The sequence below is a fragment of the Eupeodes corollae genome, chromosome 2 (assembly GCF_945859685.1).
Source record: "Eupeodes corollae chromosome 2, idEupCoro1.1, whole genome shotgun sequence".
Classification (NCBI taxonomy): Eukaryota; Metazoa; Arthropoda; class Insecta; order Diptera; family Syrphidae; genus Eupeodes; species Eupeodes corollae.
In genome coordinates, this window is record NC_079148.1 from 63,168,866 (window position 1) to 63,236,161 (window position 67,296).

The 67,296-nt window shown below is 38.6% G+C and overlaps 1 protein-coding gene and 1 long non-coding RNA gene across 2 annotated transcripts; both read left to right on the top strand.

Moving 5' to 3' along the window:
* Positions 1 to 2,448: 2,448 nt before the first annotated feature.
* Positions 2,449 to 2,983, top strand: LOC129944209 (uncharacterized). The gene is made up of 3 exons (XR_008781407.1): positions 2,449 to 2,463; positions 2,531 to 2,658; positions 2,716 to 2,983. It is a non-coding gene; the product is annotated as an uncharacterized LOC129944209 (long non-coding RNA).
* A 5,789-nt stretch (positions 2,984 to 8,772) lies between these two features.
* On the top strand, positions 8,773 to 45,013 carry LOC129945386 (xenotropic and polytropic retrovirus receptor 1). The gene is made up of 9 exons (XM_056055117.1): positions 8,773 to 9,009; positions 36,663 to 36,747; positions 36,827 to 37,222; positions 37,271 to 37,532; positions 37,602 to 37,972; positions 38,026 to 38,368; positions 38,444 to 38,613; positions 43,961 to 44,094; positions 44,233 to 45,013. The coding sequence occupies exons 2-9, from the start codon at positions 36,679 to 36,681 to the stop codon at positions 44,510 to 44,512; spliced, it is 2,025 nt and encodes a 674-aa protein (XP_055911092.1). The 5' UTR covers positions 8,773 to 9,009; positions 36,663 to 36,678; the 3' UTR covers positions 44,513 to 45,013.
* The last annotated feature ends 22,283 nt before the right edge of the window (positions 45,014 to 67,296 follow it).

Below are 67,296 nucleotides of genomic sequence, written 5' to 3' on the forward strand. Positions count from 1 at the left end.
TAATTTTCTCCTCATTCTTGATTTCCTACCAAGCATTTTGATACACGCAGCGCCATAAACGGCGTGGAGATGAAATAAAAATTTTCGTTCCATAGGAGTACTATATATATATATACAATGCATGTTGTTCAGAGGTGTTCAAAGAAAATTCAAAATTGTGGATGAACAATTTTTTGGTATTCTCATTTGTGTTACTTTGCGAGTAATATCATTCGAATATGAAGTGAAATTAATTACTCTTGTTAGGTGCCAGAACAATGAAGATTTAGCAACAATTGTAAATTACGCATTTAGAGAAATATTAGTTAGTTATTTGAAGCCAGTTTTAATTATTAAATAAGTAAAATAAATTAGGTGTTGCAACGGTGCAATGAGAATTAGGACCTAGAAACATAAAACTCTGAAAGCACTACAACTATTATTTGTTTTATTATTAGCTGCGTTTATGCGTTTAATTTTCGCTTAGACCGTTGAAAAATGTAAAAAAAAAAACTCTGATTTAGTTCAATTTTCAGAGTTCATCGACTTAATTTTGGCTGCGAGTTGCTGGAACATTGACAACGAGAGTTAAAGAATGTAAACATGGATCATTGAAATAAAACAACGCAGAAACATTGAAAACATTTTTATATACTCATCTCTTTTTTACATTCCTATTGTATTTATGTGTACTCATTGTTTATTTTCTTTATGTTACCGACATTTCCAAAATACTGAAAATAAGTGATTTAAGTAGAGACTAAATAAAAACCGTAAACTTCTGTTGCCAATTTTCATCGCATAAGATTTGTGAATTGGCGATAAGCTATGCTTTCCACTAAGCTAGTGTGCTGTTTTTAAAGGCTTAACTACTTATGTAAGCCGAAAAGTACTTTTGTACAAAAGTAAAAGTATTTGTATTCTCGCTAGGTCAGTGGTTTTGTGAAGAGAATATACAAATTTGTTCTTCAACCAAAATTTAAATCTTATGCATCATTTTTATAAGTTTCCCAGTTCTACTATTTATTTATATCTTATCTTTCAGTTATAGCGACAAGGAAAAATCTGTGAGGGAAAGTTCTAACTACAGTTTTTCTGAAAAAGCATTGTGGGTTATTCATAGATGTTTGCTAAACTTTTTAGGCTATTCATAAATAAATGCAAATCTAAGTTAAGGGCTAAACCTGAATAACTATAAACATAGAAAATGCTGTGTTCAAGTAATTATTATCGCAGCCAAATTTCATAATAAATTTTGTTGGTGTATAAAACAGCTGAAAGACTAATTCATGACAAATAAATGTTACGTTAACACTAAGTTCCACAAAATATCGATTGATACCGCAATTACAGAAGATATGGATATTTTATATTAATATTCCCGGTAAACTGTAGACCTTTATTATTTCCACCTATTATAATTAATTCGATGTTAAATAATTCAATGCAGTATATTGTAGATAAAACAGCAGTTAAGTTATGTTAAGGTATTACTTTTGAAATAAACATAACATACATTTATAAAAAACATGTACTTGTTCATAACAAATAAAGTCTAGTCTAAAAAACCTTAAACTTGTTATACACTCTTTCTGAACACATCTTTTCTGGTTTTGGTTGTTATGCCATCTATCTGTAACTCAAAGAAAGAGAAAAGAAAAACAAATTCACCACAATCTTCCGTTGTAACGTTTACCGTAATTCATTGACAAAAGAAAATTGTTTGCTAGAATTAATTTGTGAAAACCAGAGAGAGAAAGAAATATCAAATGTCTCGATTCTCTCTGCTCTTCGAAGTGAAAACATGTATACACCGATACGAATTCAACACGCTATAAAAAATGAGAGCAAGAGGTTCCAAAGGGAAAGGGACGGAGACGAGGAAATTTGGCTCTCTCATTTAGTTTTTTCTCTCTGTTAAGACTACATCCAAAACTTATAGAAACGTTTTTAAGAGCTTTCGTTCACATAACGAACACTTCTCTTTCGTTAAGTTATTTATAATATTTACATAAGTTTCATTTACCTTCTATTTATTTCTGGAACCATCGACTGCTGAGGTTGTAAATCTCATGCAGTTCGATACAGTAGTTGCTATGGAATTTGTGCCCATATTGCTCGACCGCGGGGAAAAAAACTATGAGGTGAACTCAGCCGTTCAAAAAAGAGATCCGTTGAATTCAAAAATCGAAAAATTAATGCAATATTGTAGAAAAAATGAATTTTGTAACTTTTTTTTAGTGATAACTGTGCTAAAAATAATATTTGACTGCGTTTGGAAAGCAAATTCTATAATTTTTATAAAAAGTTTCGCTAAAAACTAAAAAATCATGCAGAAAGTATAGACGCACCATAGAACTGCAATGCAAACGTGGACCAATTTGAGTTAAGCCCAGTTTTGACAGATTAACAACGAGGTGAGAATTTTGACAACTCATCAAAATGTAAACAAAACAAAATTCATTCCCAGTAATGCAAATGAAGGTAAAACAATTAAAATGAAAAATATCAATTTATTTAAATAAAAATATATACTTAATTTAATCATCAGATAAAGAAGAAACAATGGAGAACGTTGCAACAGAAGTAGTGGAATTCCCAGAAGGAATTCCACCAACGCCAACATATTTATTCTGGAACGAAAAATTTCGGCCACGAAGAGGTACAAATTCAAGATAAGTGCGTACGTCCCATTAATTTAAAACTCAAATTATATGAATATTGTTCTTCTTTTAGTTGAAATTACACTTGATTTCAAGATGTTGTTCCTAACAATCAAATCGCTCTATTGTGATAGGTTCTTATGTCCTCAATTTTTACCCCAACTGTAGCAATAAGAAGAAACGATTAGAGCGAAGGGATAGATATTGCAGAAGACTGAAAAGCTTCGTGATGAAACCGGTCTGACATGCTTTATTCGTTGAGAAGTATGTATCACATAAGTAAGTATACACCAAGAAATAAAATATTAAACCTGTAAGACCAATAAACAAGAGATACTTAAGTAAAAAATAAGGCACATATTTCTTGAGAATTTTATTTTCTATTAAAAAAAAACAAAAATTAGGACTAATTTTCTTAAAACGATAAAGATATGTACTAACAACTCAAACCCTGCTTAAATTTTCATTACAAAACTTTAGTATACACTTTTAAAAATTAACAAAAAAAAATCAAAATATATTGAGAACTAGTATCTTGTTGGATAGCCTTTCGCTTTTATGACTGCTCTAATTCTGGACGGCATGGAAGAAACAAGTTTTTGGGTGACATTTGGGCCTATTTTTGCCCATTCTTCTTGAATGACCTTTTTAAGCTCAGATTTGTTTTCGATGTCATGTTTTCGAATTTGGCGCTCAAGTTGATCCCACAAATGCTCGATCACATTCAAATCTTCACTTTATATAGAAGCCATTCCCTGACAATATGTGAAGTATGTTTGGGGTCATTATCTTGTTGGAAGATGAATGGTTCTGGGCACTCTGGTGGAGATTGTTTCTCAAAATGTCGAGGTAACCATAACGATCCATCGTGTTCTCGATAAATACCAAATTGCCTACTCCAGATGCTGCCATGCATCCCCAAACCATAACCGATCCACCACCATGCTTTACAGTTCGAGTCATGTGCAAAGGATCTAACGCTGTATTGGGTTTTCGCCACACTTTTCCCCGCACGTCTGACCCATGAATGTTGAATTTACTCTCATCCGAGAATATAACAGTATTCCAAAAAGGGATTTCACTTTGGATATGACTTTTTCAGCAAACTCAATCCGCTTTTTGCGATTGATGTAATGCTTATAGAATTAGAGCTTAACCCGCCTTCATGCAAGATACGCGTTGATTCCATCTCGAGAATTCGTCCGCTGCCGCCTGGATAAGGAGAGGTGCCTTAGTGGAAACACCTCTCCCCCCTCTCTCGTTTGCTGCCCCCAACAAATTTCCACTGGGGTTGGAACCCCATCTTCAGTTGAGGTACTAGGCACCCGATGTTGATAGACAGAGGTGGGTTTTGAGAAAAACCTGTGGACGCTTGTGTCCACTTGAATGCACATGTCTACCATTTGAACATCAAAAAAAGGATGTTACATTAAATTAAAAACCTTAAATGTAATTTTTGGACTTAAGATCTTTTTATCTAAAGCCCAAGAATTTTCTCGCGATTGACCGATCGTAAAAGTTTGTGGTAATTTGTCCTTCTAAAGAAGATGAACATTTTCCGCCAATTCAAAAAATGATCCACCCTTATATACGGTCTATTTTGCATGTTACATGAAATCAAAAGATATTTTGAGATTATGATGTCAAGGTCAAATAACGTATCCGTTTAAATTAAAAAAAAGAACTAGCAGATAAAACTTCCATGTTCTATCGTTCTTAAAAGTGTAGTCATAATTGCAATAGAGTAGAATCTACAATTTAAAAGCCTCCCACCAATCTCATCGCTTTATCTCCTTCTTTATTCAAATATTGATTCCATTCCAATTACTAACATATATTTTCAACATAATAATATTCAACCGCTATCGAAGATAAGGAAATCATATAAGACCCACAGTTGTATGGTATCAAATTTATTAGCGTTTATAAGAGTTTAATTACCAAAGTGGTTGGACGTTCGGTTGTTCGGTAAGCTTACTTTGAATTATTTTTGTTCTGATATTGAAATATAATAGTTTATCAAAAGTGATAGTTTTAACGAAATACATTTTAAATTCCAATCCTGCTCTTTCTGAGAATGTACATACACTTGGTGTCACATGAATAGGGACAATCTTTTTTCGTTTTTTATCTGACCATAGTTCTTAAACCGATTTGGAATGAATGAAAGTGAAAATGTATTTAAGAAGTTAAAACAACAGGTTGTGCAAAAACATTTAAAAAAATAAAACATAAAAAAGTGAAACAATAATGAAATAGGCTATAACGACTATCTTTTAAAATTTGTTCATGCATCCAATCCTTTTCAACCTTTTTTATTGTTCATATAACTTCTTTTTCGTTATTTTGGCAAACGGTAGGTAGATAGGCAGAAATGGCGATCTTAAGGCAACCTAGCCTGAGATCCAATTAGCGCTGTAGTGCGCCGTTTTGATACCAAAAACTCGTTTGACCTGTGATAGAAAGTAAAAGATTTATAGAGAAGCTTTATAGCGATTATGTTAGAGCCATTTTGTCGCATTGAGAAAAAAGATTAGGTCTCTAATATTTGTCTCAGATAGCTCATCAAGTTTGTGAAAGAATGCGTTTCCAAAGTATCTCATTCTAGTGGTTGCCAAAACAGGACATTTGCAGAGGAAATGAATTATCGTTTCACTTTCTCTTTGGCCACTACAACTACGGCAAAAGGTGTTGTAAGAGATACCCAACTTCCCTGCATGAACTCCTATAGGCCAATATACAGTACAAACCGCAACAATCCTGGCTATGTCTTGCCTTGGTATATGATATAAAGCAGTTGGGTAAATTGCTCCACCTTCGGTTTGATTCAGTTTCGTAGATAGAAAAGATTTTACCCTTCATAGCACCAAGAGGAATGTTAACCATTTGCGCAAGTGAGCTATGAAGGGCCGATCCTTGCCTGGCTAGCTCGTCAGCCCGTTCATTTCCCACGATACCACTATGGCTCGGAACCCAGATCAGGGTGACACCGAGGTTAATATTCAGGCTCGTAAGCTCATCGCGACATTGCTGGACCAATTTAGATGAAGATGGGGCCGAGTTAATGGCTTTGACAGCTGCCTGACTGTCTGTAAAGATAGCTGCATTTCGGTTTTGGTTTGGGCTTTGTTTAAGTATCTAGCAGTTTAGCCTGAAAAACGCTAGCAAAGTCAGGAAGCCTTAAGGATTTAGCTACATTTAGGGACTCAGAAAAAAATCCCAGAACCAACTCCGCACTCCATCTTTGAGCCGTCAGTAAAGATGGTTGTGTCGAAACCTATCGACACGATGCCATCCTCCCAATCCATCTAACGTTTAAGGCATCCGTTGGGCAAGTACGCATGGCACCTGTGGTGCCCACGCAAGCTGTTCTCTGAACCTTCTTTAGCTTATTAATGTTATAGGCTTTGCTAAGAGCAGGCCACCAAACAATTGAACCATATGTTAAGATTAGACGTACTATGGCTGTGTATGTCCATAAAATCATCTTTGACTGAAGTCCATATTAGAGAAATCCTAGGTGGACGAACTCTCGAAAGCTCTCAGCATGCTTATCTTAAGGGCAAATCTACGGAGACTGCCCTCCATGAGGTAGTGTGTACTGTAGAGCAAACAATCCATTACTCTTGCCACCTTCCTAGACATAGAAAGTGGTTTTAGCAACGTCCTTACAGAATTCATAGAAGAATCGTTCGTTAAGTTCGGTGTAGAAGACTTCATTCGAGAATGGATTATTTCCTTGCTCAGTGGTAGGAAGATTCAAACCACTGTAGGCAATACAATCGCAACAAAACACGTGAGTAGGGGAACACCCCAGGGTGGTGTCCTTTTGCCTCTGCTATGGCTTTTGGTCATGGATACAATTCTCGTTAAATTAGAGAGATGTGGAGTGAAGGCGGTAGCCTATGCGGATGATTTGGTGCTATTGGTGCCAGGAAAGTACACCTCTGTGATTAGTGAAATCACGGAGTCAGTTTTGAAGAAAGTTAGCAGCTGGGCCACGAGTTGTGGACTAGGAGTTAACCAAAGTAAAACTGAACTTTGGCTCTTTACCACCAAAACTAAAGTACCGCCCTTCACGCTACCTCGACTCAACGGTCAAATCCTATCAGTGTCTTCCGTTATTTTGGACATCTCTAAATGTCTTCAATATTTAGTTTCCTGTGCAAAATATTTGGGAGTTATACTAGACCCTTAACTAAACTGGAAACTAAATATTGAAGTACGGGTTAAGAAGGCCTGTGTAAAACTTTCGATAAAAAAATGGGGACTTCAGTCTAAGATGATTTTATGGACGTACACAGCCGTAGTACGTCCAATATTAACATATGGTTCGATGTGTGGTGGCCTGCTCTTAGCAAAACCTATAACATTAATGAGCTAAAGAAGCTTGCGTGGGCACCACAGGGGCCATGCGTACTTGCCCAACGGACGTCTTAAACGTTATTTTGGATCTTCTGCAAATCGACCTTTTTATTAAATACATAGTCTCCTGCATCGCTATTAGGCTGAAGGAATCAAACAGCTGGTTGTCAAAACTTTATGGTCACAGCAACACTACGAAATTGATTCCCTCAGATATTATCTCGGTAGACACTGACTACTGCACCCCTACTTTGAGCCTAAGTAAGGGTTTTAAGGTTATTTTCCCATCGAGAAAAGATTGGGAAGATGACATCGTGTCGATAGGTTTCCACACAACCATCTTTACTGACGGCTCAAAGATGGAGTGCGGAGTTGGTTCCGGGATCTTTTCTGAGTCCCTAAATGTAGCCAAATCCTTTAGGCTTCCTGACTTTGCTAGCGTTTTTCAGGCTGAACTGCTGGCAATAAGGGAGGCATGTAAGATACTTAAACAAAACCCAAACCAAAACGGAAATATGGCTATCTTTACAGACAGTTAGGTAGCTGTCAAAGCCATTAACTCGGCCACATCCTCATCTAAATAGGTCCAGAAATGTCGCGATGAGCTTGCGAGCCTGAATATTAACCTCGGTGTCACCCTGATATGGGTTTCGGGCCATAGTGGTATCGTGGGAAATGAACGGGCTGACGAGCTAGCCAGGCAAGGATCGGCCATTCATAGCTCACTTGCGGAAATGGTTAACATTCCTCTTGGTGCTATGAAGGGTAAAATCTTTTCTATCTACCAAACTGAATCAAACCGAAGGTAGAGCAATTTACCCAACTGCTTTATATCATATACCAAGGCAAGACATAGCCAGGATTGTTGCGGTTTGTACTGTATATTGGTCTATAGGAGTTCATGCAGGGAAGTTGGGTATCTCTTACAACACCTTTTGCCGTAGTTGTAGTGACCAAAGAGAAAGTGAAACGATAATTCATTTCCTCTGCAAATGTCCTGTTTTGGCAACCACTAGAATGAGATACTTTGGAATAGCATTCTTTCACGAACTTGATGAGCTATCTGAGACAAAGATTAGAAACCTAATCTTTTTTCTTAATGTGACAAAATGGCCATAACATAATCGCTATGAAGCTTCTCTATAAATCTTTCCCTTTCGATCACAGGTCAAACGAGTTTTTGGGATCAAAACGGCGGCGCACTACAGCGCTAATTGGATCTCAGGCTAGGTTGCCTTGAGATCGCCATTTCTACCTACCTACCTACCTATGCGATAGAGAATGTTTATTGAAGTATGTACGTGCGAATCAGCCGTTCGGATTCGGCATAAAACTGTAGGTCCCATCCATCCCTGAGATGACTCGCAGACACAGAAATGGTTATTGATGGAAGTACGGACTGTTGCGTTGCGACACTTTATTTATGTATTACCTAAGAGATATTTAATTGTAGCTTGAGAGCTCGGTTCTACTTTTACGTATATGTTTTATTTAATATAAGAAGACATATAATATAACTTTTGTATGAATGGAAATTCCCAAAAATAATTTAAAAAGTGAATCCAAAAAACTGAAAAATAAGTTTAAAAAAATGTTTCCCGTAAATTTTTGTTAAGCAAATCATTGCTGATAGCGTTGTTATTGTGCGCACACCCTAAGGAAGAGTGTTGTTGCTTTCCTTTTTCACTCCAGACATCTCTGATAGAAAAATAACGTCAAAATTGACGTTCGCCTCTGATTTGACATTCTGTCAGCTGTTCTTTGTTTAGTTGAATGGAAATCTTGAAAGGGTGAGGGTATCTCTTCTTCGACGGCCCCATAAAAATTGTGTTATTTTGTAAGTTTTGTTTTTCTCTTCCGAGACGGACAGTGTAATTTTAAAATCTCAGTTTTTCCTCAGTTCAAAACACAATCGATATTAAAAAAGTGCACGACTAAATTTAAAAAAGAAAAACCCAACTTTACCGGATGCAAATGATATTTTCTGGTAACTACAAACGAGGTTAGTACGAACGCGATTATAAAACACAATTTTTGTTTCTGTGGCGTTTGAGTTATGCTGTGTGTACAAGCAAATCCCTCTGCTTTGTGTTTATTATTATGTTATGCTATGTTTTGTCTGCATTAAATTAAATTTAAGTGTTTTCTCGTGACTTTTCTTATCGAACGACAAAAATTAGTTATCCCAATTAAATGGAATCATCTGATTCTGATTCTGATTCTAAAGAAACTTGATGTCTGGATCTGCTGCTTAGGTAGACATAGACTTGCCTATATCATTATCGTTTTATAAAATGAACTTGAAGGCAGATATTCACAACCTTGGTTGTTATCTGCTTGAGGAGCACACAAATTAGTTATATTTTGTTGTAAATAGTGCTGATAAAGATATTTTTAATTTTTCTTCACTACTTTTGTTTGTGCACACAAAACTCCAACTCTTAAAGCAAAGTAATCCCTTAGAAAATAATACTCGAGGTAAAAAGAAAATCACTTGCAGTGTTTGTATTTGCATTAATATTTGTTTGTATTATTTAATTAAAGATTCCAAACATTGTTCTTGGGTAATTGCCAAATTCACAAAGCCAAAGCGGCACAGTTCAAATGCATAAATAGAGTAGAAGACGAAGACATACGCTTCTTCTTAAAGTCTGTCTGCAGCATCTAGCAACTAACAATGATTTGACATTGCCCTTGTCTTATCTTAATGTTTATGGAAAATTATAATTTATTTAATGGTCTGCTCTGATTTCAGTTTATTGACACAATTTCGGTTTGAGAAAGAGTGTTTTATCAATGTTGTTAGCGTAACGTCTTATTTATAATATTTGAACAATATTCTCGTTTGCATGTAGAAGGTGATTAACAATAATACTTTATACATGATAATAATAATTATTTGTGTTAAGCAACGAGTTTCGTAACTGAATTTCTGACACGGAAGTAAGTTTGATATTTAACGGTTTATCATATACGTAGATCTAAAATCTGCATTTTACTAAATTAAGAAAGACATATTAAAAGTTAACCCTATAAGTTGTAGGGAAGACGAGAGCTCTGAGGAAATAAGTTTATTAAAATCTCACTATTTCGTTTTTAGATTACAAATAATGTGTACAATGTTCTCACCAATATTATCATACTTTGAAATTAGTTTGTTGATAGCAAAAACCTGTTCGAATTTCTGAAAATATATACACACTTCTTAAATTTGATGAGGCCGTTGAACTGAATGCAATAAATTTGAAATGAATTTGGTTTGGGTAATTGAGAGGTTTTTACTTTAATTATAATATAAAAGATCATACTACATCAAACTGACTTCCATGTAGACATAGGGAAAGCTATATGCTTGTCTATATTCTGGAAGGAAAAAGTGCTTACTTGCACCTCCCCGTAGTGGCTCCTGGGAACAAGTTAGAGAAATCAGTGTAGTTTGATGATGATTGATACTGTACATTTAATAATAATTGAAAAAGGCACGGCGGAGAACTGCACTGAGGAAATTCTCAACTTGTTAGCGATTAAAAATTAAAAATCTTAAGATCGATGGTAACGAGGGACCGTCGTCGTCCATGGGTTCGAGGTAGACTAACTGATAAAAATTATACAAAAATCGGTATTCATATATGATAAAAAGTTTGGAGTGGAAGTAAAAACCATTTTATAGCCGGCAGCGGACGAATTCTCGAGATGGAATCAACGGTGGCGTCTACAGTTCCAGTACGATTGAACTACTTAGCTTCTTCGACTTATTCGGAGCCCAGGCCTATAAGGAGCGGTTTTATCCGGGTCCCCATCCTTGGAGTTATACTTAGGATCTGGCCCTCCAGGTTGGGGGTTGTGCGTCGGGGTGACTTCTTGGCCACGTAAAAGCTTTCATAGTTGCGAAGCACCAACAAGCCTCAGATACGGACGGATTCACTGTTGATAACCAACGCAAACGAATAAAGGACAACGAACTTCAGATATGCACGTGGAATGTTAGGTCCCTTAACAGACCACGTGCGGCCGAAGAATTAGCGGGGGCCCTAGACCGCTATAAAGCAGATATCACCGCCATCCAGGAAATACGATGGGATGGGCCGGGCAAAAAGAGGATGAAAAACTGCGATATTTACTATGGTGACTGCTACCACGAAAACCAACAGCGCTTATTTGGATGCGGCTTCGTCATTGGAGCCTGACTTAGGCAAAAAGTCTTGAGCTATATGTTCATCAATGAGCGCCTCATGACCATACGCATCAAGACTAAGTTCGGCAACATTAGCCTGATATGCGTACATGCCCTCACAGAAGAGAAAGACGACAACACCAAAGATATGTTCTTCGAGCTCCTAGACAAAACATATGACCAGTGCCCTAGCTACGATATTAAAATAGTCCTGTGCGATTTTAATGCCAAGCTAGGAAGGGAAGAAATCTTTGGTAGAATAATCGGGAAGAACAGCCTGCACGACAACACTTCCGACAACGGATTTGTCTGCGGGGCGAAACGTCATGGTAGCCACACCTCAACATCCACAAAGGAACTTGGACTTCTCCAGATCAATCTGACCATATTGCGATCGATGCCAGACGTGATTCCAGCATCATGGATGTACGAACTTTCCGAGGAGCTAACTTCGACTCGGACCACTACCCTGTTGTAGCCAAGGTAGCACCTTCGGATTTCCAGACCCAAGGCAGAACAGGGAGGTGCTAGGAAAAAGTACAACGTCGAATGGCTACAATCGCCAGAGATCGCCAAATCCTTTTCCTACCGAGTTACAAGTAACCTCTCTCGAAGTTCTCTGCCGCCAACACAATGTATCGAAAACCAGTGGCAACATTGCCAAGATGCAATCAGAGAAGCCGCCTCTCATGTGCTGGGTTTCAAACGGCCACCAATAAAACCCCTGGTTTGATGAGGAATGTTGGCAGGCAAATGCAGCTAAACCACATGCACGCAAAGCGGCGTTGCATAAAAGGACGAGAGCTGCTCACGAGCTCTATAAGCAGAAGAGGCGAGAGGAACGCCGACTTCACATGAGAAGCGTGCGGTCAAAGATGTTGAGAGGTTTTAAAGCAGGAATGAAGTTCGAAAGTTCACAGGTACATACACCTAGAACCGAAGGCTGCAAAGACGAAAGTGGAAATATCATAGTGGAACCGCAGTCAATGCTGAGGATATGGAAGGACCACTTCTGCAGACTGTATAACGGCGACGAGGAACTGAATTCCGTTGTCAGGCAGGATGATCCATTCAACATAGACGACGAAAGCCAACAATCCCGTCCTCCCGACTTAGACGAAGTAAAGATTGCCATATCTAAGCTGAAGTCTAATAAAACCGCTGCAGCGGATGGCTTGTATGCTGAGCTCTTAAAAGCAGCTGGAGATAAGTTAGGAGCATGCACCAACTTATCTGTAAGATATGGTCGGAAGTAAGCATGTCCGATGAATGGAACCTCAGTATTGTTTTCCCGATCCTGAAAAAAGGAGACTCTCTAAACTGCACCAACTATAGGGGAATCTTTCTACTTAACATCGCCTATAAAATCTTCTCTGCCCTAATATGTGAACGATGGCTGGGTCACGTAGAGCGCATGGAAACCAATGCTCCGGCCCGGAAAGTCTTCGAATCCACACCCACAGGACAGCGCAGTAGAGGAAGACCGCGGATCAGGTGGCGCGCACAAGTGGAAGGTGACCTCACCCAACTTGGAGCGCGAAACTGGAGACATCTAGCTAGGGGCCGAGCTAGATGGAGAAGTTTGTTGGGTGAGGCCCTAGTTCACACAGAACTGTAGCGCGATCTTACGTTTGCTTGATGAAAGCTTTTGTTCTAAGTTGTCTACAGTCTTAACCACTAAAATAAGTTTAAAGGGGAATTTATATCGAGACGTGTGCTAATGTGTTAAAGAGGCCATTGACATCAGACTGAGGACGGTGTTTGCATTTGACTAGTTTTCTTTTTGATTAAAAGTCAAAATGAATCGTAACTAAATTAATACTTTCTTATTCTCTTAAAATCATTTTTCTTATCCGCAAATTTATTCTCTTGGGTACCTTGACAAATGTTTCCTCGCATTTCCTTTTTTTTAGTTTATTACTGTGCTTAGTTTTTGTTAAAAGAAAATTAAAACAAAAAATAAACACTTGACTAATTTGAAAATTACGCAATTTAATACCTATGAAAGTTTAAGTCGGCTGAAGTATCATTATGAGATAGCAGAGAATTATTGTATTTATTTACATATGAATTATTTTTAGTATTTTGCTTCGAGCCTTCATTTCTTTTGTCAATGACATAAATAAATGAATATTTTTATTCGATAAGATGTTTTTTTAAAATTTTTATCCAAATGCTTACCATGCTTATGGGAAGAAAGCTTTTTAATGGTTAAACTTAAACTACAAATATATTTAAAATTTTTCCCGTTTTTGTTGTAAATATATGTATGTCATGCATAATTACAATGAACATACATACTTTGAAAATCTAATAAGTACATAAAATTGATACGCGCTAATCAAATTATAAGTAGCACAAAAGAAAAAGAAAAGAAAAAAACAATTTACTCTAATATGCTACACGATACACAAAAATATTACGTTTATTATTATGTAGGTTAAACAAAGAATTTCAAAAAGGCACACTTTGGGTAGTTTGATGATTTTTAATTTAAATTTCAAATGATCTATTAATGAGATATCAATACAAAAATCAACACACGTGTATAAATAATTTGTTGTTGATTTAAGTTTAAATAATTTCTTCCAATGAATCACCAAAAAACTAAAAACCTGTTAAGGTTCAACAGAATTTTTACATGACTAAGCATATCTAATTCCCATCGATATTTAAGTTGTTAAAATTGAATTTAATCAAAATAATACAAGTGCTGAATAAAGGCTTGAGAGCAAAAAGTTTTTAAATTTAATTTTATAGTAGAAATTAAATTTACCTCCAGACGTTCTGGGTCTTAATAGGCTAGAAAACCGTGTTCTATCTCTCATCCTGATATAGATACCTTCAATTTTGTAATAGTTGTTGTGGATCTACCGGTCCCTTCCACTTTGAATTTTTTCTTAAAACGGCAGTATAAGTTAAGTTAGGTTAGGTTAGGTTGGGGGGCTGACAGTTGATGTCTTTACTGTCACACTCAGATTAGTCAATACAGATCCATTGTGATACTCGTGAGTATTGCTACTCTAGCTATTAAGAAAAACCTATGTGTTCAGTTAGTCAAGCCATTTAGAGGCTTTGACGAAGTTCAGAATGTTCCTACCTGGCGTACTAGAGAGTTCTTCTAAATCCCCGAAGAAATAGTTGCCAAGCAGTTTCTTCCTTTGATGGGAGAGTGCGGGACAGTGACACAGAAAGTGCGGAGTGTCTTCATGCACCTCCTCGTCACCGCATCCTCTGCTTAGATCATTTGAACTGATTCTCATCTTGTTCATATGATAACCTAACAGATTATGTCCGGTGATTATGCTCACAAGAGATAAGAGAGAAGGTTTGTTAAAACAGGGCCAGATCTTTCTTGTAGTGCCGCAGGTGTCATCTACCTTGATAGTTATTCTTTTTGAAATTTAGGTGCTAACTAGCTGACCTTGGCTTACGTCGAGCATTGACCCTAATCTTGCTTATTCATCAGCTTTCTCGTTGCCTAGTATATCGCTGTGGCCTGGGACCCAGCAGTGTCTAAACAAGCTTGGCTATCAATGTAAAAGGTGATATCAGCTCGTGGTATCGCCATCATTGATACCTTTTAGCAGATGTTGTCACTGCCAGGACCTCCGCTTGGAAGACGCTACTGTAGTTTGGAAGCCTAAGCGATGCGGTTAACTTGAGAGCTTCAGAATAGAAGCCTGCCCCTACACCAGTGTCCATTTTAGAGCCATCGGCATAGATAGGTATTGATGACTCACTGGAGTATGGTATATTATCTATCCATTCCTCTCTGCTTGGGATGGCAGCCTGTAATGGTTTATGAAAATCAGGTTCGGGTAATTTATAGTCTGTTGTACTATGTACTATGACCCATAACTTTATGAAGGATCTGGGCATGTCCTATGGAACTGTTTATCCAGACTTTAGTTTGACTAAGTCTCAGGGCACTTTTGGCCGCAGATTTTTGAACAAGGAGGTCTAGGGGATTAAAGATTGAGCATAACTTCCAGTCCCGCAGTTGGAGTGGACCTCATTGCTCTCGTAATGCCAGTGCACGCAAGTCTTTGAACTTTTGTCAACGTTTTCAGGTTCGTGCGCTTTTCTAAGGCTTACCACTATACCAAATTACCATAGGATAGTATTGGTGCAATTATTGCCGAATACATGCGTCTGATAATTTTAGCGTTTGGTCCCCAGGTTTTCCCGAAAATTCTATTGCAGGAGTAAAAGGCAATCGATGCCTTTTTGAATTTATCTTTGGTATTCAGGCCCCAGGTTAGTTTCTTATCTAAGATCACACACAGATACTTTACGTGATCAGAGATTTTTAGAGGGCAGCCTTTAATTGAAGGTATTTTAAAATCAGGTATTTTGCGCCTGTTATTAAATAGCACTAGTTCTGTTTTAGCTGGTTTGACTGTCAGCCCACAGCTCCTAGTCCATTTGCGTACCAACAAGAGGGCGTATTCGAATTCTATCAACAAAGTGGTAATATTCCCAGCAGAAATTCTTCAATATACAATTTACGGGTCAACAATTTAGAACTTGTCAGCACTTTGATTGCACATAAAACACATTTTATGAACTTCTATCTAATGACATCGCGAACTACTTTCAACAATCTTCCATTTGGAATAAGAACAACAAACAATCTCAACTCTTTCTTAAGAAAAATTAAAGAATGGCTTTTCACCATGGATATGAGCGACATTGAATTGGTTTATAAAGTACGACAATAAATGCAAAAGGATTCTTTTATTTAAACCAATTTTTCAACTTTCTTTAAATTAATTTTGATATCTAAATTTTGTATTTTTGACTTGAATTAATTAAAAATTGCAGAAAAGAACAACTGAAAGTACCCCACGTCAGTTTTTCTCTAGTATGCTTAATTTTTAGCCGGCCACTCAACACTGACATACACATGTTACTGAATGGCTCAGATCTTATTCTTTTTTTTTAAAACTTATCTTCTTGAGTATCTAAAAATATTGTTATTATGTTATTCTGAAGTGAAAATTGAATAAAAAATGATTGAATTGAATTGAATTGAAATTGAATTGTTCACTTATAGTGGGTAGGGACTTGCCAGTCGCTAGTAATGCAAGATCATCAGCGTAGGCTATTATCCTTACTCCACTTGATTTCTATTTAGAAAGTTTTCAAAATAAACGATGTTAGACTAATGGGTCTATAGTCTTTGGCCTCCGTATGGCTCGGTTTACCAGCCTTAGGGATGAAAACTACCTTCACCTCATTTAAGGCTATTATTGAAAATGCTAGCTAGGTGTGGGATGATAAGGTTTATGCTCTTCTGAAGCATCATAGGGCAGATTCCGTCTAGACCAGGAAAAGGAGTGAATGGCCCATTTTATCTTTTCTTCCGTTATAATATCCGATGGTGCTAGGGTCGCTGTATGATACTCTGTTACTGGACTGCGGTTATCAGCTACGCAGCCAGGAAAATGAGTAATCACAAATAGCTCGAGTGTTTCGCTACCGGATTCAGTCCAACTGCCTGTAGGTTTTTTGAGAGATCCTAGAGTGACTGACTGAATCCTTGATCAGAATTTCCCTGAGCCTTGCTGATACATTTGTACTTTCTATTTCGTCGCAGAAGGCCATCCATGAGCTACGTTTTGCTCGTTGTGTTTCGACCTTAAAAATACGTTGACTGGTCTTATAATGTTCCCAATCAGCTTCTTTCCTAGTTCTTTTAGCGACGTTCAAAAGTCTTCTAGTTTCTTTTCTTAAGTTGCCTATTTCATTGGTCCACCAGAGTGGTTTTTTCCTATCTTTTCCCATATGATTGGTGGGACAATTTTTTTCTAAAGCGTGATTCAGAACAACTCTTAGTTTTTCTGAAGCAATATATATGTCGGAGGGATCTTGACTTAGAAGTTTGTCCGGGTTTTGAATCCCCTGTCCTACTTCCCTACACAATACATTCCAGTTTGTTTTCCTGAAATTCCTAATGGGTTTTGGAGTTGCTGGTTTATTTTGTATCAAGAAGCCTATCAGTTTATGGTCTGAGAATGATTCCTCTTTAAGAACATTCCCTTGATCTATTACAATAATTGTTCATGAGCTATTGGTTAGGGTAGCGTCAAGCACTTCTTTTCTATTTTTAGTTACAAAAGTGGTCTAGTATAAATTCAAAAAGAGACTCACCTCTATTGTTGATATCGGTACTGCCCCATTGGGTGTGATGGAGTTTGTATCACAGCTCTTCTGCTCCGTCATGCGGCATATAGCACGATGTCAGTATCAGTGGTGGGAGCCCCTTCCTTTCAAGTTTTACAGCACACTGGTCTGTATCACTGTAATTTGCTGAAAGAAAGAGATTAAACTTCTTCCTGGCTAAAATACAGGATGTGATCTTACAGAAGACAGAAAAAGAACATCAGTTCCACCAGTTCTACAGCTTTGTGCAACATTAAATCTCCTAGCCAGTGGGAAGTACCAAACCAATGTTGGAACAAATGTGTTGCTAAGTATGGCACAGACAACAGTGCTCAAGTTCTTTCGTCGAAAGTTAAGTCTCCTGGAAAATAAGTATTATCCGCAATGGATTAAATTTGATAGCTCTTAATTTGGAGACAGCCAGGAGTATTATGAGAACTCATAAAGTTGGTCAAAATCTCAGTCTGTTTTTTATTTATTGACATATTATTCTGTTTTTCCATTTTTCTAACACAAAAATCACTCCCGACGATCACTAATTTCTGTCGAGTGAAAACTTTTGTTTCAAACGTTAGTTTGAAGTTTGTGTGCTACCGAATCTGGCGAAAGAATCGAGGACACTCGATTGAACCAAAATGTGTGCTGCCAATGCTCGATTGTATCGACTAAACTGGGTTGTATCAAGTTACGTGCTGGCACCCCTGATGAAGAGGTGGTTTTAGTGGTTAAGAGTCCCACACTACTTGGTGTCAAATACTACCAAGTGTCTTTTGAAGATTTCCTCCTGTCAAAAAAAAAAAATCACATCTTTTACTGCACGAAAAATCGAACCAAACTTTTCAGAAAAAATAAACGATCTATGTATAGTCAGCTGTGTCTTCTCTTCTGTTTCCGAATTTATAAAAAAAAATAAAAGAAAGTACTCAAAAAACGCCCAATGTTTAAAGTTCATCACAATTTGCAAATTTGTAGGTCGCGCTTTATGACAACTGATATCATAAAATATCTTAAAGTAGGTAAGAAACCGACCTACCGCTTGGTTGTGGTTCAGTCATTCATCATTTCTTCGCTGTGAATCACAATCCAAATTTACCCCGCTTAAGAGGAACCTTTGCTAACTTTATCTGAGGTAGGTAACCAACAAATAACCAGTTTAATGATCAGCTTAATGATTGTCTTTTTGATGTTCGTCAGCGATTCTTAAGATACACACAGATATAAATTACTTTTAAACAAAGAATGGAACTTTTTTATTCACAACAGTTTTCAAAAATATCGATGTAAATCAAAAAAATAAAAAATGATTCCGTTGAATGATTCAATTTCAAGACACTAAATAATCTCTTGCCATCATTTTTGTGCTGCAGACGGAACCACTTGTATGCATTTTATTTTAAATTTTGAATGCAGTTTCTTTTTTTGGAATTTTTATACAAAACTGTTTTCGTATCCAAACCGAAACGATCTATTTTCGTAGAAATAATTTTATTTGAGTAAGTACGAGGTGCCTATGTACATATTTGTGCACTTTATTTTATTTATAAGGGAAATGATCGTCAGTGAGTGCAATTAGCCATTTAAATGTCAATTTTTGAAATTGATAACTTTAAAAAGTATATTTTATTTACATTCACTTTTGTTGTTTTTAAAAATAACTTGAAGAAATTAAAGGCACACAAAAAGTCAAGAAAGAATCAAGATAAAAATAATTTTGAGTAAATAAACATAATTATAAAGTATATGATAAAATTTAAGGACAAAATATTAACACTTTGACATTTAAGTTCATAAAAGATTAATGAGAATATTTTGAGAATTCATATAATGTACGTATTTGTGAAAGTCATCTAAGCCGTTTGAATTTATATAAATTTAAAGACAAACTAAAATTTTAGATTCGTTTAAATAATTTATCATGATGTTTACACTTTTAAGTAGGTAATTGAAAGACTTTTTACGATATAAGAAATGACAAAAATAAATGAACAATTTTTGTTTTTATTGTTTTCAACTTAAAGTCTGTTTACATAAGCTTTTGAAGTAATTAAAACAGAAATAGTTCTGTATTTAAGCAAAGACATTTTATATCGCTCTCGTGTTTTTTTTTAAATTATACGAAAACTAACAATTTGAAGTTCAAATGGTAGACATGTGCATTCAAGAGGACACAAGCGTCCACAGGCTTTTCTCAAAAGCCACCTCTGTCTATCAATCCTGCTCTCACCTCCCCGCGGTGAACATCGGGTACCTCAACTGGAGATTGGGTTCCAACCCCAGTTCCAAACGAGAGAGGGGGGAGAGGTGTTTCCACTAAGGCACCTCTCCTTATCCAGACGGCAGCAGCCGAATTCTCGAGATGGAACGGTGGCGTCTACAGTTCCAGTAAGGTTGAACTACTTAGTGAATACCTTTTAGGGCTTCTTCGACATATTCGGAGCCTAGGCCTGTAAATAGCGGTTTATCCGGCTCCCCATCCTTGGAGTTATACTTTGGATCTGGCCCTCCAGGTTCGGGGTTGTGCTGTCGGGGTGACTTTTGGCCACGTAAAAGTTTTCATAGTTGCGAAGCACCAACAAGCCTCGGATACGGACGGATTTACTGCTGACAAAAAATGCAAGCGAATTAAGGGCAACGAACTTCGAATATGCACGTGGAATATTAAGTCCCTTAACAGACCACGTGCGGTCGAAGAATTAGCGGAGGCCCTAGACCGCTATAAAGCAGACATCACCGCCATGAAGGAAATACGATGAGAACGGTCGGGCAAAAAGAGGATGAATAACTGCGATATTTACTATGGTGACTGCTACCACGAAAACCAACATTGGAGCCAGACTTAGGCAAGAAGTCTTGAGCTATAGGTGCATCAATGAACGCCTCATGTCCATACGCATCAAGGCTAAGTTCAACAATATTAGCCTGGTATGCGCGCACCCCTCCACAGAAGAGAAATACGACATCACCAAAGATATGTTCTTCGAGCTCCTGGACAAAACATATCAGCAGTGTCCTAGCTACGATATTAAAATACTCCTGTGCGATTTTAATGCCAAGCTAGGAAGGAAAGACATCTTTGGCGGACAACACTTCCGACAACGGATTCAGGCTCATAGATTTTGCTGCAGGCCGAAACGTCATAGTAGCCAGTACGCGTTTTCCACACCTCAACATCCACAAAGGAACTTGGACTTCTCCAGATCATTCTACCGTTAACCAGATTGACCATATTGCGATCGACGCCAGACACTCTTCCAGCATCATGGATGTACAAACTTTCCGAGGAGCTAACATCGCCTCGGACCACTACCTCGTTGTAGCCAAGGTAGCACTTCGGATTTCCAGACCCAAGGCAAAACAAGGAGGTGCTGGGAAAAGGTACAACGTCGAACGGCTACAATCGCCAGAGATCGCCAAATCCTTTTCCGACCGAGTTACAAGTAACCTCTCTCGAAGTTCTCTGTCGCCAACACAATGTATCGAAAACCAGTGGCAACATTGCCAAGATGCAATCAGAGCAGCCGCATCTGCAGCCAATCAACAGGCACGCAAAGTAGCGCTGCATAAAAGGACGAGAGCTGCTCATGAGCTCTATGAGCAGAAGAGGCGAGAGGCGCCGACTTCTCATAAGGAAAAAGAGAGGGCATGAGAAGCGTGCGGTCGAAGATGTTGAGAGGTTTAAAAGCAGAAAGGAAGTTCGAAAGTTTTATGAACAGGTGAAACGAAATTCACAGGTACATAAACCTAGAACCGATGGCTGCAAAGACGAAAGTGGAAACATCATAGTGGAACCGCAGTCAATGCTAAGGACTTCTGCAGACTGTATAACGGCGACGACGAACTGAATTCCGCTGTCAGGCAGGATGATCCATTCAACATAGACGACGAAAGCCAACAATCCCGTATTCCCGACTTAGATGAAATAAAGATTGCCATATTTAAGCTCAAGTCTAATAAAGCCGCTGGAGCTTGAACGCCGAGCTCTTTAAAGCAGCTGGAGATAAGTTGGTTGGAAGCATGCACCAACTTATCTGTAAGATATGGACGGAAAAAATCATGCCCGATGAATGGAACCTCAGTATTGTTTGCCCGATCCTGATCCTGAAAAAAGGAGACCCTCTAAACTGCACCAACTATAGAGGAATCAGTCAACTTAACATCGCCTATAAAATCTTCTCTGCCATAATATGTGAACGTCTAAAGCCCATCGTCAACAACCTGATAGGTCCTTATCAGTGTGGTTGTAGACAACGAAAGTCCACAATTGATCAAATATTCACATAACGGCAGATCCTGGAAAAACTCAAGGTCACTAAATCGACACCCACCATCTTTTCATCGATTTCAAGGCCGCATATGACAGCATCTACAGGGACGAGCTGTATAGAGCCATGTCTTGTTTCGGCATCCCTGCCAAACTCGTCCATTTGTGCAGGAAAAGAATGGAGAATTCACGCAGCCCCATAAAGGTTGGAAACAACTTAACAGAACCTTTCGATGTCAAAAAAGGTTTTAGACAAGATGATGCGCTGTCATGTGATTTTTTTAACATCGTGCTTGAAAGAATAGTGCAGAGCTCACACGTCAACACTAGAGGCACTATCTTTCAAAAGTCTGTCCAATTTCTGGCATATGTTGATGACATTGACATAATCGGAAGAACTCAGCGTGATGTCAATGGGGCTTTTGTGATTATTGAGGCAGAGGCGGCAAAAATGGGTTAAACGGTTAATGAGGGCAAAACAAAGTACATGCTGTCGTCAAGAAAGGACATACAACACCGACGTCTTGGTAAAAACGTCACAATCGACAGACGTAACTTTGAGGTAGTCATTAGTCAAGGACTTCGTCTACCTATGCTCCGCTGTAAACGCAGAAAACAACACCAGCGCTGAGATCAAACGCAGAATAACTCTTGCTAACCGCTGTTTCTTTGGACAAAGAAAGCAATTGAGGGACCAAAGTGTTGCTATATAAGGCCCTTATCATCCCCGTCCTGCTATACGGTGCAAAAGCATGGACCATGACACAAGCGGATGAAAGCACCTTCGGTCGGTTCGAGAGAAAAGGTCTTCGTGTGATCTAGTGTCCCGTATGCATCGAAAGGGAGTGGAGGAGAAGATAGAACGACGAGCTGTACGGGCTGTACAGCGACGTAGACTTAGCCAGAAGGATAAAAGTCCAACGACTAAGATGGCTGGGTCACAATGCTCTGGCCCGGAAAGTCTTGGAGTCCACACCCACAGGACAGCGCAGTAGAGGAAGACCGCGGATCAGGTGGCGCGCACAAGTGGAAGGTGACCTCACCCAACTTTTGTATTTAAATACCGAAAGATTAATTTCATTTAGAAATCTTACCGTGCAGCTGATTGTAAAACTTACTTTGTAGCCAAAATGTTTACACTACGTCGGAGGGGAAATTCTAAATACTTTTGAAGCCAATCAGAATCCCTTGACTTCGTAGCTTTGTGAATGCGACCATTGACTTACTTATTGTTCACCCATTCTTATTAAAATTTAGACATGGGGTCATATTAATATAGTCTGTGCTTACATTGTTCCACCACTCCATCAGTTTCCTTTACATAAATGTCAAGGTCCAGGTAGAATACTGAGTATTGCTTCCATTTCGGCAATGAGAGTGGTCCACATCGCTCCTGTTATGCCTATGCCTCTGCCTGCAATTTTCTGTATCCTGGTGAGAGTTTTTAGATTTTTAGCGTTCTCTAACGCATTCCAGTATACCATATTTCATTCATAGTATGATTTTAGAATTTGGTCTCCATCTTTTGCTTAAGACCCGATTGCATGTGTAGAATTTGATCTGCGCTTTTTGGATATCTTCATTGCATTTGGACCGCTGTTCAGCTTTTTATCTAGGATCATTTTATCTTTGATCTCTGTGCCACCTAGTTCGCTATTGATCTGTCTATGCTTTAGCATGATCCAGTGTATAATAGGTTGTTCTATTTCTAGACCCGTGAGAGCTTGGTTGATAGAAAATTTCCAATATGGGCACGGAAAATAAACCCAAGGCAGCTCATTAGTTTTTCAGGTGTAATGAATTTTATAAAAAAAAACTAAATTAAATTGTGCACTAAATGAATACATAAATTAAAAAGTTCAGCTTTGAATTGAATAAAAGAACATGATCAGTTGTCATTTTGACATAAGTACACTTGACTTGAAAGCTAAGGAGATTTTTACTGACTAACTTTAAAGTCACTTTCTGATAAAGTTGCATTAACTGGAAGGCAATTTTTTGACAGCTAACCAATCAAATAATAAAAACTTGCCTTACCTTCAAGATGTCATCTAAATATGCCAATTGTAAGATCTGTCAATCGTCTGTCAATTAGGGTGACAAAAATTTGTACTATCATTTATCGATTTAATAAGTTAGATTTATTCGAAATATCTAAAAAATTGTGTCCAATGGAAAATCATATTTGTCTCAATTTAACAATCAATTATAAATTAACGTTTTTTTACAGTTAACAGTCCATCCATCAACTGTTATTGGTCTGCGATTTAATCAATAACCGACATATGTATACCCATCTGTATCTATAAAAGTTTATAGGTATCTCTTAAAAAATTGATATATGATAAGAAGGTTATCCCTAGTATTCAAACGTATAATTAATCATAACACAATTTGATATGATGACAAATGGAAAACTATGTAGGTTGGTTTATAGATAAAATGTAGAACACAAATTATTATTATTATCTTATAAATTCTAAATTGTAACATCTGCTCACCTTGTTTCGTATAGAGTTGTGTTGTAAAATTGACGCTCAGACCCTTTTATAAGTGGAGAATTTTGTCAAATGATTAGTTAAGTAAATTCCGACCAATTAAACTCAGGTTTGTATTATAATTTAATAAATGTTGTTGTAGTTCTTCGACGACTTGAATTTATGCCGATGGGGACATTTAAAAGAAAGTTTGGAGAGTCTTTCTGCCCTTTGTCTATCTTAAGGTGGGGTACTTTTAAGTTGGTAGGAAACATATCAAACTTTGCTGTCATTTAAAGTGTCAACGTATTATTTAACCCATGGTGACGCAAATTTGACTTTCATCAATGGTGACGCCGGTCTCATGTGTTAATAATATTTCGCGTTTTTTTAAAAATATATGTTCCTTGACATTAAAACAATGATATTAAATCAACAGAAGCTCTTTTATTACAATACACAAATTCAACAAAAAACAATAACGGAGAAGAAATTAATTCGCATTTATTCGCACACCCGGTCTCATAGACCACTAATCCACCATTGGCGGGTTAAATTTGCGCAATTTACTAATATGACGGAAGATTGTTTAAAGAAAGTCATCTCACGAAAATTATGAACTTATTTTAGAGTTATAAACGATCTTTTAGATATTTTATTGTTTTAAGGACTTTCATATCGTCCACATAGATTAAAATGTTACCATAGCTTACACAAAGAAGTTCATCATTGAAAGCTAAGATAAATAGTTACTTACTTACTTACTTACTTACTTAAGGTGGCGCTACAGTCCTGTGTGAACTAGGGCCTCACCCAACAAACTTCTCCATCTAGCTCGGTCCCTAGTTAGATGTCTGGCTAAGTCTACGTCGCTGTACAGCCCGTACAGCTCGTCGTTCCATCTTCTCCTCCACTCCCTTTCGATGCATACGGGACCGTAGATAGGTTAGGTTAGGTTATAGTGGCTGTCCAAGATGGAACGGACACACTTAGGCCAGTTTAATGGCCCATTGTGATACCACATGAATCTTGAGGCTTCCTCCTAAGCTCAATGGAACCAGTTAGAGTCTCTTACGAAACGTGAGAGGCTGATTATCCCGATATGATTTAGATCGTTTAGATCGTTAAAGAAGAATTCTCCTAGGCAACTCCTGCGCTTTCGAGCTAGAGCAGGGCATGTGCAGAGAAGATGAAGAACCGTTTCTTCCTCTTCCTCGTCCATACAGCTTCTGCAAAAGTCATTTGAGAATACGCCTAGTCTCATGGCGTGCTTTCCTATTAGACAGTGTCCGGTTATGACACCTATTATCGAGCTTATATGCGATCTGCTTAGAGAGAGCAAGCACCTTGAACGTTTTAAATCCAGTGTTGGCCAGATGTTTTTTGTGGCTTGACACGTGGTGATGTTGGTCCACCTGGTGCCTGCCCTCCTCACAGCGTCTTGCATTAGTAGCAGTTTACAAGTAGCGATTGGTATGCCAGTACTTGCCAAACGTGGTAGGATGGGTTGTACTGTACCGTTCCTGGCGAGTTCATCTGCCTTACAGTTACCTGGAATGTCTCTATGGCCCGGCACCCAGCAAAGGTGAATATTAAACTGTTGTGCCATCTCCATTAGAGATGATCGACAGTTATGGACTGTTATAGAGTTTGTAGAGACTGAGTCCAGAGATTTGATAGCGGCCTGGCTGTCGGAGAAAATACGGATATCAGATGTTGATATCACGTTTTCTTTGAGCCAAGACAAGACTTCCTTAATCGCCAAAAGTTCCGCCTGGAACACGCTACAATGATTGGGAAGGCGGAATGAGAGACTTAATTTCAGTCGTTCAGAGTACACACCACCACCAACCCCTTCTTTGGTCTTTGAGCCATCTGTGTAAAAGTGGATTGACTCATCCTCTAAGAATGTCCTATCCTCCCAAAAAGATCTGGTAGGTATAGAAATCTGGAAATTCCTATCGAATTGTAGTTGGGGGATGGTGTAGTCTGTGTGCTTTGGAATTGATTCTAAGTACCTTAGAATTACGGAGTGGCCAATGTTGTTGTTAGTCCACTGCGACGAAGCATTGAGGCGGATAGCAGAGCTTGCAGCTATTTGTTTACTAAATATGTCAAGAGGTGTAAGGTAGAGCAAGGTGTCCAGTGCCGCAGACGGGGTCGTGCGAAGCGATCCGCTTATACATAGGCAGGCTGAACGTTGAACTTTATTCAACTTATCCCTGTTTATACCTTTCTCTAAAGCAGTCCACCATACTGCCACACCGTACGTTAAAATCGGTCTGATTACCGATGTGTATAGCCAATGCGTGATTCTGGGTTGTAAACCCCATTTATTACCAATAGCTTTTTTGCAAGAAAAGAGAGCTACAGTAGCTTTTTTGACTCTTTCCTGTATGTTGCGTTTCCAATTTAGTTTTTTGTCTAAGACAAGACCTAGGTATTTGGCCTCGTCTGAGAATTTTAATTGGATTCCTTTAATGTAAGGAGGGTTGACAAATGGAATTTTGTATCTCCTCGAAAATAAGACCAGATCGGTTTTGTGTGGGTTAACACCCAGTCCACACCGATCAGCCCAGAGTATTAGTCTGTCCAAGGCATTTTGTAAGAGTTCTTTTAGGATATTAAGATGCTTTCCTGAAACTGCTATAGCAACGTCGTCCGCATAGGCTATCACTCTGAAACCCTCCGCATCCAGACTAGTTAGTATTTCATTCACCACCAGGTTCCAGAGGAGAGGGGATAGAACACCACCTTGCGGTGTCCCTCTACTAACGAATCGTCTACTAGAAGAGTTGCCCAGTTTTGAATTAATTATTCTGCTAGTAAGCATTAAATGAATTAACTCCCGAAGCGAACTCTCTACATTTAGAGATGTCAGTGCAGAAGTGATTGCAGATGTGTCCACGTTGTTAAAGGCACCTTCGATGTCAAGGAAAGCAACCATAGTGAACTCTTTATGATGGAGGGAATATTCGATGGTGCGTACTAAAGTGTGTAACGCTGTTTCCACCGATTTACCCTTACAGTAGGCATGTTGAGACGAAGACAGAAGTCTTGTATCGATACGTGCCCTTAAATGGATATCGATCAATCTTTCCAGGGTCTTAAGAAGGAATGATGATAGACTTATAGGTCGTAAATCTTTAGGATTAACTTGGGAGCATTTACCTGCTTTAGGTATAAAGACAACTTTAACTTCTCTCCATGCCGAGGGAACATGGACCAGGTAAAGACAGCTGGTAAAAATTGCCTCAAGGATTGGTGCAATTATATCAGAGGCTTTTTGTAATTCTGCTGGTATTATTCCATCTGGTCCTGCAGCTTTAAATGGTTTGAAGCTGTTGAGAGCCCATTGTAACTTATCCTTTGTGATCAGACCTTGTGGATATGTTGTATTTGAACTTGAACGTGCAAAGCTGTTGCAAGTTTCGGTAAGAGAACTACCAGGAAAGTGAGTGTCCAATAGTAGGTTCAGTGATTCATTACTTGAATTAGTCCAGGAGCCGTCTGCATTTTTCAAGCAGCTTGGCATAGCTGGATTAGTTGAAAGAATTTTCCGTAACCTAGAGGCTTCAGAAGTTTCTTCTATCATGCCACAGAAGGATCGCCAAGAAGATCGCTTGGATTTCCTTAGTGCCTTCTTGTAGATTCTTAGGGATTCTTTGTAGGAGTCCCAATAAGAGGCTAGTCTTGCAGCTTTGGCTCGGTTGAAAAGTTTCCTGCATTCCTTCCTGAGCGAGTCAAGCTCTGAGGCCCACCATTGTGGTTTCCTCTTTCCTCTTATGTGTATAAGTGGACAAGAAATTTCTAGCGATCTGTTCATAGCTGAGGTAAGGTCATTGACTTTGTTGTCAAGTTCGTTAGCGTTAGAGGAAGGACTAGATAGTCCAGGTTCTAGTAAACTCTGTAATAAGTTCCTGTAAAAAGCCCAGTCAGTTTTCCGATAGTTTCGAAAAGTCAATGGACTCGGGTTATCATCCACATTTATATTGAACTGGATATATCTATGATCAGAGAACGAGTGTTCTTTGGATACTTTCCAGTCCAAGATCATATGGTGTATACTATCTGAGACAAGAGTTATGTCTAAGACTTCTTGTCGAGTTTTAGTTATGAAGGTTGGTTCATTACCAACATTACTTACTAAGAGGTTAGTACCAAGAATATAATCAAAAAGAGACTCACCTCTGTCGTTGATATTCGTACTGCCCCATACAGTATGATGAGCGTTAGCATCGCTCCCAATAATTAGGCGGATCCTTTGCCTTTCCGCTTCAGACGACTTTCTCCAGGGTTTTTCCAGGGAGAGGGCCAAGGTGGTCATGCCCAAGATACGCCGATACCAGCCAGAAACTTCCTTTGGTTGTTTCTAGCCTAGCTACGGTGGTATCTTTGTCACTGAAACGATGGAGTAAAAATACATTAATGCTACGTTTCACTAGTATGCAAGATCTAGGTTCACCTTTATCTGTCACACAAAGTGTGTAGTATCCAGGAGTCCTGAGTCCTCGAACAACGGATCCTGCAACCCATGGCTCTTGGATCAGGACAATATCTTCCCCGTTAGTCGCCAGACGGAGAAGAAGTGAGGCCGAGGCCTTTATGGAGTGTTGGAGATTAATCTGTACTAACTGCAGCATTTTGGCTACAATTAGGCAGATCAACCTCCACCACGGTTTTGTTTTGATCCTCTGTGTCTGAGGATGAACCCAAGAGTTCGTCCTCGCTCAGAAGGATCATGTTAAGGTCGTCCTCAGTCTCCATTAAGGATGGACTGTCCACGACTTTTGTAGAGGGTGCATTCGCGATTGGAGAGGACAAGAGTGCATCGTCACCCTCTGTTAGGAGAGAAGACGACGTCCCAGGTTCACCAACCGCTAGTTCACCTTCGGTAGTTTTTGGAGGCCCGCTTTCCGCGTTAACCTCATCTTTTTTATATATTCGAATTTTAATGGTTTCGAAACCATAGTTTATGGAGCCCTCGTTTAGGGCTAGAGGAGCCAAGGATTCTTTATTGAGTACCACAATGGCGCTCCTATAAAGACCCTTCACCTCCTCTAGCTTGGCTATTTTCCAGTTATGCGTCGGAAGGGACGGGTTACACACTTTGACCATCTCGAGAATGTCCTCGATACCAGCAGGTTCAATCGGTATCCAGATACGGGCTCTAGGTCTGCTGGGAATGTCTTCCACAGCGACAACCTCGAGCTTCGCACCTGGCCAAACTTCACCTAACCGGCTGACAGCAAGCTTGTAAAGGTCACAAGATCTCTGGTCGCCACAAACCATGAGTTTGACATGGCCTTGATGCCAACCCCCATCGCTTATGGAAGGAAGTGGTCCTGGAAGCTCTCTCAAAATGCTCAAAAAGCCACCCGAGAGCTTAACCTTGACCAACTGCCAACGATCAGCCGATATTGTGCCATCATCATCGCTCCTGTCAATGACCGCAACCACGACTTTGCCCTTCGCGACGTCACTGAAACTAGATTGTTTCCTGATGGGATTGAGGGGGGTGCTCGTGTTATGCACCCGAGGCCGTTTTGGTGTCGGTGCGGCCCCCTCAAGAGATCTTTCTCTTTTGGACGTAGAGTCCTTATTGGATCTATTTGTAGCAATTATGCTTTTGGCCCATTCGACGCTAGCGGTTTGCTGCGGTGTCTTTTCAGCCCCCGATGATGCACCAGAGGCCTTCAAGATTCTCGCCGCATGCCGCCTTTGTCTATAAAGACCTTTAGAGATTTTTCCATTTCTGGAAGTGTTCTCAGTAGTAGTGGTAGGGCCATTTTTCACAACCCTGCCACTACTGAAATTAGGTATCGCTACCTTTTTATTCTCGTTGCTACCAACAGCAGAGGAGGGTCCATGGTTAGCCACTACTCCCTTCTCTGTGTTGGCCGCAAGAGATACGACAGCAGGCTTTGACACCAAGCTGCCGCCCGGTCCTGAAGTGATACCGGTCTCACATGTGTTTTTGTTTTTGTTGTTGGTTTTGTTCATTTTGGTCCCACGAGATGCGAAGAAAAGAGGTCCATCTGCACAGAGATTCGCATGTACAGATAAGGCTAGTTAATCCGGAGGTCGCCAGGTATCCGGATACTCCGTTAGAGACTGGGCTATTTTTGAATTGGGCCCCCAGCCAGGCTGATCATCGGCACGGGTCGTTTAACACCTTAGATCCAGCCCAATAATGATGAGAGGTGGTGGGGAGGAAGAGAAAGGGTGAGGAGTCAGTTGACGTTAATTCATCATTCTGACTTGTAAGGAAAGATTGGGATTCGGTAACAGCAATTCAGCTAGGTTACCTAGAGTGAGAAGGAGTATAGGAGATAGGATCGTTGCTAGCTTTTTCGCCATTACAAACGTGGGAGGTGGGATGGGAGTTGGTGACATAAGCGTAGGCCGGTATGCCTTGTTTATGTGGGAATGGATGATGATTTTGGGAAGGTAGAGGGATAAGAACGTCCTTTAGTTTCAGAACTCATCTGGAGAAAATTCTCGAGAATCATTGACCTTACTCAGCTTCTACAACTCGACAAGTTCGACGTTCAGAGTAGAAGGGGACCGTAGATCACACAAAGACCTTTTCTCTCGAACCGACCGAAGGTGCTTTCATCCGCTTGTGTCATGGTCCATGCTTCTGCACCGTATAGCAGGACGGGGATGATAAGGGTCTTATATAGCAACACTTTGGTCCCTCGAGAGAGGACTTTACCACTCAATTGCTTTCTTAGTCCAAAGAAACAGCGGTTAGCAAGAGTTATTCTGCGTTTGACCTCAGCGCTGGTGTTGTTTTCTGCGTTTACAGCGGAGCCTAGGTAGACGAAGTCCTTGACTACCTCAAAGTTACGTCTGTCGATGGTGACGTTTTGACCAAGACGTCGGTGTTGTATGTCCTTTCTAGACGACAGCATGCACTTTGTTTTGCTCTCATTAACCGCTAAACCCTTTTTGCCGCATCTGCCTAAATACTCACAAAAGCCCCATTGACATCACGCTGAGTTCATCCGATTATGTCAATGTCATCAGCATATGCCAGTAATTGGACAGATTTTTGAAAGATGGTGCCTCTAGTGTTGACGTGTGAGCTCTGCACTATTCTTTCAAGCACGATGTTAAAAAAACCACATAACAGCGCATCACCTTGTCTTAAACCTTTTTAGACATCGAAAGGTTCTGTTAAGGTGTTTCCAACCTTTATGGAGTAGCGTGAGTTCTCTATGGTCATCCTGCACAAAAGGACTAGTTTGGCAGGGATGCCAAAACTAGACATGGTTCTATACAGCTCGTCCCTGTAGATGCTGTCATATGCGGCCTTGAAATCGATGAAAAGATGGTGGGTGTCGATTTGGTGATCTTGGGTTTTTTCCAGGATCTGCCGTAATGTGAATATTTGATGAATTGTGGACTTTCCTGGTCTGAAGCCACACTGATAAGGACCAATCAGGTTGTTGACGAATGGCTTCCAACTTTCACATATCACGGTAGAGAAGATTTTATAGGCCATGTTATATAGACTGATTCCTCTATAGTTGGTGCAGTTTAGAGGGTCTGCTTTTTTCAGGATCGGTCAAACAATACTGAGGTTCCATTCATCGGGCATGCTTTCTTCCGACCATATCAAGCCATCCGTTCCAGCGGCCTTATTAGACTTTAAATATGGCAATCTTGACTTCGTCTAAGTCGGGAGGACGGGATTGTTGGCTTTCGTCGTCTATGTTGAATGGATCATCCTGCCTGACAGCGGAATTCTGTTCTTCGTCGCCGTTATACAGTCTGCAGAAGTGGTCCTTCCATATCCTCAGCATTGACTGCGGTTCCACTAAGATGTTTCCACTTTCGTCTTTCATAAAACTTTCGAACTTCATTCCTGCTTTTAAAACTCTCAACATCTTCGACCGCACGCTTCTCATGCCCTCTCTTTTTCCTTCTGAGAAGTCGGCGTTCCTCTCGCCTCTTCTGCTCATAAAGCTCATGAGCAGCTCTCGTCCTTTTATGCAGCGCCGCTTTGCGTGCCTGTTGTTTGGCTGCATTTGCCTGCCGACATTCCTCATCAAACTAAGGGTTCCTTGTTGGTGGCTGTTTGAAACCCAGCACATCAGAGGCGGCTTCTCTGATTGGATCTTGGAAATGTTGCCAGTGGTTTTCGATACATTGTGTTGGCGGCAGAAAACTTCGAGAGAAGTTACTTGTAACTCGGTCGGAAAAGGATTTGGTGATCTCTGGCGATTGTACCTTCTCCCAGCACCTCCCTGTTCTGCCTTGGGTCTGGAAATCCGAAGTGCTACCTTGGCTACAACAAAATAGTGGTCCGAGTCGATGTTAGCTCCTCGGAAAGTTCGTACATCCATAATGCTGGAAGCGTGTCTGGCGTCGATCGCAATATGGTCAATCTGGTTGACGAAAGATTGATCTGGAGAAGTCCAAGTTCCTTTGTGGATGTTGAGGTGTGGAAAACACGTACTGGCTACCATGACGTTTCGCCCCGCAGCAAAATCTATTAGCCTGAATCCGTTGTCGGAAGTGTTGTCCACCAAAGATGTCTTCCTTTCCTAGCTTGGCATTAAAATCGCCCAGGACTATTTTAATATCGTAGCTAGGGCAGTGCTCATATGTTTTGTCTAGGGGCTCGAAGAACATATCTTTGGTGTTGTCGTCTTTCTCTTCTGTGGGGCGTGCGCGCATATCAGGCTTATGTTGCTGAATTTAGCCTTGATGCGTATGGTCATGAGGGGCTCATTGATGCAGCTATAGCTCAAGACTTCTTGCCTAAGTCTGGCTCCAATGACAAAGCCGCATCGAAATAAGCGCTGTTGGTTTTCGTGGTAGCAGTCACCATAGTAAATATCGCAGTTTTTCATCCTCTTTTTGCCCGGCCCATCCCTTCGTATTTCCTGGATGGCGAAGATGTCTGCTTTATAGCGGTCTAGGGCCTCCGCTAATTCTTCGGCCGCACGTGATCTGTTAAGGGACCTAACATTTCAAGTGCATATCCGAAGTTTGTTGTTCTTTATTCGCTTGCGTTGGTTGTCAGCAGTTAAACCGTCCGTATCCGATGCTTTTCGGTGCTTCGCAACTATGAAAATAGTAGAGGTCCTAAATGACTGCACTAGGGCACTCCTGATTTGTCAATGAAAGGGTTTGAGAAAAACTTCTGTATATAACTTGATAAGGCCTTTCGAACTTATAATAAAGAATAAGAGACAACAAATGTTTTAATTTGTTCGATCACTGCAAATATTATAGAAAAAGTCGTTAAAGTGGTGACATCATCTTTGTGATAAGGTAGGATTTGAAAATATATGGTAAATAACTGTCCTTTAGTTCTAGAACGAAGTTAATGTGCTAGCTTTGTAAAATTGATATAAGCAGAACATAATGGTTTTAATGCTGCTTGACAAGTTTTCTTTGAGCCAGAAGAGGTTTTCAACATATCGTGTGCCTTAAGATAGAACAGAGCAGAGCGGATTTATTTATTGGAGAAAAAATGGCTTTTTTGCATCTATTGACAATTTTGTTTTGTACAGACCAACCGGAAAACAAAAAGGAATCCAATTTCTTATTATTAATTTCATATTTAGTGATATTATAACAATAAGGGTTTGCCATTATGTTCTAAAAATGATTTCGAGCAACAGCCCGCTGCCGCAGTGGCCAGCCAAAAGGCCCAATAATGCTCCATTACCACCCACGGTGACCTTAAATCGATCTGAAAGGTCATGCCACGACGCGAGATAATGCGCTCACCAAAACTTTCCTTGAATAAATTGATAGATCTCCAAAAGAACCATAGTTTTTTGAAAAAAAAAAAAGAATTCAAAAAATAAGTTATTATAGAAAAAACGCTAAACGGATATTTTTGAAAGTCCTTTCAGCAAATCTCGATATAATTATCTGTCTACTGGTTCTTGAGATATTTATTACGAAAAAAGGTATTCCCAACTTACGGACGTTAAGGCATAGGAACGTACGTAGCAAACATAGTAATTTACCTTAAAAGCATGGATTTATATTCTAGGGACTTTAAAATGTCTAGAAATGTTCAAATTCTCAATTTTACAAATCGAACATATTGCAATGGCCAGGTTAAGAAAATAGAAGAGCCCTTATTTGCATTCATCTGCGTTCCTTCTACGTAAATTTTGCCCAAGGCAACAAGTTACTTTTTCAAGTGTTATAAACTGCAAACTCGGAACTTTTCTTCAATCATCTCTTCCTTCAGTTGATCAGCAGTTCAGCTTTTATTTGAATGAAAAATTATGAAAAGCTATCATTTTGACATAAGTAGAATTAACTTGATAGCTAGGGAGATTTTCCTTGACTAACTTTCCAGTCAGCTTTCCAATAAAATTGGCTTATTTGGAAGGCAATTTTCGGCAGCTGGCCAATCAGAAACTAGAACCTTGTCGTACTTTCAAGTACCTTACGTAGTCAGAACCTGCCCATTAACTAACCTAGCTACCTTCTTAACTTCCCCTAGGAAGACATTGTAATGGGTCCGATTTGTAAAATTGAAAATTTTGACATTTCTCGACGTTTCAAGGTCCCTAGAGTCGAAATAAAAGATTTTTAGAAAGATGTCTGCACGTGCGTGTGTACGTACGTTCGTACGTTCGTACGTCCAAACGTCCGTACGTTCGCGACGTTTTTTTCGTCGTCCATAGCTCAAGAACCAGAAGAGATATCGACTTCAAATAAATTTTGTTACACAGATAATAAGGCAGAAAGATGCAGAAAGGGCTCTCAAGAAAATTGCGTGGGTGGTTTTTTTTTTACCATAGCAGTTTGAAAAAAGGTGAAAATTTTGGTTAACCCTAAATATCTTACAAACCAAAAACGCTAGAGACTTGCATTAAATTTTATATAATATATTGTAACGTGATTCCAAAGAAGTATATTTTTTGAAAAAAAAATCCATTTAACGGTTTTTTTTTATAAATCAAAAAAACTGAAAAAAAATTTGTCACCTCCAACATTTTACTACTAAAATATGATTTCATCTCCAAAACAATTTTGTGCAACGAAGAAATAATTTTTTTGACATCTGATTAAATTTTGAAAAAATCGAATTGACAGATTTTTTATAAAAAATTAAAATCTAAAAAAACATAACTCAAAGTTGGTAAAAATTGAATATCGATTCAAATATCTTTTTAAAAAGTTGAAATTTAGGCTTCAAACTTATTTTATCTTATAAGAAATATTCTTTTCAACATTCTGAAAAATGTTGAGAAAAATCGAATTGACAGTTTTTTTACAAAAAATAAAAACCAAAAAAAAAAATAATAGAAGTTGATAAAAATTGATTTTCGACTCAAATATCTTTACAAAACTTTGAGATATTGGCTTTAATTTATTTTTATCTTTCAAAAAATATTGTTGTCAACATTCAGTAAAATTCTGAAAAAAATCGAATTGACAGTTTTTTTTACAAAAAATTAAAAACCGAAACAAATTAATAAAAGTTGGTAAAAAATGATTTTCGACTCAAATATCTTTTCAAAAATTTTAAATATTGGTTTCAAACTTATTTTATCTTGTAAGAAATATTATTTTCAACATTCGATAAAATTTTGATAAAAGCGAATTGTCAGTTTTTTAACAAAAAATAAAACTCTAAAAAAAAAACACTAGAAAACTTGTTAAAAATTTACTTTAGACTCAACAAGCTTTTCAAAAATCACAAATATTGGTTTCAAACTTATTTTATTTCACAGAAAATTTCCGTTTTTTCATAAAAAATAAAATCTACAAAAAATGGTACGCAAATTTGGTAAAAATTGATACGAGTACCAGAACATATAGACAAACTTTTAAGCAAGGCAAATCGACAGACGGGATGGGAAGTTATCAGTGTGGGTCGCATCCCAGACTCGTTTTCTTATTTTGCTTTCAAAGTATGCAGTTGACTGCAAATTAATTCTCTTTTGTTGTCTGAACCTGCCCAATAACTTAACCAAGCGAACATTTAAAAAGTACATTCTTTTTCTTTACGATTGCATTTTTTACGCCACTAGGCCCGCAAAGTTACTATTTATCTATTTTTGTAATAACGACTTTTTGATTCCCAGTTTGTATATTATATTTAATGCTTAAAATCGTCCTCTGACGAGCTAATAAATTACTTAGCTGAGAACTTCTTAAATAACTTTATTTGCATCAACGTTTCAAGGATTTTCAACAACTTTTTCAACATAGAATCTTGCTGTAGCAGTACAATGGATTTTATTTACTGCCTCTTCTCAATAAACGAACTAAATATGAATTTTCTAATTAAATTCTTATCTAAAAAAAATCGTAAAATTTATAATTACATATCTGTTCCATACAAAAAAATTAAAGCAGCTCCAAATGTTGCGTCTCACGACATGCTTAGAGTTGATTTATTGTATTCAACAATGATTCATAGCCCAATGATAAGTCAGTCAGCTTGATGTGATAAGAACCTACACATTATTATCAATACAACTTCTTCAAATCAGTAGATACCCTCTAGTCTAATAAGCCAAAAACAAAAAAGTAAAGTATTCCAAATAAATTAATTTTGTTCTATACAATTTATTCCTCAACAGAATCTAATCCGTCAACATGAAGTTCGCGGAACATCTCTCTGCGCACATAACACCCGAATGGCGAAAGCAATACATAAACTATGAAGTGAGTTAAACAAAAACCCCTGACCTTTCTTCCATATTTTGATATTAATGGATATTTTTTTTTTTTCATTTTAAAACAGGAAATGAAAGCAATGCTGTATATGGCGGTGGAAGAAGCACCAGCCGCTGACAGCGTTGAAGATGATGTACTTAAAAGACATTTTGTAAATTTCGATGAAAGCTTCTTTCATTACTGTGATAAAGAACTTAAAAAGATCAATACATTCTATTCGGAAAAATTGGCCGAAGCGACGAGAAAATTTGCCACTCTCAAAGCTGAGCTAAAAACATGCATGGATGATGCCGAACGATTGGCAAAGAAATCAAAATCACTTAAAAAAGCTGGAATGCCTCATAGAAAAGCCCAAGAACTGAAACTGGCATTCAGTGAATTTTATTTAAGTTTGATTTTGTTACAAAACTACCAGAATTTAAATCACACTGGTTTTCGAAAAATATTGAAAAAACACGATAAAGTAAGTTTTTTTTTTTTTGTGTATATTTTTTAAAATATTAATTTTTAGCTACTTCGTGTTGATGCTGGAGCTAAATGGCGCCAAGACTATGTTGAGGCGTCGCACTTCTTTACCAACAAAGACATTGACAATATAATCAATGACACAGAAACGCTGGTCACAAGTGAACTGGAGTCTGGCGACCGTCAGCGTGCCATGAAACGTTTGCGGGTCCCACCATTGGGCGAGCAGCAGAGTCCTTGGACCACATTTAAAGTGGGATTGTTTTCTGGTAGTTTTATTGTCCTTGGAATTGTGGTTTTCTTATCAGGTATAACACATTTAACATATCCAAAATGATTTGATTTGAGAAAATTTGTCAACTTTTTTTTTCTTATAGTAATTTTTCACGACATCAGCGGAGAAAACTTAAAAGTAACGTTTAGACTGTATCGAGCCCCATTACTTATTATCGAATTTATTTTCCTAATTGGAGTTAATATTTATGGATGGCGATCGTCTGGTGTAAATCATGTACTTATTTTCGAATTGGATCCTCGAAATCATCTCTCGGAGCAACATTTGATGGAACTGGCGGCAATTTTTGGTGTCATTTGGACCCTTAGCATGTTGAGTTTTGTGTATAGCTCTAGTTTGAGTATACCTGCCTACGTGAATCCTCTAACCCTGACTGTAATAATGTTGGTATTTCTACTTAACCCATTCCATGTCCTACATCATGATGCAAGATTCTGGTTATTGAGGATTTCTGTAAGTCTCATTTTTAAATTCTCGATTCAGTTGATAGAAATTAGTAATTTCAGGGCCGTATGGTAGCAGCACCATTTTTCCATGTTGGCTTTGCTGATTTCTGGCTGGGTGATCAATTGAACTCTCTTGTAACTGCTTTGCTTGATTTTGAGTATCTAGTTTGTTTCTATATAACCAATGGTGATTGGGCACAAGCAAATAATACATCTATCTGCCTGGAAAAGGACTTCATTATACGACCCATATTCAATTGTCTGCCAGCTTGGTTTCGTTTTGCTCAGTGTTTGCGTCGTTATCGAGATTCCAAAGAAGCTTTTCCGCATTTAGTGAATGCTGGCAAATATTCAACTACATTTTTAGTTGTGATATTTGCAACACTGCGCTCATTCTATGCAGGTTAGTAAAACTTTAATTATTATTAATTCTGTAATTTAATAAATTATTTTTTGTTTTTATTAAATTCGAAAAAAGTTAATTATTCGAATACATTCGATAATCCTTACACATGGATGTGGATGATTAGTTCAATTGTTTCATCACTCTATTCATACACTTGGGACATCAAAATGGATTGGGGCTTGTTCGATAAGAATGCTGGAGAGAATAAATTTTTACGAGAAGAAATTGTTTATTCATCAACGGTAAGTCGTACATTAGAATTTAATTTGAATTTTGTTTAGTAATTTTGTAATGGACCGTTACTCCAATTGGTACAACTCTCAAAAAATCTATTTGCAATTGGTTCCTAAATTTATGGTAGTGAAAAGGAAAGCAGATTTTTCATGTAAGGGGTTAGACTTAATTTAATATTTTTGAACACAGCATGTTTGATTTTCGTGAATACATTTTATACACATAGCTTCTCAGTCTTGTCGCTTGACTGATTACGCCATGCCTTCTAACTTACCTCTTTAATCAAATACAATTCCTTTTGAAGAAAAAGTAGATATCTATAACTAATACATACATATACCATTCTTCAAAAAAAGCTATAATAAAATAAATGAAGTAAGCCCACAAACTGAAAAGATTCCTGATAGATCAAAGGGATTTTGATGATAATTTCAGCGAAAGTAAATTTTTCCATCTGGGTACCATGAAATGGTAGTTATTTATTTAATGTGGGGGTATAAATTTGAGACTTCATGCAGTATCTGAAAAATGAGAGAAGAAGAAATGTAGATGCCCTCACATTAGGTATAATTTCAAACTCATTATCCTAAAAAATATGAACCATGTTATGTAATTATATGTTTAAGTTTATATTCTTATCTGAAATTGACAAACTAATTGAAAGTATACCAAAATAAATTATATACTTTTGGAAAATTTATAATGTACAACATTTTGTTTGGGACATAGATTTGGATTAAACACAGACAACTGTCAAATCTGTGCAATTCTTAGGTAAATTTTTACACTGACATTGAAAATCAAGTCTCCGCCTTCGCTCGGCTTGAACTGAAAGGGATCTTGGTACACTTTGTAATTCAAGTCACAATGTGAGTTTTATTAAAGGAATAATAGGCGTTTGGAAAAAGGTGTCGGTATCGGTGTACTTTGGCTTAAAGCTCATAAACATTACAAAAACAGTAAAAGACAGAATGTAAAAAATATTTCACATTCGCGTGGCATGGCAAAAGAACGAAACTCTGTACTCGATCATACAATCGAAGTTGAACTGAAGGGCATTGTGATGGGCATTTCTCTAAGCGTGTATATATAAGAGCTAAAATCCTTAAACATATAATTTGTCAAAATACCGTTACAAAATGGTAAGACAATCAACAATGCAATTTAGTCCAGTTAAATAAGGGTTTTACCTCGGATTGAGAGATAGAAAGCTGGAAATTTGTTTACAGCTTCCTTTTGGTGTTATACAAAGTGTGTAAGGAGTCTTATACAATTTTGTAAGTTATAGAGTGTCTAAAATCGCGAAAACTGTTTTTTCGTGATTATCTTCGTTTTAATAGGTCCAAAGGTGTTAACACCCGTACTAAAATTTTCTATTAACTATTTGTTTATATAAGAAACTCAAATGGTTGCAATGGACCTTAAATATGAAGGAATAAGTTTTCCCTACCATTGTTGTTTTTGAATATAGAAACAGTTAATAAACAGATGCGATATTGTACTTTTCGGTGGAAGATTTGAAAGCTAGTTAAAAGCTTAAACATTTGAAAGAAACAATATCAAAAATTCAATTCAAAAAAGTATTGAGTGCTTAACTATCTTTGCCCTCGTATCTTTTCTTTGAATACTGTCAAGAGACTTATGTTACTAACTGGTTCACTAATCTAAGACATTATTTACATTCAAGCTTTGAATTTATATAAGTTTTATAGAACAAATGGGGAGAAAATGCAAACATCTTCCGGCATTTTTAGAGATTGGTGATCGTGGCTAGTGATATAAAAGGCCAAATAGTTATGCTTATTCTTTAAAAAATAAATTATGTTGCGCAATAGTCCGTAAAGAACTAGGTCCTAGTGACTTATAACTCTCAACCATGGATGGAGGTTTCAAGAGGCAATATATCGAATCTGATCGCCTTATTTGAGAAAGCACTTTTCATGACAAGAATTATTCTGACAAGAAGCAGTACACGTGAAAAAACATTTTAGGTGGCACAGACAGGTATTGAACCCTCTTGTATGACCGTCCTACGCACTAACCATCACGTCACGGACACTAGGTATTCATTATTCTAATTAATTTTATTTTGTCAGTTAAAAATTGAGCCTTTAAAGCCTTTAATATGAAGAAAATTGAAATAACACTTTTTATATGATTAAATTCTAACGTTTAATGAATTGCACACAAAAAGTCTGTCTATTATAATTATTCGGAAGTCTCCTAGTTTAAAAGTTATAATTTTAACCGTTTCTATTGTTTAGCCAAAGCTGCAAGACTAGCCTCTCATTGAGACTCCTACAAAGAATCCCTAAGAATCTACAAGAAGACACTAAGAAAATCCAAGCGATCTTCTTGGTGATCCTTCTGTGGCATGATAGAAGAAACTTCTGAAGCCTCTAGGTTACGGAAAATTCTTTCAACTAGTCCAGCTATGCCAAGATGCTTGAAAAATGCAGACGGCTCTTGGACAAATTCAAGTAATGAATCGCTGAACTTATTATTGGACACTCACTTTCCTGGTAGTTCTCTTACCGAAACTTGCAACAGTTATATACGTTCAAGTTCAAATACAACATATCCACAAAGTCTGATCACAACGGATAAGTTACAATGGGCTCTCAGCTTCAAACCTTTTAAATCTGCAGGACCAGATGGAATAATACCAGCCGAATTACAAAAGGCTTCTGATATAATTGCACCAATCCTTGAGGCAATTTTTACCAGCTGTCTTTACCTGGTCCCATGTTCTATCGGCATGGAGAGAAGTTAAAGTTGTTTTTATACCTAAAGCAGGTAAATGCTCCCAAGTCAATCCTAAAGATCTACGACCTATAAGTCTATTATCATTCCTTCTTAAGACCTTGGAAAGAATGATTGATATCTATTTAAGGGCACGTATCGATACAAGACTTCTGTCTTCGTTCCAACATGCCTACTGTAAAGGTAAATCGGTGAAAACAGCGTTACGCACTTTAGTACGCACCATCGAATATTCCCTCCATCATGAAGAGTTTACTATGGTTGCTTTCCTTGACATTGCAGGTGCCTTTAACAACGTGGACACATCTGCAATCACATCTTCACTAACATCTCTAAATGTACAGAGTTCGCTTCGGGAGTTAATTCATTTAATGCTTACTTGCAGAATAATTAACTCAAAACTGAGCAACTCTTCTACTAGACGATTTGTTAGTAGAAAGACACCGCAAGGTGGTCTTCTATCCCCTCTCCTCTGGAACCTAGTGGTGAATGAAATCCTAACTAGTCTGGATGCGGAGGGTTTCAGAGTGATAGCCTATGCGGACGACGTTGCTATAGCAGTTTCAGAAAAGCATCTTAACATCCTAAAATAACTCTTACAAAATGCCTTAGACAGACTAATACTTTGAGCTGATCGGTGTGGAGTGGGTGTTAACCCACACAAAACCGATCTGGTCTTATACAAAATTCCATTTTTTAACCCTTCCTATATTAAAGGAATCCAATTAAAATTCTCAGACGAGGCTAAATACCTGGGTCTTACAACCCAGAATCACGCATTGGCTATACACATTGGTAATCAGACCGATTTTAACGCACGGTGTGGCAGCAACGTTCAGCTTGCCTACGTATAAGCGGATCGCTTCACACGAACCCGTCTGCGGCCCTGGACACCTTGCTGTACCTTACACCTCTTGACATATTTAGCAAATAAATAGCTGCAAGCTCTGCTATTCGCCTCAAAGCTTCTTCGCAGTGGAATAACAACAACATTGGCCACTCCGTAATTTTAAGGTACTTAGAATCAGTTCCAAAGCACATGGACTACACCATCCCCCAACTACAATTCGACAGAAACTTCCAGATTTCTATACCTCCCAGGACATTCCTGGAGGATGAGTCAATCCATTTTTACACAGATGGGTCAAAAACAAAAGAAGGGGTTGGTGGAGGTGTGTACTCTGAACGACTGAAATTAAGTCTCTCATTCCGCCTTCCGAAGCATTGTAGCGTGTTCCAGGCGGAACTTTTGGCAATAAAAGAAGTCTTGTCTTGGCTCAAAGAAAACGTGATATCAACATCTGATATCCGTATTTTCTCTGATAGCCAGGCCGCTATCAAATCTCTGGAATCTGTCTCAAATAACAGTCCATAACTGTCGATCATCTTTGATGGAGACAGTTTAATATTCACATTTGCTGGGTGCCGGGCCATAGAGACATTCCAGGTAAATGTAAGGCAGATGAACTCGCCAGGAACGGTACAGTACAGCCCATGCTACCACATTTGGCAAGTACTGGCATACCAATAGCGGCTCTTCAACTGCTGCTAATGCAAGACGCTGTGAGAAGGGCAGGCACCAGGTGGAACAACATCACCACGTGTCAAGCCACAAAAAACATCTGGCCAACACTGGATTTAAAACGTTCAAGGTGTTTGCTCTCTCTAAGCAGATCGCATATAAGGTCGATAATAGGTGTCATAACCGGACACTGTCTAATAGGAAAGCACGCCACGAGCCTAGGCGTATTCTCAAATGACTTTTGCAGAAGCTGTATGGACGAGGAAGAGGAAGAAACGGTTCTTCATCTTCTCTGTACATGCCCTGCTCTAGCTCGAAAACGCAAGAATTAGGAGAATTCTTCTTTAAAGATCTAAACGATCTAAATCATATCGGTATAATCAGCCTCTCACGTTTCGTAAGGGACTCAAGCTGTTTCCATTGAGCTTAGGAGGAAGCCTCAAGATTCTGTGGTATCACAATGGGCCATTAAACAGGCCTAAGTGTGTCCGTTTCCATCTTGGACAGCCACTATAATCTAACCTAACCTAACCTACGCACAAACCATCACGTCACGGACACTAGGTATTTATTATTCCAATTAATTTTATTTTGTCAGTTAAAAATTGAGTCTTTAAAGCCTTTAATATGAAGAAAATTGAAATAACAATTTTTATATGATTAAAATATTCTTTGCTACTCGTTCGTATTTCTAACGTTTGATGAATTGCACACAAAAAGTCTGTAGACAATTAAAACCCTAAAAAATGTCCATTATAATTATTCGGAAGTCTCCTAGTTCAAAAGTTATAATTTTAACCGTTTCTAATGTTTTGTATTGAAATTAATTATCTTAAAAGAAATTTCACCTTTCAATCCTTCAATACTATTAAGTATGAAAACTTGTACAAAGATTGTCAAGTTAAGGAAATAGAAATTCAATATTCAGTTTTCATACGAATCTAAATGATTTTTTTAACATACTGAGCTAAATAATATAAATTTTCTTTTAATTTTCTCCTTTTTGTTGATTAAAAATATTGCAAAATATTTATTAATACAATTTATACCTACTTCATTTTTATTCGTAGTACTTCTACTACTTCGCTATTGTAGAAGATTTATTGTTGCGGTTTAGCTGGGCTCTAGCCTTGTACTTAACACAGATGAAATATGTTCCTAGTGAAATTATGACTTCAATAACAGCTATTTTAGAAGTTTTTCGGTATAGTATAATATTTATATACTTTGCATCAAAAAAATGATTCTACATCAACTGAGTTCTTGTATGAGTTAACTTTTTTTTATGCAGTGTATATCATTGATTGAATATATATTAATTGAATTTTTAATTTTCTTTTAGGCGTTTTGTATGGAACTTCTTCCGATTGGAGAACGAGCACTTGAATAACTGTGGTAAATTCCGTGCCGTTCGTGATATATCTATTGCCCCCATAGACTCATCGGATCAAACGCAAATTCTTCGAATGATGGACGAACCAGATGGAGTAGTAAATCGCTATTCGAAAACTAATCGACCTAAGCCTAAGAAATCCAAAGATCCTGAAAAACGAAGCCTTCTACAGCCGCGTGGATCTCTGCAAGAGCTCAATATCGATATTGATGGAACTAAAAAACTTTGAGCTCTTCAAATAATTCACAAATAATTTATATAATTTTTAAAATTTGTTTGTTTTTTTTTTACACTCTAGTTTAGCATTTTTTTTAGATTTAAGAAAAATACGTCACAAGACAAAAAACAAAGATTATGATAAAAAACAACAGATTGCCTTGTGCAGAAAAAATAACGCTTATTTTTAAAGCGGCAGTATTACTTACTTAAAAAAACAAAAAAAAAGAGATCCAAACAAAATATCTTTTTGAAGGACTGCTTTTAGAAAACAATAAAATATGAAACAATAATTATTATTAGAAACGGTATATCATCGAAAAACTAAATGTAAACTGTTATTAAATCGTAACCATTCCTTTGTATTCCCCTATTCCTTTTATTATGTACATGTGTCTCTTTATTTTTTATTTTGTACAAGTAGTTTAAGTCCAAATTCGATAACTGTTGAGTAAATCTACATTTATTTTTTTAAAGAAAATATATGCATAGTTTATATTTTTTATAGCAAAAATGTGTTTTTTTTTCTATTTTAATTTAATTATTTTCGCGTGTACTTCTTCTTAGGGTTCATGTTAAAAATAAATCAATTAATATATTGGGTCTATTCGTCCATCTTCAAATCGCAAAGATTTTGATGGATATGGTTTTGGAAAATTACTTCTAAATTCACACAATACTTTTTTTTTAATTTGAATTTATAAATGATAATCCATTCAAATGCATTGTTATTTGTCATAACTTAAAAATTAATCTTGAGTCGCACTAAAATAAATATATCGACGGTTAACTATAAATACTGTTAGAATTTCAAGAATTAAAACAGTCCACGAATTAACAACTTTATAAAAGCTGTACTTTATTCAAAAAGTATATATTGAGAGTGATTAACAAAGCATAAGAAAATAAGAAAAAAAAGCAAATACTCTAGAATTGCATTGCTATATAATAGACGTGAATTTAGACTTCTATAAACAGCGCACAGTAGTGCTTAAAAGTTATGAATTATAACAGTACCCCTCAATGCAATTATCAAAAGCTTACATAAGCAACACAATTTTAAATTTTAATATTTGATTCCCATTAAAGTTGAAAGCTTCTCGTGTTTTGTTCTGGTCAGATTTTTTGTAAAGATATCAGCGATCATCTCAGATGTCGGTGTGTACTTCAGCTCAATCAAACCATCTTCATACAGTTGACGCACAAAATGATATCGAATGTCTATGTGCTTGCTTCGAGGATGAAATACAGGGTTTTTTACAAGCTGCTGTGCACCTAAACTATCAGAATGGATTAAAATAGATTTAAATGATACCTTTGGAATTCATTTAACAAATTCCGAAGATACGATGCCTCTTTAGACGCCTGCGAAAGAGCCATATATTTCTTCGATTCCCATGAAACTGCTCCACCTCCAATCAGAAAAACAAAGCCGGTATTCGATCGACGGTCATCAATATTACCAGCCCAATCTGCATCTACGTATCCAGTAAGTTTGTTTGGTGTAATTCCATAAGTAAGCTTGGCATTGATGGTCGCCATTAGGTATCTCAAGAGATGCTTGGCTGCTACGAAGTGCTCGGTATACGGTTCTACGTTGAACTGTGAGAGTTTACATACAGAGTACATTATGTCAGGACGGGTTGATAGCGCAATGTAGTGAAGTGCTCCTATCAACGACTGATACTTCGTTGAATCTATGCGTTCTCCTCCACTATTATTACCTTTCACTAATTTTATGCCGGGGTCCAAAGGTGTATATCGGGGTTTACTTTCCAATAAGTTAAACTTCATTGTAAGTTCCTTGATATATTTTTGTTAATGGATTTCGATTTGATCACCATACCTCTTGATTTGAATGCCCAAGTAATAACTCAGCTCACCTTTGTCCACAATGTCAAATTCAGAGCCGATTAGAGACTTGACAGATTTCAAATCTTCATAGTTTGACGCAGCAATCATCATATCATCAACGTATATGCCAACAATACATAACATATTACCATTACATTTTGTGTAGACACGCGTATCGCCATTACAACGCCGAAAACTGAGTTTTTGCATTGTGTCATTTAGTTTTCTGTTCCATTCCCTTCCTGCTTGCCTTTTGCCCATAAAGAGATTTTTAAAGTCTGCATACTCGATTAGGGAACTGCGGATCAACAAATCCTTCTGGTTGATGCATGAATACAGTTTCTTTCAAATCACCATGGAAGTAAGCTGTTGTTACATCGACATGGTGTAAATGAAGATCGAACTGTGCAGCCATAGCGATTAGAAGACGAATTGTCGAATAGCGAACGACAGATGTCTCGTAGTAATTGATCATATATTTTTGCGAACAGCCTTTTGCAACCAGGCGGCATTTATAACGATCTATAGAACCATCTTCGTTATGTTTAATGCTGTAACCCCACCCGCATCCAATTATCTGGCAGTCATCAGGAGGGTCAACCAATTCCCACGTTCCCATCAATGAGAGTCCATCAAACTCAGCTTTCATAGCTTCTCTCCACAGGTTATTTTCGGGGTGATTGATTGCTTCAGTAAAAGAACAGGGAATGGACATACCTTCTTGAACAGCGTTGAAGAAATGCTGGTTAAATTGCTTTGTTGGACGGCCAACCTTTCCAGTCCTTACGATTTTTGAACGACCAGGTAAGTTTTTTTTCTGGGGTGCGACACTGGAACACGATGTTGTTGGCTGTTTGGACAATTCCAGTTCTTCTTTCTCTGCCTTCATTGGATGTTCTTCGTTTGATTCTGTAACATTTTGAGACAATGAATCTAAATATGTGTCTAAAAAATCATAAACGTTAGGACTCAATTCTTTATCGTTTTCAAAAAAATGAACATCACGACTCTTGACAATTTTACCTGTAGCCCTGTCTAGTAACCGATAGGCTTTTGACTCATCGGAGTAGCCAACAAACGTATACTCCTTACCTTTTGCCTCAAACTTTGACTTGCCAGGTTGCTTCATTAAAACTACTGCCTTGGATCCGAACACACGAAAATGACTAACTGAAGGTTTCTCACCACTCCAGACTTCATAAGGTGTTTTATTACCCAAGACTTTTGTTGGACATCGGTTTCGCAAATAAGCAGCAGTGCATATCGCCTCAGCCCATAAAGTTTCAGGAAGAGATGAACCTATGAGCAAACATCTTGCCATCTCCACAAGTGTCCGATTAGCCCTTTCGGCCACACCGTTTTGCTGCGGTGTGTGAGCTACAGTTAACTGCCTCCTTATCCCGTTATCTCTTAAAAAATCAGAAAACTGATTGGAAGCGTACTCTACTCCATTATCGCTACGGATCATTTTAATTGCTCGCCCTGTCTCTCGTTCTACATCTTTCTGGAACTGCTTAAAATTCCAAGAACCTCATTTCTTCTTTTAATGATATAGATGTACATTTTACGTGACTTGTCATCAATGAAGCTCACAAAATAGCTACCACCTCCAGCTGAAGCTGTTCTCATCGGTCACAGATGTCTATATGGACTAAATCAAGTAATCGCTTACTCCTGCTGAGTGATTTCTTAGGAAATTGTTGTTCGCTAATTTTGGCCTTTGCACAAACTACACATTCTAGACGGTTTTCACTACCAAGCTTGAGACCTAGGACCATATTCGCCGTAGAAAGTTGTTTTAAGCTGCTTCCATTCAGATGCCCGAATCTTTCGTGCCATCTATTAAAAGAACTTGGATTCATTTCCTGAGTCCTCAAACTAAATGCTAACTCATGCCTCATCATCATCATAAACAACGTACAAATCTTGACGTTTTTTAGCTTTTAAAACTACTTTATTGTTTTGGCCTCTTATAATTCCAAAATCTCTACCAAATTCAACTGCATGCCCACTAGCCGTAATCTTACTCACTGATAAAAAATTCCCCCTCAATTCGGGAATAAAGAAAACATTTCTCAGCGTTACGTCACAATCATCAGTACCAATTCGAACCGTTCCTACGCCACTTGATGTAACACACACATCTGTTGCGAGTTCTACTGGTGTCCTAGGAGCATCTTCTAAAGACTAAAACAGAGTTTTATCACAGCACATATGAGATGTGGCACCGCAATTTTATATGTCCAAGGAACAATAAAAGTAAAGCTCAATTTCGAAAATGATTGACAGGATTTACCAATTCGTGTTAAAAACAATTTGGATGAAGACTACGAGTTTAAGGCCTTAATTTCAAGCGAACTTGCTATTCCAAAGAAGAAATGGAATCATCTACAAGAACTTAAAGAGTTCTTACCTAAATACTGTAGAAGTTTTTTTTAAAAAAAAACTGTCATTTAAATAATAATTTTATTTTGTTTCTTGTAAAATCTCTTACATACTTCTACTAACAATTACAATAATGGTTAGTTGGCATACTTTAATCACTCATAGATCTTATAAGTCTCATGCTCAAAAGCAGGACAATAACTTCTAGAATGAGAAGTTTTACTGCCACCAGATCGGTGAATCGAGGCACCCCCCAAGGTTGGGACCTTTCGCCTCTTTTATGGAACATGGTATAGTAAACGACCTACTTACATCATTGGAAGCAGAGGGTTTCAGGGTGATTGCCTATGCTGACGACGTTGCAATATCCGTATCTGGGAAGCACCCCAAGTTCCCTCGAAACTTCTACAAAATGCTTTAAATAGGCTAAGCAATGTGGCTTGGACGTCAACCCACACAAAACAGAATTAATACTCTTTTCGAAAAGATATAAAATTCCTCAGATTAGCCCACCCAAGATTAAAGAAATACCATTAAGATTTTCCGACCAAGCTAAATATTTAGGCCTCATTTTAGACAAAAAACTAAATTGCAAGGCAAATATTGATGAAAGAGTAAAAAAGTCTAATGCAGCGCTTTTTACTTGTAAAAAGGCCATAGGATCAAAATATGGCTTCTCCCCAAAAATAACCCACTGGCTATACACTTCGGAAATCAGACCGATACTTATTTATGGAGCTGTCTTATGGTGGACAGCACTGGACAAGATGGTAAATCTAAATAAGCTCATCAAAGTCCAGCGGTCAGCAGGTATGTGCATCACAGAAGCACTTCGCTCAACACCAACCGCAGCACTGGAAGTGCTTTTAAACCTAAGACCACTTGACATCTTCTCCAAAATGGTGGCAGCCAACTCATGTGTGAGGCTTAGAGCCACATCTCAATGGAACAGTAACAATACTGGACATACTACTATTCTAGACAATTTCTGATTTATCCCAGATCACTTAGACTACACCAAAAATGGTATTCGGTAAAGGCTTTTGTGTGTCCATCCCTTCTTCCCTCCTGGGAAGAAGAGAGACCCCTGGAAGACAATGCGGTACACTTCTATACAGACGCTTCAAAGACCGATCACGGAGTTGGAATTGGTATCTATTCAAAACAACTGAATCTTAGTCTATCCAATAGACTTCCTAATCAATGTAGTGTATTTCTGGCAGAAGTAATGGCGATTAAAGAGGCATTATCCTGGCTCAAAGAAAACGTTATATTATAAGAATTATTTTGTATACGAATCTTCTCGGACAGCCAAGCCGCTCTTAAATCTCTCGCGTCTGTCTCCACAAACTCGCGAGTAGTCCACGAGTGTCGATCATCTCTGAATGAGATGACAGTTTAATATTCACCTCAATTGGGTCCCAGGCCACAGAGACATTCCGGGAAGTTGCAAAGCCGATGAGCTCGCCAAAAACGGAACACTTCTGCCTAGTGTTAGACAACAATAGAACATAGGAACACCTCTAGCTACTTGGAAATATCTTCTCAAACAATGTGCTCTAGAATCAACAAATGCTAGATGGTCACAGAGTACCACTTGCAAACCAAGCAAATATGGCCAAGCATAGACTTAAAACGGTCAAAAGGCTTGATATCCCTGAGCAGACAAAGTATAAGCTCTACAATTGGAGTAATAACAGGACACTGCCTCATAGGAAGATATGCTCTGAGGCTAGGGGTCTACACAAATGACTTCTGTAGAAGCTGCATGGACGAGCAGGAAGAGGAAACAGTCCAACACCTTCTGTGTACATGTCCAGCACTCTCCATTAGAAGGAATTACTTTCTCGGTAATCCCTTCTTCGATAATACCAGTGAACTGGCAACGATTGACACAAAACGTCTCTCTAACTTTATTAAAAGAACAAAATGGTTTGTTTAAATTCATTACTCTCCCATGAGTAACCTCATTAGTGGTATCACAATGGACCCTTGAGGTCTACGTGTGTCAATGATATCTGGACAGCCACTCCAACCTAACCTAACCTTCATTCTCTCGTCTGTAGCAAAGCTCGCAAATTTGTGACAAGTCAGCTCGGTGGGGCATAAAGTTTAAGTTTAACAATTCGACACGAGCTCTGAATATGTAGCTTATAGCTTCGGCCGAAAATTCAGTACAGAAATAATTCGCTTCCGAGGGTAACTGGTGATTGAGGTTCTTATACATATTTCTAGATGTAGTTTCATTTGCTCTAGATAGATGCTGGGTGTAAATTTTGTCATCTATTTTAGCGATGACATTAGCAAAAAACCCCGGCCATTCATCAACGTTTGTTTCACTTAAGGGAAGATTAGTTCCGTGGGCTAGGGATAACTCGTTCCAGTCCTTGAATGGTGAAGCCCTCGTTTGCAACAATCTAACCATGGTTGATTTATAAAGACTTCTTCCGCTTCTTCTCATAACTCTTATTAAATAGTCAGAGTTTGATTTTAGATTTTCAATGTAAAGAGGCGATAGTCCAGATTCAACGTAGATGGCGCTTGAAGAAATATCTTTGTACTGCTTCAAACGCCTCTAAATAAGTATGTCCGAAAACCGGGGTACCATAGCACATGCATGTATTCACAGTCGCGCGAAACACACGGTATTTTGACAACAGATCAATTTCTTGGTTCGCAAAGAACTTGGGCCACATTATGCTCAATTTAGCCTCATTACTTTTATTCTTAACATGCTTTTGCGAAGTTAAGGTTGTGTGCGATTAAAATCCCAGACACTTAAATTCCTGCACTGCAATATTCTTCTTTGATGAGTCTCAAAAATCATCACCTTAGTTTTGCTAGTATTGATAGCTTACCCCCATTTCTCGCAGAATGTATTTAACCTGTTTATTTACAGCTGTAGAGTGAAAGGGTTTTCCGCCAGCAATACTAGGTCATCAGCATAGAGTAAAACTTTTAATTGTATGTCGGCAAAAGATATTCCTCCTGGAGGAACATCGGAAATATCATCAATAAATAAAGCGAAGAGGGTTGGGCTTAAAATGCAGCCTTGTGGGACACCTGTTGTCGTTTCAAATCAATCTGATAGATGCGACCCATCCCATACCGAAGCAGTAGACGAGATAAGGAAGTTAAAGTATAGCTGCAAGAATTCCCGAGAGATTCCAAGCATTGAAAGCTTGTACAACAATGCTTGTCTATTCACCTTGTCAAATGCAGCTTCTTTTTATCAATACATTTCTTGGCGCAACTTGTTAACGCCAATATATGGTCCAGCGTCGAGTAACCCGGTCAAAAACCGGCTTGGAACATACTGAGAAGGTTTTTGTCCTCAATCCAATTGGTCAGCCGTTCGTAGAGTATTGAAGTGAAGATCTTCCTTAATGAGCTAAGATAGCCTCATAGATATGCCTCTATAGTTCTCTGGCTGGTTCACATCTCCACCCTTATAAATTGCAAAAATAACTGCTTGGACCGGGTAAACGCAAACTAAAAGACTGCGATATCTACTACGGCGACTGCTACCGAGAACAAAGACAGCGTCTATTTGGGTGTGGATTTGTTGTTGGAACTAGGCTCAGGCAAAAAGTCTTGAGTTTCAACAGTGTGAGCGAGCGCATCACGACAATCCGCATCAAGGCTAAATTCGCCAACATAAGCCTAATATGTGCGCATGCCCCAACAGAGGAGAAAGACGAAGACACCAAAGATATGTTCTTCGAGCTCTTGGACAAGACATATGAGCAGTGCCCTGGCTATGACATTAAAATTGTCTTAGGAGATTTTAATGCCAAGCTAGGAAGAGAAGACATCTTTGGTGGCATAATCGGGAGATACAGCCTGCACGACACTACCTCCGACAACGGATTCAGGCTGGTCGATTTCGCTGCGGGGCGAGACGTTCTGGTAGCTAGTACGCAGTTCACGCATCTTAATATCCACAAGGGGACATGGAAATCTCCTGATCAATCAACCGTCAACCAGATTGACCACATTGCGATCGACGCACGACACTTCTCCAGTATCCAGGATATCCGAACATTCCGAGAGGCCAACATTGACTCGGACCATTACCTCGTTGTAGCCAAGGTACGGCTACGGATATCCCGATCTAAGCCAAAACAAGGAAGTACTGTGAGAAGATTCGACGTTAGACGGCTACAATCGCAAGAGACTGCCATGTCCTTTTCCGATCGAGTCTCTAATAACCTCCTAAGGAGTCCTATGCTTCCTGCATTAAGCATTGAAAACCAGTGGCAACATTGCCTTGCAGCCATCAGAGATGCCGCCTCTGAAGTGCTAGGTTTCACACGGCCACCACAGCGAAACCCCTGGTTTGACGACGAATGCCGGCAAGCTCACGCAGCGAAACAAGAGGCATACAAAACGGCGCTGCACAAAAGGACGAGAGCTGCTCGCGAGCTCTACGAGCAGAAGAGGAGAGAGGAACAACGGCTTCTTAGACGGAAAAAAAGAGAGCATGAGAAGCGCGCGATCGAGGAGATAGAGGGATGTCACAACAGGAATGAGGTTCGTAAATTTTACCAAAAGGTAAAAAAAACCTCCCAAGGGTACCAGCCACGAACCGAAGCCTGTAAAGACGATCAGGGAATATCGTAGTAGAACCGCACTCGATGCTGAGAATATGGAAAGATCACTTCTCCAAATTATAAACGGCGATGACGAACCGAATTCCGCTGAAAGGGAGATAGAACCACTCAACCTCGGCGACGCAGATCAACAATTCCGCCTACCCGACCTTGACGAAGTGAAGATAGCTATATCTAAACTTAAGTCAAACAAAGCTGCTGGAGCTGACGGCATCACCGCCGAACTATACAAAGCAGCAGGCGATGACTTGGTAGGGAGCATGCATCAACTCATCTGCAAAATTTGGTCGGAAGAAAGCATGCCCGATGAGTGGAATCTCAGCATAGTGTGCCCGATACATAAGAAAGGAGACCCTCTAAACTGCGCCAACTACAGAGGCATCAGTCTCCTTAACATTGCGTATAAGATAATCTCTGCCGTATTATGTGAACGTCTGAAGCCATTCGTCAACAACCTGATTGGTCCTTATCAGTGTGGCTTCAGACCAGGAAAGTCCACTATCGACCAAATATTCACACTACGGCAGATCTTGGAAAAAACCCAGGAGCTTCAAATCGATACCCACCATCTCTTTATCGATTTCAAAGCCGCGTATGACAGCATCTGTAGGGAAGAGCTCTACCGAGCAATGTCTAGTTTTGGCATCCCTGTCAAACTTATCCGTTTGTGCAGAATGACGATGGAGAACGCACGCTGCTCTATCAAGGTCGGAAAAGATCTTACCGATGCATTTGATGTCAAAAAAGGTTTTAGACAAGGCGATGCACTGTCATGCGACTTCTTCAACATCGTTCTGGAAAGAATTGTGCAAAACTCAACCGTCAACACTAGAGGCACAATCTTCCAAAGATCCATCCAATTACTCGGATACGCAGATGATATTGACATAATTGGAAGATCAAATCGTGATGTCAGTGGAGCGTTTTTGAGCATTGCGACGGAAGCGAAGAAGATGGGTTTAGTGGTCAATGAGGGCAAGACCAAGTATATGCTGTCATCAAAAAAGGACACTGAACGACTACGTATTGGACAAAACGTCACCATGGACAGCTATAACTTTGAGGTAGTTAAGGACTTTGTCTACCTAGGCACCGCTATTCATGCAGATAACAACACCAGCGCTGAAATCAAACGAAGAATAAATCTTGCAAATCGCTGCTTCTTTGCACTTAGAAGGCAATTGAGAAGTAAAGTCCTCTCTCGAGCATGTAAAATCACCATCTATAAGACACTCGTCATCCCGGATCTCATTTATGGCGGTGAGGCCTGGACCCTGTCAAAGAAAGATGAGAGCGTCTTAGGATGCTTCGAGAGAAAAATTCTTCGGGCGATTTTTGGTCCCGTACGCATAGATGGAGAATGGAGGAGAAGATATAACGACGAGCTGTACGGGCTGTACAGCGACACTGACCTAGTTAGCAGAATCAAAGTCCAACGGCTTAGATGGCTAGGTCATGTAGAGCGGATGGACATCAACGCTCCAGCCCGGAAGGTCTTCGAATCCAATCCCGAGGGACGGCGCAGTAGAGGAAGACCGCGACTCAGGTGGCGCACCCAGGTGGGAGAGGACCTCAACCAACTTGGCGTGCGAAACTGGAGACAGCTAGCTAGGGACCGAGCTGGCTGGAGACGCTTGTTGGTTGAGGCCCAGGTCCGCCCCGGACTGTAGCGCCACCTTAAGTAAGTAAGTAACTGCTTGGTTTAGATTGTTTGGAACATGAGACTCATCATATAATCGGTTGAAGTATAGAAGAAGATAATTTTTCAATTGCTCAGTACCATTTTTGTAAAATTCTACTGGAATTCCATCGTTCATTACTTTCCCATGAGTAACCTCATTAGCGGCATACTTCAAAACTTAGGCAAACGTTTGCTTCTTCGTGGATCAAAGGCTTTCAAAGAAAACATCATAATTAAGTCATTTAATATTGGTCAATATTTTCCGTTGAAATCCGTGTTAGGTCACATAAATTCATTGTACAAAAACTGACCGATGTTAAATATATTTCCCCTCACTTAAATTATTTGTTTGAAATAAATGAGAAAATAAAAATCTCATGACATAACAATCGTTAGATTTGGATGGAGAGGAATTGATTGAATCCGCCCAATGATCATAAATCTCCTCACCCACTTCATTTTTTATTTCCATAAGAAACGTGACGTTAAGTTTCAATATATCCTACTAATAGACAGACATCAAGCATTAATCAAAGGAATAAAACGCCGTCAATGCCGCGCCGTCGACACCGTCGCCGCCGCCACTGCCGAGCCGCAATTCAAATAAGGATAACAAAACCAATCGATGGAAAACAAAGGATATCTACGTGTATACATATATTATTACATATATTTTATGGAGAATGGTTGGGGGCAGTTGGGGTTATAGATTTTTGTTGTTTTGTTATGTCTAATTAAGATTTCGGATGGTGCTGAAAATATGATTAATTATTACTTACTGTCCTTGATACTCGTATTTCCATTCCCCCTAACTTATTGGGATTATAATAGAAGTTCGATATGTTTATGAGCTGCAAAGCATATTGTATTACATAAGATTCTTATACGTTTATATTAAATATTTTAGAAGGAAAAAAATGTTTTCGTATTGAGTATAGTGATAGCAGTAGTTATAGGAATGTATTTTTAACGCCTTGAACAAATCTTTATCCATGCATTTATTAATCCTTAATCACGTTCTACGATTTAATAGTTGGTAAAGTGTGTTTGCCACGTAATCCAATCAATGACTACAAAAAAATATCAATCAATGTATCAAATATCCTAAAAGATAATTAGAACAGAAAATAAATTAATAATTGGAATTATTACGTCATGAAACGACAAAAGTGTATGTTAAAACTTTTACACGTGGAAGGAAATCATTGATATTATTATGAGAAGTTGCAAGTGGCAGTTGATTGGACACTTACTTACTTACTTAAGGTGGCACTACAATCCTGTGTGAACTAGGGCCTCACCCAACAAACTTCTGCATCTAGCTCGGTCCCTAGCTAGATGTCTCCAGTTTCGCGCTCCAAGTTGGTTTCCATGCGCTCTACGTGACCCAGCCATCTTAGTCGTTGGACTTTTACTCTTCTGGCTTAGTCTACGTCGCTGTACAGCCCGTACGGCTCGTCGTCCCATCTTCTCCTCCACTCCCCTTCGATGCATACGGGACCGTAGATCACACGAATAACTTTTCTCTCGAACCGACCCAAGGTGCTTTCATCCGCTTTTGTCATGATCCATGCTTCTGCACCGTATAGCAGGACGGGGATGATAAGGGTCTTATATAGCAACACTTTGGTCCCTCGAGAGAGGACTTTACCACTCAATTGCTTTCTTAGTCCAAAGAAACAGCGGTTAGCAAGAGTTATTCTGCGTTTGATCTCAGCGCTGGTGTTGTTTTCTACGTTTACAGCGGGGCCTAGGTAGACGAAGTCCTTGACTACCTCAAAGTTACGATGGTGACGTTTTGACCAAGACGTCGGTGTTGTATGTCCTTTCTTGACGACAGTATGTACTTTGTTTTGCCCTCATTATCTGTTAAACCTATTTTTGTCGCCCCTGCCTCAATACTCACAAAAGCCCCATTGACATCACGTTGAGTTCTTCCGATTATGTCAATGTCATCAGCATATGACAGTAATTGGACAGACTTTTGAAAGATAGTGCCTCTAGTGTTGACGTGTGAGCTCTGCACTATTCTTTCAAGCACGATGTTAAAAAAATCACATGACAGCGCATCACCTTGTCTAAAACCTTTTTTGACATCGAAAGGTTCTGTTAAGTTTTTTCCAACCTTTATGGAGCAGCGTGAATTCTCGATGGTCATCCTGCACAAACGGACGTTCACATATTACGGCAGATAAGATTTTATAGGCGATGTTAAGGAGACTGATTCCTCTATAGTTGGTGCAGTTTAGAGGTTCTCCTTTTTTCAGGATCGGGCAAACAATACTGAGGTTCCATTCATCGGACATGCTTTCCTCCGACCATATCTTACAGATAAGTTGGTGCATGCTCCTAACCAACTTATCTCAAGCTGCTTTAAAGAGCTCGTCATTCAAGCCATCCGCTCCAGCGGCTTTATTAGACTTCAACTTAGATATGGCAATCTTTACTTCGTCTAAGTCGGGAGAACGGGATTGTTGGCTTTCGTCGTCTATGTTGAATGGATTATCCTGCCTGACAACGGAATTCAGTTCGTCGTCGCCGTTATACAGTCTGCAGAAGTAGTCCTTCCATATCCTCAGCATTGACTGCGGTTCCTATGATGTTTCCACTTTCGTCTTTGCAACCTTCGGTTCTAGGTTTATGTACCTGTGAATTTCGTTTCACCTGTTCATAAAACTTTCGAACCTCATTCTTTTTTACCTTTTATACCTGTCAATATCTTCGACCGCAAGCTTCTCATGCCCTCTCTTTTTCCTTCTGAGAAGTCGACGTTCCTCTCGCCTCTTCTGCTCATAGAGCTCACGACCAGCTCTCGTCCTTTTATGCAGCGCCGCTTTGCGTGCCTGTTGTTTGGTTGCATTTGCCTGCCGACATTCCTCATCAAACCAGGGGTTCCTTGTTGGTGGCTGTTTGAAACCCAGTACATCAGAGGCGGCTTCTCTGATTGCATCTTGGCACTGTTGAAACTGGTTTTCGGTACATTGTGTTGGCGGCAGAGAACTTCGAGAGAGGTTACTTGTAACTCGGTCGGAAAAGGATTTGGCGATCTCTGGCGATTGTAGCCGTTCGACGTTGTACCTTCTCCCAGCACCTCCCTGTTTTGCCTTGGGTCTGGAAATCCGAAGTGCTACCTTGGCTACAACGGGGTAGTGGTCCGAGTCGATGTTAGCTCCTCGGAAAGTCCGTACATCCATAATGCTGGAAGAGTGTCTGGCGTCGATCGCAATATGGTCAATCTGGTTGACGGTAGAATGATCTGAAGAAGTCCAAGTTTCTGTGTGGATGTTGAGATGTAGAAAACGCGTACTGGTTACCATGACGTTTCTCCTCGCAGAAAAATCTATGAGCCTGAATCCGTTGTCGGAAATGTTGTCGTGCAGGCTGTTCTTCCCGATTATTCTACCAAAGATGTCTTCTCTTTCTAGCTTGGCATTAAAAATGGCCGCCGCTAATTCTTCGGCCGCACGTGGTCTGTTAAGGGACCTTACATTCCACGTGCATATTCGAAGTTCGTTGTTCTTTATTCGTTTGCGTTGGTTGTCAACAGTAAATCCGTCCGTATCCGAGGCTTGTTGGTGCTTCGCAACTATGAAAGCTTTTACGTGGCCAGGAATTCACCCCGACGGCACACCCCCCAACCTGGAAGCCCAGATCCTAGGTATAACTCCAAGGATGGGAAGCCGGATAAATTCGCTCCTTATAGGCCTGGGCTCCGAATAAGTCGAAGAAGCCCTATAAGGTGTTCACTAAGTAGTTGTGTAGACGCCACCGTTGCTTCCATCTCGGGAATTATTCCTCTGCCGTCTGAATAAGGAGAGGTGCCTTAGTGGAAACACCTCTCCCCACCTCTCTCGTTTGCTGCCCCTAATAAATTTCCACTGGGGTTGATAGACAGAGGTTGGTTTTAAGAAAAACCTGTGGACGCTTGTGTCCTCTTGAATGCACATGTCTACCATTTGAACATTGGACACACTCTTCGAAAAGGTAATGACTGCAGGCAATGCAGTCTGTTCCCTTCAATCAAAAAAGCCAAGAAGTTTTTAGTAGAACGAGAAGCACGTAGAGAATTAATCAATGTTAAACTTAGCAGAATAATAAGACGACCGTTCGCTTAAGAAGATTCACAGCAAGTAGTGGTAATTTATTAAGAAGCTTATTAACATTATGTAACAACAGAATTGGTATATGAGTAGGAATGTACATATGTATGTATATAAAGAACTCCGAAAGTTATGTAAAAACAAGAAGTGTAGTGTGTACAGTGGTAACAAAAAGTACTTTGTATAATAATACAATTTTAACAATCAACAAGATTGGAAAGAGTTGAAGCGCAGCAGTATTTTAGTCCCTATATCCCTATGGAAACACCCACGGATCTTGTAGGTCTGAGGACCTTAGTAAATGAGTATAAGGAAATTTTGTTTACATATAAGGCATTTAGTTTGATGTATGATCCTCTGACTCAAAAATGTTGGGGGTAACGTAAAGTTTAATACGGGGAATTTGGTAAATAAAGCCCATGAACAACACTTAGCTATTTATTTGATATCAAAACAAAACTATTGTTTTCTAAGAGGAATTATTGGATGTTTATTTCGTAATGAAAAAAGAAAGTTGAAAGGTCATTAAATTAGAAAACAATATCAGACAAATTGCCTCCAGGGGAAGTTTCAGCACCATACCTTTTCCATCCAATTTTTTAAAACCTTTCATATTTTTGCGGCTGTATGTTTTTAATAACTTCACGAATTTCTTCTTTAAGCTCTTGAATCGATTGTGGAGCAGAATTGCGAATAAACGTCGTTCACATCAATAGCTTCTAATTCCATCTCTACCGAATTAATTATTGATGGTTTGTAGTGCTATAATAAGGTCAAAGCCGAAACTTCCGCTAAACAGTGCCATGTTCAGGATTTAAACAATTTTCAACAATAATTCTTAGATTATGTGAGGTAAAAATGGGCCTCATAATTGAAGAAGAAAATTTCGAAGGAAGTCAAGAACTCAATCAGAAAAGTGATGAGTACGTCGTTGCTCTTTTTTGAGCGGCTTGCATTCTTGTGTCTTAAAAAGCCTAAAAACTATTGTAAATCTTGTCCAAAATACAATTTAATGCCATTTGCGTTTGTGGAATTCCTGGTTTTTCGTCATGGCTACGGACTCACATTCTTCACATTAATAATTGTTCTCAATATTTAAAATTTTCTAACAGTTTTATTATTAAAGACCGCGAATGGATAGACAAAAGATTGGACGTACCACTTACAAAGGAAGACTTCATTCGAGAATGGATTATTTCCATGCTCAGTGGTAAGAAGATTCGAGCCACTCTAGGCAATACAATCGCAACAAAACACGTGAGTAGGGGAACACCCCAGAGTGGTGTCCTTTCGCCTCTTCTATGGCTTCTGGTCATGGATAAAATTTTCGTTAAATTAGAGAGATGTGGAGTGACAGCGGTAGCCTATGCGGATAATTTGGTGCTATTGGTGTCAATAAAGTACACCTCTGTGATAAGTGAAATCACGGAGTCAGCTTTGAAGAAAGTTAGCAACTGGGCCACGAGCTGTGGACTAGGAGTTAACCGAAGTAAAACTGAACTGTTGCTCTTTACCACCAAAAGTAAAGTACCGCCCTTCACGCTACCTCGACTCAACGGTCAAATCCTATCATTGTCTTCCAGTGCAAAATATTTTGGAGTTATACTCGACCCTAAACTAAAATGGAAACTGAATATTGAAGTACGGGTCAAGAACGCCTGTGTTGCCTTCTACGCCTGCAGCAAAACTTTCAGCAAAAAAGTGGGGACTTCAGTTGAAAATGATTTTATGGACGTACACAGCCGTAGTACGTCCAATCTTAACATATGGTTCGATTGTGTGGTGGCCTGCTCTTAGCAAAGCCTATAATATTGATAAGCTAAAGAAGGTTCAGAAAACAGCTTGTGTGGGCACCACAGGGGCCATGCGTACTTGCCCAACGGACGCCTTAAACGTTATTTTGGATCTTCTACCAATCGACCTTTTTACTAAATACATAGTTGCTTGCAGCGCTATTAGGCTGAAGGAATTAAACAGCTGGTTGTCAAAACCTTATGGTCGAAGCAACACAACGAAATTGATTCCCTCATATATTATCTCGGTAGACAAACAAACCAAAACCCAAATACGGCTATCTTCCCAGACAGTCAGGCAGCTGTCAAAGTCATTAATTTGGCCACATCCTCATCTTAATTAGCCCAGCAATGTCGCGATGAGCTTGCGAGCCTGAATATTATCCTCGGTGTGACCCTGATCTGGGTTCCGGGCCATAGTGGTATCGTGGGAAATGAACGGGCTGACGAGTTAGCCAGGCAAGGATCGGCCCTTCATAGCTCACTTTCGGAAATGGTTAACATTCCTCTTGTTGCTTTGGTGCTATGAACGTTAATATACCTGAGCGTCATCAAACATTTAGACCATTGCGATATAGGTGGAGGCATTTTTTGGACGATATTAAATTGGTACCAATATTATCATAATAAAAAAAAATGATAGTGAATTTGTTAATAATTTGTATTTTTTTCAAAAATTATCGGCCCTTTAAATTTAACCACCCTTAAAAACGTTTTTATTGCTTTGTTTTTGCTATATTTACTGAACATATGTCAATAATGAACTCTTCCAAAAACGTCAGGCAACATAAGGGACTTCATTTGCTTTACTTACTTTACTTCGCAAATCTCTATTTAAAGTTCATAGTACAAAATTTACCAACAAAAATATTGCCTACAAAACACTCCTCAGGCAAGCTACAAGTCCATCACTATTTGAATTTTGTATTGTATAAAAATATAAGTTACTTCTTTTCCAAATTGACAAGGAACAATTTTACAAAAAGAATTTAATGAAGTTTTGCAGAAAATAAAGAAATCATAGAGTAATAAAGTTCAGCTTTTAGTTGAATGAAAAAAACATGATCAACTGTCATTTTGATAGAAGTAGACTTCACTTAATAGTTAGGGAGATTTTTCTTGACTAACTTTCCAGTCAATTTTCCAGTCAACTTTCCATTGAAGTTGCTTTAATTGGAAAGTAATTTTTTGGCAGCTGGCCAATCAGATACTAAAAACTTGCCTCAACCAACATGCGTCTCCAGCCAGCTCGGTCCCTAGCTAGCTGTCTCCAGTTTCGCACGCCATGTTGGTTGAGGTCCTCTCCCACCTGGGTGCGCCACCTGAGTCGCGGTCTTCCTCTACTGCCCCGTCCCTCGGAATTGGATTCGAAGACCTTCCAGGCTTAAATGTCCATTCGCTCTACAAGACCTAGCCATCTAAGCCGTTGGACTTAAATTCTGCCAACTAGGTCAGTGTCGCTGTACAGCCCGTACAGTTCGTCGTTATATCTTCTCCCTCATTCTCCATCTATGCGTACGGGACCAAAAATCACCCAATGATTTTTTTCTCTCGAAGCATCCTAAGACGCTCTCATCTTTCTTTGACAGGGTCCAGGCCTCAACGCCATAAATAAGAACCGGGATGATGAGTGTCTTATAGATGGTGATTTTAGATGCTCGAGAGAGGACTTTACTTCTCAATTGCCTTCTAAGTCCAAAGAAGCAACGATTTGTAAGAGTTCTTCTTCGTTTGATTTCAGCGCTGGTGTCGTTGTCTGCATTAATAGCGGTGCCTAGGTAGACAAAGTCCTTAACTACCTCAAAGTTATAGCTGCCCATGGTGACGTTTTGTCCAAGACGTCGTTGTTCAGTGTCCTTTTTTGATGACAACATATACTTGGTCTTGTCCTCATTGACCACTAAACCCAGCTTCTTCGCTTCCGTCGCAATGCTCAAAAACGCTCCACTGACATCACGCTTTGATCTTCCAATTATGTCAATATCATCTGCGTATCCGAGTAATTGGATGGACCTTTGGAAGATTGTGCCTCTAGTGTTGACTGTTGAGTTTTGCACAATTTTTTCCAGAACGATGTTTAAGAAGTCGCATGACAGTGCATCGCCTTGTCTAAAACCTTTTTTGATATCAAATGCATCGGTAAGATCTTTTCCGACCTTGATCAGATGACGGATAAGTTTGACAGGGATGCCAAAACTAGACATTGCTCGGTAGAGCTCTTCCCTATAGATGCTGTCATACGCGGCTTTAAAATCGATAAGGAGATGGTGGGTATCGATTTGAAGCTCCTGGGTTTTTTCCAAGATCTGCCGTAGAGTGAATATTTGGTCGATAGTGGACTTTCCTGGTCTGAAGCCACACTGATAAGGACCAATCAGGTTGTTGGCGAATGGCTTCAGACGTTCACATAATACGGCAGAGAGGATCTTATACGCAATGTTAAGGAGACTGATGGCTCTGTAGTTGGCGCAATTCAGAGGATCTCCTTTCTTATGTATCGGGCACACTATGCTGAGATTCCACTCATCGGGCATGCTTTCTTCCGACCATACTTTGCAGATGAGTTGGTGTATGCTCCCTACCAAGTCATCGCATCTTTGAATAGTGCGGCAGCGATGCTGTCAGCTCCAGCAGCTTTGTTTGACTTAAGTTTAGATAAAGCTATCTTCACTTCGTCAAGGTCGGGTAGGCGGAATTGTTGATCTGCGTCGCCTAGGTTGAGTGGTTCTATCTCCGTTACAGCAGAATTCGGTTCGTCATCGCCGTTATATAATTTGGAGAAGTGGTCTTTCCATATTCTCAACATCGACTGCGGTTCTACTACGATGTTCCCCTGATCGTCTTTACAGACGTCGGTTCGTCCAAATAACTTAACTTTTTTATCGGTGAATATTGCTTTGCTAGGTTGACACTCGTTTAAAACATTCAAACTCAATTTGGATAAACATTTAGAAAAACTATGATTTTCTAAAAAATCTTAAATTCATTGAAGGAAAAATAGTTAAAGATTTCTCAGAAGTGTCAATAGTTCCTTAATTCTGTTTTTTATAACCTTTTAGTCTCATTAATTATGATCAATCGAATCTGCACTTAAAAATGTATACCAAATAAACCACCGTAGATAAACATTATATCTTTGAATCTTAACGTTAAAACTGGTTAGTTATTTTCAGGTCCTATAAAAATGTATCTCATAGATAAAAGTCCAATTTCTTATTCTTCTAATCACATTAAACGAGATGTTTGTCTTTATTGCAAATTGGAAAATAGTCTCATTGAAAGAGTGCATCAAACAAAAAAAAAACGAAAACTTCATCAAGTACCAACTCAAGAACTAACTCTACCACTTCTATCTAACTTACCTTTAAAAGCATCACCATCAGGAACAGGATGAAGATTAAGGATGAACGAGGCAGGGTGGTGGTAAAATGCGATTCTTATGGTGCGGAAATGATGTATAGTATTTAATTGAAAGAGATTTCTCTGAATACGAAATAGAGCATATCACGATACCATGATAAATTTCATCTCATCTGCCGCCCGTATACTTGAGGCAGGAAATCAAATTTAAGTTTAATTAGGGGAATATTTTATGGTTATATAGACGAAGATGAATAGAATTCTGCAAATTAATGGTATGATTATCGATTTAACATGATTTTAACGATTGTTTAATTTATTAAATTCTCCGTTGACAGAAACCAAATTAAGGTTCTTTAACTGATTTTTGCGATTCAAGTTTTCAGTTTCGTTTTTCGTTTTATTTGTAGCACAATTTTTATATTATTTTAAATTTGACAAACAATTAAAGATATTTGCCATTAGTGATATTTTGTTCAATATTTATTTACATTTTCAGTTTCTTTTGAATTAATTCTCATATATAAAATTCACCTGTCATAGTGTTAGTTTCCATACTCCTCCGAAACGGCTTCACCAATTTCAATGAAATTTTGCATAAACATTCGGTAGATCTGAGAATAGGTTTTTATCTATTTTTTAAATTCCTAAGTGTAATGGTTTATTTGCACCAACATTGTACACGGTGCAAAGATATTACAATAGTATTCAGCGATGTTATGTACAATGAAGCATTGAGGATCTTTGTATTTCCAAAATACCAATCAGTCATTTCGGTATGCATTCACCAAATCGAAATGCATCTTATTTAATAGACACTGAATTGAATCGTGAACATACAATACTGTAGAAATGGCAGCGATTGTCGCTCGCAATGTCCCACTAATGAATGAAGAACAAAGAATCATTTATGACCACATCATGCTCGAAATTTCGGCAGAACAAGGAGGATTCTTTTTTTTTTGATGCACCACTGGCTAAAACCATACCTTATTTCGCTAATTCTTGCTAAAATACAGTCAAATAATAGTATCGCCTTGGCTGTTGCATCTTCTAAGACTGCGGCCACTTTATTGGATGGAGGCAGAACAGCTCATTCAGTATTTAAACCGCAACTTAATATTAAAAATAGCTCATTCATGGCTGCATTGCTGAAACAGTGTAAAATTTTCAGCTGGAATGGATGCACTATGGCACACAAACATTCGCTTGAGGAGTTGAACAGGACCTTGAAAAATATAAAAAAAAACAACCACAGACTATTTGGCGCTACTTCTTACTCCTTTCAGGTGATTTCAGACAAACGCTTTCAGTTTTTCCACGTTCCACGTACGCTGATGAAATTAACGCCTGCTTAAAATCATCGCCACTGCGGCGTAATGTTGAAATAGTACAACTGGAAGCAAATTTGCGTGTTCAAATGCTTCAAGATCCATCCGCTGAAAAATACTCAAAACAACTTTTAGATATAGGCGACGGAAAAGTTACTACAGATGAAACTGGATGCATACAATTACAGGACGATGATCAATGATGTTTTTTTTTTTGTCAAAATTCTATGATCTGGCATAATCCTCCTCCAATGTTGCCCAAGAATCTCTATCTTTTGCGTCATTGTACCAACTTTGTCTTTCTTTAAGCAAATCGTCTGCCCATCTTTTCTTCAGTCGTCCAATTGGTCTTCTGCTTTCTTGTGGTGTCGATTTTGTAATGATTTATGTCCATATTTGGTCCTGTATTTTAGATATATGTCCTGCCCAATTCCATTTAAGGAGTTTTGCTCGTTCAACCACGTCCGTTAAACCATTTCTTCATCTTATTTCTCTACTTCTCACTCTATGTCTAATTCGTAGATTAAGTAGTTTTCTTTCCATCTTGGTTTGGCATATTCTTTTTTTTGTCAAGTAAACTTGAAGTCAAGGATATATTCTGTAACCCATACGTCATAACAGGTATAATAGTAGAGTCTAGTATATATTTTCGTGTTTCGTCCCTTAGATTCGACTGTAATATTTGTTTTAGACTCCAAAATTGTTTCCAACTATTGGTTATGCGTCTAGAAACTTCTTTTTCCTCTTGGTAAATGAATGACTTAGTCTGTCCTAGATGAATATAGTCTTTTACATATTCTATGTGTTCGTTATCCAGCAATATGTCATCTTTAATAAGGTTAGTCATTATCTTAGTCTTTGACGTATTGATATGAAGTCCAACTTTCTTGCATTCATTTGTCAATTCTATGAGCATATTGAGCATAGCGAATCTAAGGTTGCTCAAATATTGTCCCCAAATATTTATTCCATATCTATTGACCCAGTTTAGTTTCTTGAATATTTCTTCCAGTACGGCAGGAAATAATGGTGGTGACATTGGATCCCCCGGTCTAACGTTTCTCTTTCTTTTTATTTCCCTTTCTATTCATTCGGTTTTTATTTTCGTCGTCCTTATAAAGAAAGGATGAATTCCTTGGTTTGTCAGCGCTGTCCATATTTCGTCATTTTCTACTGAGTCAAATGCTTCACTGAAGTCAATACATAAAAGATACAAAGGTTTGTCAAATTCATTGGTTTTTTCAATTAGGTAGGTAGAAATGGCGACCTAAAGGCAATATAGCCTGAGATCCAATTAGCGCTGTAGTGCGCCGTTTTGATACCAAAAACTCGTTCGACCTTTGATTGAAAGGGATAGATTGATAGAGAAGCTTCATAGCGATAATGTTAGAGCTATTTTGTCGCATGGTGAAAAAAGATTAGGTCTCTAATCTTTGTCTCAGATAGCTCTTCAAGTTCGTGAAAGAATGCTTTTCCAAAGCATTTCATTCTAGTGTTTGCTAAAGCAGGACATTTGCAGAGGAAATGGATTATCGTTTCACTTTCTCTTTGGTCACTACAGCTACAGCAAAAGGTGTTGTAAGAGATACCCAACTTCTCTGCATGAACTCCTATAGGCCAATGTCCGGTACAAACTGCAACAATCCTGGCTATGTCTTGCCTTGGCCTGCATAGAAGATA

Coding starts and splice junctions, on each gene's coding strand:
- LOC129945386 (XM_056055117.1), top strand. CDS start 36,679: ATGAAGTTCGCGGAACATCTCTCTGCGCACATAACACCCGAATGGCGA. Junction 37,223..37,270: donor TATTGAAAAAACACGATAAA/GTAAGTTTTTTT, acceptor ATTAATTTTTAG/CTACTTCGTGTTGATGCTGG. Junction 38,369..38,443: donor ACTGCGCTCATTCTATGCAG/GTTAGTAAAACT, acceptor ATTCGAAAAAAG/TTAATTATTCGAATACATTC.